The sequence below is a fragment of the Camellia sinensis genome, chromosome 4 (assembly GCF_055761805.1).
Source record: "Camellia sinensis isolate YWXY chromosome 4, ASM5576180v1, whole genome shotgun sequence".
Classification (NCBI taxonomy): Eukaryota; Viridiplantae; Streptophyta; class Magnoliopsida; order Ericales; family Theaceae; genus Camellia; species Camellia sinensis.
In genome coordinates, this window is record NC_138964.1 from 81,911,458 (window position 1) to 81,983,546 (window position 72,089).

Sequence of the window (72,089 nt, forward strand, 5' to 3'; positions counted from 1 at the left end):
CAAATTAATTATTACAAATAACAAATGCTAACTAACTAGTAAACAGCAAAAAAGAATTGCTCCACCTCTGTTTGAAGAAGAGGAGGGTATGCATGCTCGCTTCGGTTCCTCGCCTCGAAACGCCTTCCAGTTGCTCTGTAGAGGCTCTGTTTGCAGGGTGTCTTCCAGTGTTTGTTGCTGAAACTTACCAAAACACTACTGGAGGGTTCACCAATGGCTTGCCGGCCATGAAAGGAGCACTGCCGACCAACAACAGGGCACTGCTGGCCAAGGATGAGAGTATTCCGGCCATCAGTGGTGCACTGCCGACCACTGGTGTGCTGTGACACCAAGCTACAACAAAGCACAAAATAGAGAAAATGAGGGTCTCCCAAGGGTGTATACGCACTATGCCATCCCAAATCATCTCAAAATATCAAGGGAGAGGCCTAGTCAGATCCACGACCATCAATTATGCATCCCGATGCATGATGGCCAAAGATCCAACTTGTGCAAATCAATACGAAAATGAATGCACAAATAAAGCAAGTAAAGCCTAGAACTCTATCATGAATCATCAAGAGCTTCGGTGACCGAGAATTGAGACACGTTCCATCACTCGGAGTATGAAACGCCCCTCATTCCTCGTGCTTGGATTAACACTTAATCCAAACAATGCAACATGTAAGCATGGCAAACATGCAATATGAACAACCTGACAAGGCAAATGACATGCAACAAGCACATATGCATGATGTGAGGTAACAACCTTGGACAACATGACAAAATGCAACATGAACATGCAACAACATCTAATGACGCTAGCATGCGACAACATGCAAAGATGGAGCAAGCATACAACAATATGCAAGACAGGCATGCAACAACATGCAAAGGGATGTGCTTAAACTAATGTGGGTAGCTCTCAACTAAGCCAAAATCAGTGGCCAAAAGTGATGAATTGATGGCATGAAAAGCATGAAATGGCAAGGCAAACATGTATGTCAAGTGGCTCAAGTATTAAGGCACAAAGAGGACAACTCTTAAGCACACTTAAGGAGCAACAAACATGGGTATATGGTAATGAGGTAAGCTCTGAAATTTCATGTAAAGTGATGCCAAATCAAATCGACAATGCAAGCATAGCATGTTATGATGCTCAAAGCTCAAAGTAAGCAAGGGGACTTAAGCCAAGGCCATACAAGGCAAACCCCAAGGGGCCGAGGGGACCTAAAACAGTCCCAGGGCAGGTCCAAACAAGACTAAAACTAAGCTCAAAGCTAGCCAACATAGGCTAGAACACAAAGCCAAAAAAAAATGGAGCTTGCAAGGTTTTAAAGAGGCAATGCACTACACCTATTGAAACCAAACATGGCATGACTTGGGCAACATAAAACAGAGTTACATCATGGTATAATAAGACCCAAAATGCACTGAAATGATGAGCCAAAGGCTTAGGCTTAATGGCATGCACAAAAGCTCATTCTTGAGGCATAAAGCACAAGCTCTATAAAACATTCAAGGCATGTCAAATGCAAGTGTATGACAACATTTCATGGACTGAAATAGCATATGGAATGAGGGCAAAGCATGCAAACATCACGTGTATGGCATGGTAGGGGCCTCAAAACCCAAGACTAGTCTAAGCATTTACACTATAGCTATACAAAGCACGAGTGATATGGCCATGGCAACCCAAAACAGTCCTAGAGCAGCCCAAAATAAGCATAAAATCATATTAGAGTGAAGCCAAAATATGCTAGGATGATGAGTCAAAACACCATGCACAATGGGCTAGTAAACAAGATTTGTTCTACACCTATATGGAGCATGCAAAGGATGATCAAACCAACTATAGATAGGGTCATGACATGCCAAATGATGATCAAATACATGCTGAAATGTAAACCAAACAAGCTAACATGACATGGCAAAGCATCGAGCATATGAAGCTAGTTTAGGGGATTTACATTACAAGTACATCATGCAAGCATGGAGTGACAAATCCAACCCAAAAAAGATTCATGGCATGGTAAAACATCACCAAAAACCCACTGAAATGGACTCAATACAAGCTAAACACACATGCTACTTTGATGAGCTATGAATAGAGTTACTCAACACATACAAGATGCATGCAAAATATGACCAAACCAGCCATGGACAGGGCCAAGGCAGGTCCTAAAAGTCACAAAAATAGGCCTGAACCAAGCCTCAAAAATGCATGGAGGGATGGTCCTTTGGAAGGCCAAGAATACAAGCAAAGAGGAACCAAAAGAGAGGGGGCCACCCCCTCTGATTAAGGACCTCAGAACCACACCTTTACCACTGAAAATCCACTGGATTTCAGTGGTAAAAAGGTCAAACCAAGGCTAGCTCGGAGGCCCCAAGGAATGGCTTAAAACAAAGCCAAACAAAGCATGCAAGGGGGCTACACACCCCTAACCACAAAATGACCTTAAGCAAACTTCAAAAGCACTTAAATACAAGACTTTTTTCAGTTATAAGCAAAGCCCAAACCAATATGCAAGGAGGGCTAAAGTGAGGTACATGAAGGTGCAAAAATGGACAAAATACTCACCCTTGAAGACCCTATTCGAAACCAGCAACTTCAGGGGGTGGAAACTAGTTTTCAGAGCTCAAGAATCCCTCCCAAGAAGCTTAGTCCAATGGTGGTGGTGTAGCTCTATGTGTTGTAGTGTAAAAGTGCAAGGAAATCCAATTTCTAAGCACAAAACACAAACAATACAGAGAGAATGAGAGGTTTTTTTCTTCAAAATGGCTGAACCCCTGATATAGAGGGAGCCCTCTTGCTTATATAGAAGAGAGCAAGAAGAAGCTTCTTCAAGAAGCTCTTTAAGAGCTCCATCCCTTCATACACGTGTATGGAGGGCAGAAAACCAAAAACCAGCTGGCTCAAAAGATCTGGAGGAAAACCAGCTAAGACAGGGGGGGTGCCGGCCATCAGTAATGGCCGGCAGTGGCTCACTGATGGCCGGCAGGGCTTCATCAGTGGCCGGCAGACACAAGGAAATGGCTGACACTACCATGCCATGGCCGGCAGTGCACCAAGAAGGTCACTTTGAAAGGACCTAGTCAAGGTCCAAAAAAAATGCAGAAAGGATACAGGGTCCGGGAAGCTCGAACCGGTGACGTTCCGCTACGACAGTCAAGTACTCAGCGAGCAATCGAACTAGTTGTTTGGTGTACCTGCAAGCACAACCAAGTCTCGAGGACGGTCAAAAATGGGGTGTCTACAACATCACATACAAAAAGGATGTAAGAGAATTATACAATTCTCGCTACGTCTCACACGTAGAATACAATACCGTCCAGTTCGTCTGGTCGCACCAGCTTCAAATGAACCGTACATACAATATCATCTGGTCGCACCAGTCTCGAATGAACTGTACATACAATATCATGGCTGTAAAAGAGAGAAACTTAATAGGTACAACATAGTTAGCAGCATATGTTCAACGCTATATCGAACGCAGATACGTATAACGCCGATAGAAAAGTGCACAGCAATGAAAGCGAAACATGTGTGACGACGTAAGTAAAGTATGCGTGCATGACAATACCAGTGGAACATGCACAACAATGCAAGTGGTGTGCATAACAATGCAACTTCAAAAGCATGCTCGAAACAAAACGCTGAGTAAAGAAGTACGAGCCTTAAAGACAGCAACTCAAATGCGACCTCTGATGTACCTCTCGGAGGGGACGCAACGTACTCAAAAAGGATACACCTTGCTCTTGGCAAGTAACGACGAGCCACACATCGAAGACTTGAATTAAAGTTCCCATGGAGACATCTCGCGCCGAAAAGTGCACTTTTCTTGTACTTTATCGAGAGCCGAGGACTCCAATCATAACCAAAATACACAGGGAGAACCAAGGGACCTTGGAGACCGACCAGGGGGGATGGCCGATCACCTAGAATAGCCACCGACCAGTTTTCGCTCACAAGGTGGTCGGCCAGCCAGAAAAACTGGTCGGCCGACCAGTTTACAATAATTGGGGCAGTTTTGTCCTTTCAGGTTCGGATCTTTAAATTGACTTGTCCAAATCACTTTTGCTCACACTTCTAAGGCTGAAATCAGCTCCTCTTGCTCCCTAGACCATTTTCCTCCTCAGATCTGCGCTTTATATGCATTTTCCAACGCCCCACGCGAAGTTGTTTTCGCGAAAACTTTCGATTTTCTTCACTTTGAACCGATTAAAATTTGATTTCGGAGCTTCTTTCTCCATTTTCACCACTTGAGGTATGTTTGTCTCAAAGTTTGGCACATTTTCTCGGGTGTTGACTTTTTCCTTTCCTGAGAATTGACTTTTGTTGACTTTTTGCGATTTTGGCTCATTTTGCTCATTTTTGCAGATTTCTTTGGATGGCGGATCATTTCCATCACGGGGGAGGTTCTCCACATGCCGAGGATGAGCCAGACATCATGTCATTGCCTCCGAGGATTCGGCCTTTCGACTCGGAGAGGTACCACCCTCAGTAGCACGTCCTACCTCCTACCACCTTCTACCATTTTACTGATTTCGAGCGGCGAGCACCCGCGGACCTACTGCTACGGGAGCTAGCGTCTCATCTATCGCACCAGGCACGAGAGGTACATACTTCCTTTTACATTTTCTGCAATGTATTCTACATTTCCTGCACATTTCATGCCTTCGCAATGTATTTTATTCACTCGTTTTGAACACATTCATATGCACAGTACTTCTGCTTATTCTGGCATGCGGCTCACAAATAGCACAATATTGATTTGGCGCGCAGCTTACTTAGGATATGATGTTGACTTAGCACACAGCTCACAGCACAATATTCTGTTAATTTGGCATACAGCTCACTCTGAATACACAGTTCATCCTGACCACACAGTTTATCTCAGGCACACAGCACATTTTTGGGCACACAGCTCATTCTTTGGGCACGCAGCTTATTTTCAGGCACACATCACATTTTCGGGCACACAGCTCATTCTCGGGCGCACAGCTCGTTTTCCGGCACACAGCAGATTTTCAGGCACACAGCTCGTTCTCGGGCGCACAGCTCGTTTTCAAGCACACAATAGATTTTCAGGCACACAGCTCATTCTCGGGCACACAGCTCGTTCTCGGGCGCACAGCTTGTCTTCAGGCACACAGCTCATTCTCAGGTACACAGCTCATTTTCAGGCACACAGCTCACTTTTTTGTTTGAACACACAACTCATACATTTCATTTGCACGCAGCTGATACTGAACACGCAGTATTTGATTTAATTTTGCACGCAGCTCACGTATTCCACTTCGAGCACACAGCTCAAACCTTTCAATCCTGAACACACAGCCCATACATTTTTGTTTGCATGCAGCTCATACATTCCACTTTGAACACATAGCTCAGGCCTTTCAATTCTGAACACACATTTCATTTACTTCATTTGCATGCAGCTCATACATTTCATTCTGAAACTGAATACATCTGTTCATTCTGAATGCATTCCCGTTCCACACGGGGCTATGGTCGATCCTTGCTTGGGAGTGGTATATGGAGCTCCCAGATGCTGTACGTCACGTCGTGGACGAGGTAGGATTTGGACCTTTCTGCACGGGGATATCTCGTTATCCGGCGAGTAGGACCCTCATGGGGGCACTTGTGGAGAGATGGTGAGACACCACCAACTCATTCCACTTTTCAGCTACTGGAGACATGACGATGACCCCATATGACTTTTCTATGTTGACGAGCCTTGACGTGGCCGGTCGGCCGGTCCCGTATGACGCAGACATGGGCGAGTGGGAGGCGACTTGGATTTATCTGCTGGGAGCCCACCCACCGATAAACAGATCATCAGGTAGAGTCAGGCACACCTGGTTCTCCGAGCGGTTCAAGAGGACTTTGCCCGAGACTGTCAAGGAGATAGAGTAGTATGCCCGGGGTTTTTTGATGTTCCTCATCGGGACCACTATGTTTTCCAACAGGGGGAACACAGTTGGACTTTATTTGCTTAGTGCTTTGGTAGACCTACCACAGGTCAGCCAGTATGATTGGGGTGGCGCTGGCCTCGCTACCCTTTACTGTTATATGAGCGCGACCTCCCACGGGCGAGGGAACATAGTAGGTGGCTACTGGAGAGCCTGGGAGGTACATTCTGTCCTCTTGATTTACATTTTCGCTTTTCATTATCTGTACACTACACACACAGCACACATTACATTTTGTACTCTGCATTCTGCACCCAGCATTCTTTATTTTCCGTATTCACATTCTGCACTCGGCATTCAGTATTTTCAATATATTCTGTGTCTTGACAGTAGATGTCTTGCCTTTCACAGCTATGGGTTTATGCATACTTCCCGACGCTGGCCCCTGAGCTTGAGGTAGAGGCACCTCTTGAGATCCCCTACTCCCACAGATTTGAGGGTTGATGTCGGCTGAGGACTCGGGAGACTTTGCCCTATCTCCGCCAGTTTTTTGATACTGTACAGTCGACAGAGGTAATCCAAAACTCTCAGTTCGTCATGTTTTCAGCTTTGGTTCATCTTGCATATTTACAACATCTAATCAGTTTATGCACTTGTTATCCGCAGATCACTTGGTAGCCCTGGGCACCTTTGTCAAGAGATGCCCGGTACTGATTCCCTGGGGCGTGGGCCTCTTCTCGATACAGGACTTTATTTGAGGGGCCAGTTGGCAGGGCCTGGTTTCTGGGGGATCGCTTCATGCGTCAGACGATGGGCAACCCTGATCAGGATATCCCCTCAGCACCTCCAGATGACATGCGATCCACTGAGGGACTCACTCCCTGGGAGGTCGAGGAGCTTATGTTGGGTACTGATGCAGTTCTGTTGCTAGAGGAGGGAGATTACGCGACCTATTGCCATACATACTTGATGCCTCCGCTGTCAGATGTCCGTGCCCCCAGGAGGAGGGCTACTGACGTGCCTTCCTCAAGTCGCACCCGAGCTAGAGACATTCCTTCGACCAACGGAGCCGGCACATCGAGGGGTTGGGCTAGAGAGATCTCCCCGACTTATCAGTACGCTGGGTGGCCGGATCTTCCGACCGAGCTGACAGGCTGGCGGTATAGGACATCGTATCCTATTCCATTGGAGCCTCCTTTGCCTGATCATCAATACGTCAGTGACCCTGACTCGCCACCGGTATGCTTTACAATTTTGATTTATCACTCAGCTGTTTAGACATTCATTCATTCACTTGCACTTACATCTGCAGCCTCCCAGAGGGTACACTGAGGGGTTACTCGGAGTGGTGCCCTCACTTGAGAGCATGGTCCTGCAGAGAGAGACGCAGCTGTTCATCGCCGGCGTCTCGATACTTTTCGATTTCCTTGCATTTATCATACTTCTGATAACAGACTGTAATTGAACATTTCATTACATTGGTTGACTGCATGTGTAGAGCACATCTGACACAGCGCATTCACATACTATATCTGCAAGCACGCACCCTATGCCGTATTCCCACATCTGCATCTGATATACATACTTTGGCTGATGTATTCAAATTGCCCTCTTTTGTTTTTTTTATTTTTTTTTTTTCAGATGCCACCGCTACAAGCTGGGCCATCCAGGCCTTCTCGAGGGGCTGGGAGAGGGGACTCGACTCGCAGCCGAGGCAGGCGTAGAGCGCCTATCAGAGATGATGAGGAGTCCAGCAAAGAGGAGGAGTCTGTGCATCCTCAGTCGGAGACATCCGCAGGCATAGAGCAGGACTCTGGCTCCGGTTCTGAGAGTGGAGGTGATGCTGGGGAGGGTTCCGAGGAAGGAAGCTCCGATTCGGATTATGGTGTTGGTGGAGGTGGCATAGAGGTTGTTCAGCCGAAGAGGATGAAGAGAGCCTCCCGATCTTGAGCCTGACAGCACTGATGCAGATGTTCTTGCTTTATTTTCTTTTTGTGTTTTACTTTTTTACTAGTAGTTGTGGCACATTAGCTTTAGGTAGTTTTATTTTCTTTAAAACTTATACCCTGCTGTAAAATGTTGTAACAAAAGAAGCTATGATGGAATGAAATAGCTTTTTGTTAAAAAAGTGTTGTATTTTGCATTCTTAGCATCACATCGCATCATTTTGCAAAAAAAATGAAATTGAATGGAAATTGAACATTGTACACTGCCAAGTCAGGTAACGAGCCAACATAACAAACTAAACAGCTTAACTCACTAAGAAACAACAAAATCTCATCAAGTTTACAACTTGAAAAGCAAAACTTGACAAAATGATAAATGGAAAGCAACAACTCGATGAACAAAACTCGACAACTCGATAAAACTTAACAACTCAATAAGCAAAACTTAACAACTCGATAAGCAAAACTTAACAACTCGATAAGAAAATGCATTTCAGAAAAATGGGGCGACGGAATGCATCCGAAACAGAGGTAAACTCGGACCTTCAACACTCCCAACACATGGAAAGGCTAGGAGCTCTCTTCTAGAGACTAGGAAAAGGCCAAAAACCAATTTTTCTCCATGGCCGACCGCCAAAAGTGGCTGGCCGACCAGTTTTCTTGCTCAGTAAACCAGTTATGTGGTCGAGCGACCAGAAAACTGGCTGGCCGACCAGAAAAAGTGGTCGGCCGACCAGTTAGCATGGTGACCTCCAGATTTTTGACGCTTGTCCCCCAAACAGTGTCTTATCCTCCATAAAAGTTCCAGCTTTGTGGTTCTCTCATTCCATCTCAGTTTCACATCAAAATGGAAGCATTTCTCATCCAAAACCTCACATCTTGGATTGCTACCTTAGACGGCTCGGAAAAGTTGAACTTCCGAGGCTTCGGCATAAATGCACTATTCACGCTAAGTAGCACTTCGTTACACCTTCCGTTTCTCCATGCCGCGACAAGGTTTTGGAACCCGGTAACATATGTCTTTAGTTTTGGCGGGGCAAGAGGTGTGTCCTACCTTTGAAGATTTCCAAGCTTTGATGGAATCCGAACGTGACGAAGAAATCTTGCCCCAGCTTCGCTTTGGCTACGCTCAAGCCCTAGGACGAATGTCGCACGACGCTCGATCTCTGATCCACGACGGAGAATCGGACATCCTCAGCCTGATTCATCGTTTTTCTAATGCTAGTGACCGCGATGATCACCACTAGCAAGGTTTTCGGCGTCATGCCCTTTGTTTGTGCATGCTATCTCACTTTTTGCTTGCCCCAGGCTTCAGCGGGTCTAGCATTCGTCTGATCGAAGTTGCCTAAGGCTTGAAAGAGGCCAAGAGCTGCATCGCCATGACATTGGCCGAGACATTGATGAGCTTGGATGCTTTCCATCACCAGGAAACGACCAGATTTGCAGGGAGTCCACTACTGCTGTAGGTAATGTTCCCACCCTGTCTCACATATATATTGCTCACATACTCGATTCTTCTCTCAAAACCCTTCTCTCACTTTTCTCTCAATGTGCACCTCTCTATTCTTTATTCTCTCATTTTCCATCCTTCCCCAGGTGTGGTTGATGGAAAAGTTATAGGCTGTGGACTCTTGTCCAGCATACTCAGCTCGCGGCTACTTCTTCCAACGACGCCTAGTTGATGCCCTTGATGAGGGATGGTGGTTTGACTGGATGTGCAGTTTGTCCGCAGACCGTATTGCTTGGCATTGTCCTTGGCTCAATCTACCGGCAATGAGCTACAGTATGTCTCGCCAACTCGGGATTCAGTTTATTGGCCTGACACACTGCATGTTCTACTTTCCTTTCCGGTTCCAGTGCCAGTTCGGACATGATCAGACCTACCCAGCAGAGGGGATAGAGTACCCAGTTGCATTTTCAGTCTGAGGCGCACAGCTAGCTCAGTATGCCACGGCATGGAGGATGAGAGAGCTTCTGGCCCCCACTTCCACTTTTAGTTACACCCTTTCTGATGAGTGCATAGATTGGCTCAATGAAGAGGCACAGATCAGGCCCAGCTTGGCATCAGAGGCTTCGACCGACTCTGGGAGGGGACGCAGGAACACCTGACTATGCCCCGGATTTATCTTTTAATTAGAACTTTCAGGTTTTCTTTATGAATGTAATGAAAAGTAACTTCAATTTGTATGCAAGAGCAGGGGAACTCTGTATTGAAATCAATAAAATTGAAAGTTGTGGGTACTGAAAATTTCCCATTTGGTCCAAAAATGGTCTAAGTTATAAAAAGATTAATTTGAGCAAAATCAACTTTTATTAAAACTTTTCAAAACCATTTTTAATATGGATCAGAACTGGACACGCCTGAGATCTGTCACTGAGATGCACAACCCTGGATCCAAGCAACCGGAAAGTTGCCCCTAGTCTAAATAGCGTTGTACCGGAGATGACAATCGAAGCTCTTGAATGCGGAACAGACAAAGATGACCAAACATGATCACATGGACAAAGTTGATCGGGGAAATGTTTATGGCTGGACTTCAAGACGAAGTTGCCTACGTATCCCAAAGATGGGAATCAAGCCTTACGTAGTTCGGCCTGGGTTCATTCGTGTATTGACACTCTCCTTTTGCGCTCTACTTTTGCCAAGGCCGCCCTTTGCGGGTTTTCAACCTTGTGAGCTCAATTTTTATAATTTCAAATTTTTTATGCTCTAACTTTTGCCTAGGTCGCCCTTTCGGGTTTTCGGCTTAGCGAGCCACTCAAGGGTAATATTTCTTCAATTTGTCCATGTTGATCGACTGTGAGAACTCTAGGCCATCTAGGTCCATCAGAACGACAGCTCCACCCGACCAAATAGACCTGATGATGTAAGGACCAGTCCAATTGGGTCTGAACTTGCCCCTAGGGTTGTGAATGGGAGCTCAGTTGTCTTTGAGCGCCAAATCTCCTTCTTTCAAATTCCTGGACTTAACCTTCTTGTTGAAAGCCCTGGCAATTTGTCGTTGATAACCTTGAACATGGTATAGTGCTTTCAGCCTTTGCTCGTCAAAGAGCATGAGTTCTTCAAACCTGCTCTGCTGCCAATCTACTTCAGCTATCTGAGACTCAGCCAGTACTCATAATGACGGAACCTCAATTTCGATAGGTAGAATGGCCTCCATCCCATAATCCAATGAATACGGAGTCGCTCCAGTAGAAGTTCTAATTGAAGTCCGGTAGCCCCACAGAGCAAATGGCAGCTTATCTGGCCAGTCCCGGTAGGTTTCCACCATCATCTATAAAATACGCTTGATGTTCTTGTTGGCGGCCTCAACTGCTCTGTTGGTCTGCGGCCGATATGTAGATGACTTGTGAAAAGCCACGTTGTATTTCTCCAACAAGTCAATCACTTCCTTCTTGAAGTGGGAACCATTATCTGAGATAATCTCATTCGGGACCCCATAGCGATAGATGATGTTCCTGATAAACTTTGCAACGTGCAACGCCTTTAACACCGCATAAGATTGGGCCTCAACCCACTTTGTGAAATAGTCTATCGCGACCAGAATGAACTCATGTCCATTGGACCCCTTCGGAGTGATAGCCCCGATCACATCGATTCCCCAAACTGAAAATGGCCATGGCAAAGCCATATTGTACAGCTTCGACGGCGGGATGTTCATACGGCTTGCATGGATCTGACATTTGTGGCATCGCCGAACAAAGCCGATACAATCATCCTCCATAGTGGACCAGTAGTAACCCTGTTTGAGGATCTTTCGGGCTAGCATCACCCCGTTCATGTGCGCTCTGCACTCTCCTCCATGGATGGCCTCCATTAGGCACTTCGACTCTTCAGCCTCAACACACAGCTTATGCATTCCCAGATGACCTCTCTTATACAGTTTTCCTCCGCAGATGATGAATTGAGCAGCCATTCTTCGTATTGCCCTCTTGTCTTTGGCATTTGCCCTTGGTGGATACGCTTCTTTCTCCAAGAAGTTCCAAACATCGTAAAACCAAGGGTTCTCATCTTAAACCTCTTCTATGGCAGCAATTGACTCGTAGACCAGCGCAAACTTCTGGTCAATGATGATCGGACGCATCCGGACTCCAAAAGGGATGTCTATCATAGAAGATAGTGTTGCTAATGAATCTGCGAACCTGTTGTTTTCTCTTAACAGATGAGCAAAGTTCAGTTTCTCAAACCGAGGAATCAACAAGTCCAAGGTCTGGTGGTGAATTCTCATCTTTTCTTCTTTGACTTTCCAATCTCCTTTAGCTTGAGATACAACAAGGTTCGAGTCCCCGATGACGTCCAACCGTTTTGCCTCTAGTTCTAGGGCGGCTTCTAAACCAGCAATGCATGCTTCATACTCTGCTTCGTTGTTCGAGACTTTGAACCGGAGTTTAAATGCTGGAGGGATACGAGAATTGTTAGGTGCTATTAGCAACAACCCTATCCCATACCCGTATTGGTTTGACGCTCCGTCAAAGTACATCGTCCAAAATTCTTCTTCGACATACAGAATGGCCTCGCCTAGGAATAGGTACTCAACTGCTTCATCCCCTTCAACTAGGTGATCGGCTAGGAACTCCGCTACCACTCTCCCCTTTACTGACTTGCGCGTCATATATTTCAAATCGAATTCGAAAAGTAGAAGCAACCAACAAGCTAGCCTACCCGTAAGTGTTGGTTTCTCGAAGAGATATTTGATGGGACCTAATCTTGAAACCAACATTACAGAGTGAGCTAACAGGTAATGCCACAGCTTCCTGGTAGGCCATACCAAGGCTAAGCAAGCCTTTTCCGGTGGAGTGTAATGGGTTTCGTAATCCAGCATCTTCTTGCTCAGGTAGTAGATAGCTCTCTCCACCTAGTCCTCGGACTCCTATGCAAACATGCAGCCCATTGTAGTTTCAGTTACTGAAAGGTACAAAACCAACAGTTTCCCCGGCTCAGGTGGTGACAGCAAAGGTGGGTTCTGTAAGTATTGCTTGATCTGTTCAAAAGCAGCTTGGCATCGGCCGTCCCATTGGAACTTCTTTCCTTTCTTTAGGAGACCAAAAAGTGGTTCACAAGTCAAGGTTAGTTTTGAAATAAACCGTCTTATGAATTTCACTTTACCCAGAAGGCCTCTCACCTCATTTTCAGTCCTCGGTGGTGGCATTTCTAAGATGGCCTTGATTTTGGAAGGGTCGACTTCGATACCTCTCTGTGTAATCAAGAACCCCAGCATTTTCCCTGCTGCAACACCAAACGTACACTTCTGAGGATTCAGCCGCAACCGGAATTCTCTAATCCTTTGGAAGAACTTTTGCAAAGACGTGTAGTGGCCCTCTCTTTCTTTGGACTTGACAATCATGTCGCCCACGTACACCTCAACCTCTTTATGGATCATGTCGTATAATATCGTGGTTACGGCCCTTTGATATGTAGCTCCAGCATTCTTCAACCCAAATGGCATTAATCTATAGCAATAAGTCCCCCACGGAGTGGTGAAAGCAGTCTTCTCCCGGTCTTCGGGTGCCATCACAATCTGGTTGTAGCCCGAAAAGCCATCCATGAACGAAAGCAAAGCATGCCCCGCTGTGAAGTCCACTAACTCGTCGATATGCGGTAAAGGAAAGTCGTCCTTCGGACTGGCTCTATTCAAATCCCTGAAATCCACGCATACCTGGATTCTGCCATCCTTTTTTGGCACCGAAACGATGTTGGCCAACCAAGTTGGGTACTCAAATACCAGCAGGAACCCTGCGTCAATTTGCTTGGTGACCTCTTCTTTAATCTTGAGAGCCCAGTCCGGGCGAATCCTTCTGAGTTTCTGTTTAACGGGTCGGGCCTCGAGGTCAAGAGGGATCCGGTGCTGTACAATCTCAAGATCGATCCCATGCATGTCTTCGTAGGACCACGCGAAAACATCTTTGAAATCTTTTAATAAAGCGACTAAGCGCTCGCATTCCTTCGAAGACAACGTGGAGCCGATCTGGACCAACCGCGGGTCCTTCTCAGTACCAATATTAACTGTAGTGATTTCATCAACCAAGGGTTTAACAAATCTCTCCTGTTCTTGATCAATTACATGTTATAAAATCAGAGGAATTTCTTCCTCATCATTTTCATCAAAATTTTGAAAGTCCTAATTAATACAATAAATCAAAGGCATAGAAAAGTACTCAGAAGCCACAGCCATTCCCTTCTCATTAATTACTTCCAAATCGTCTGATTCCTCTATTACAACAGACTTAAAAGAGAAAGAAAAAGACGACCTAGACAGGACTGTGGCATCCGGGTTATCACCCCCAGGAATACCGAACTCAGACTCAGACGAGCTGCAACCTGATTCCGACTCCACAAACTCGGTGGAATCAGATTCCGGCTCACTACCTGACCCGGTGCTGCTTGATAAAAATCCCTCCTCGAACTGCCAGATGAGGGAGGGTGCGATGGATGCATCCAAAATGCTTGAAGGTGGGCTCGCAGCCGTTTCATTCCCAATCATGGACACCGAGAAGTTATCCCCCAAGCACTTCTGTACGATCAGAGGATCTGAAAGTAGACAAGCCAGTGCTACCCCCATTTCAATTTCGGTGTTCTCAGAATCCACTTTCTCATTCTGCTCAACCTCAGCTGATGGGTCTGTCTGCTCCTCGGCAACATCATCCCCGGATAACTGCAGGTCAAAGAAGATCTCAAACCCTAGCAAGCGACGCTTCTCTGCATTCAACCATGGCTCTGGGAAGCCGCAGAATGGGAAATCCTCTCCCTCCCGAACAAAGCGTCCGTTTAGGGTACCCTGGATGGGCCGGTGCATTAATTCATAAGGCTTCCCTGCCTGCTTTGCTCTGGTTCTCTCGGCCATCTCCTTGCCTTTCCTCACCCAATTCTCTTTGGTGGGTAGATAACCCAAGCCAAAGGTATGCCGATTGTGCGACACTTCGGCCGATACTGCAATGCCCTTCCAGCCACTTCTTTCTAGTCCTATCCCAGGGATATGCAGGAGTTTGTTCATGAGGAATACTGACTAAGCGCCAACATACAACCCTTCATCCGCAGCTAAGATGTTCTATACGACCCGGGTCTCGACTAGGGTAAAACCCGATAGAAACACATCCTCCGTGCCATGCTCGATTTCCAAAACCGGTGTAGACATTTCTGGCGGCAGATGGATTGACGAATTCCCAAAAACAATAGCCACCCCCATCCCGTGAGGGTATTTCAACATCTAGTGCAGGGTGGAAGAAACTGCCTTTACCTGGTGCAGCCACGGTCGCCTCAAGAGTAGATTGAAGGTTGCAGGAACGTCCAAGACATGAAAGTCAATCTCGTGTTGTCATGGACCAACCTGAGTCTGAATTTTTGCAGTCTCCATCACCTCTCTACTTGTGTTATCATACGCCCTTATCATCTGGGCTGTTGGCACAAAGTCCGCGGGCTTCAACCCAATTGCATATGTCGTCCTTGACGGGCACACGTTAATAGTGGATCTTGTGTCGACAAGAACCACCGGTATCTATTTGCTTCTACATTCCACAGAGATGTAGAGCAGTTTGTTATGATTTGCGCCCTCAGGCAGTAGTTCCTTATCGAAAAAGGTCAACATCGGGGAAGCCCCTCTCGAAAAAACCAATCCCACCAGCTGTTCAGGCGTTGTGTCTATTGAGAGTTTGGCCTTGTCCATCGCCGATAAGACAGCTTGTCTATGAACACGTAAAACCATAAGCAGTCCCCAGATGGAGATGTCTGCCTGTATCTTCTTCAGCTGTTTCAGCACAGCCTCCTCTTCGAGCAATTTATCCTTCTGCTTGTCTGCTTCCCTGTCCTTTCCAAACGCTTCTGGTTGATCTAAGTGCGGGGGCTTGAAATACCATCCGCTCCTAGTCATGTGATCAACTTCGCCAATGTACCAGGTATCATCCGGCTGGTTGCTCCCCCAGTCCTCATCAGTATGGGCGAGACATAGGTCATCATCTTCCCACCACATTCCATTGGCAGCCGATAGACATCTATTCAGCTCTGTTACAACTATCCTTGTACCCACAACACCTTATGTCCATGTGCTCGTAGTACGCTCTGTTCTTGTGCACACAGTACGTTCAGTCCCCACAGGGGCTTTGGCCTTTCTGGCTCTCTCAGAGTCTTCGACCGCTTCCCGTTCAAACTGCTTCAATATAGCCTGCTGTTTAACATCTCTTATACTCAAAATACCCAAATCTCAAGCGAAATTCTTGGCACCGGCGCTCTCCGGCGATGCATTCTGATCCCCGGCCCTTCCGGCCACAATTGATGTCCTTGCCCCTGACGGGCCCTTTTCCAACTGAGATTCTTCAACAATATCTGGTTGGTCGTCAAGCCACCCTGTAACCTCTACTGACTCCTCAAAATCAAACAAGTTGACTGTCATGTCTCCCGGATCTTGTTCGTTGAAAAACTGAAGGTTAGCTATGTCCCCTTCCAGAGCTGCTAAGTTATCTATCCTCTAATCAAGTCCCTTCCCCCATATTACACAAATTTCTGCCCCTATTGGCAATTCTAGATTCGGCCTAGCCTGGCCTGCTGACGCAATGTAGCCACTCAGATCATACACCTCCTCAGCACAGCTCTCAATTTCCTCAGATTCTGAATCATCAGCCCCACTTTCCTCTGAAATCATCCCTGTTCCATCTTCGATGATCACCACCATTGGTTCAAGTTGGGCTCAGGAGATGTCTAACATGCACAAGTCAGTGCTGTCAGGAATGAACACCTCCGGCTTAGGTAGGTGAGACGGAGTGATATATATGCTAAGGTCATATGACACTACCCCAGTTTCGATTGAGTTGATGCATTTGGGAGGTGGGGCTTGGTTGTGTGGTGGGAGAGGGTTGGTTGTGACGTTCGGCTTCTCCGGAGGCATGATAACCCTGTTGTCGACGAGATCCTGAATCTCGTGATGCAATCTAAAGTAATGGTCGGTGTCGTGACCATGTTGCTAGTGAAAGGCGCAATATTTGGCTGGGTTATGGGAGGGGGGAAGTGTTTCTAGCAATGGCCGCGGCTCTAGGGGCTTCAAGTTCCCTTTCTTGATTAAAACCCCCAGAGCTTTGGACAGGGGCATGTATAATGGGGTGAAGGTTCTTTGGCCTCGAAGTTGGTACTTGGTTGTTTGTGAGTTGCTCCCGGACGCACTGGTGAATGGTGTAGCTGTAAGGGTTCTTGCGGGGGTGGTGGTGACCATGCTTACTTCTGAGGCTCTGGCAGTTGCAGCACTGCTCGTGCCTGCATTGGTGTTGCGGTTGAAGGTTCTCCTGGGCTGCTCTCTATCATTGTCAATCAGACCCTGTTTCAGAGCGTCCTCAATCTGCACTCCAATCTCATGTAGATCTCCAAAAGTGGAGAGAAGGAGGACGATCATCTTTTGCATGAGCTTGGGCTGCAGGTTACGCACAACCATCCGTATTTGATCTTTGTCAGTTGGCCTAATGGTCATCATTGAGACCTTGGCCCTCCAGTGAGTTACGAAGTCAGAAAAGCCCACCTTCGGCTCCTGTCTAGTCATCTCAAGATCACGAGTTGTGATCTCGATCTGTGTGTTGTAGGAGTATTGAGCTACGAAGGCCTCGGCCATCTCCTCCTAGTTCCTCTTGACAGAATCTTCCAATTTTGCATACCAAATGGCCGCTACACCCGACAGGGTCCGGCCGAATAAAGAAAGGTTTTGTAATCTGGTGAGGCCCACCGGCCTTAGTATGTCCGAAAACAGCCGCAAATGCACCATGGGATCCCCAGATCCGTCAAAGCGGTCAATATGTGGCATCGTAAACCGGTCCAGGAAAGTTACGGCCGCATCGGTATACCCGTATTCAATGTCCGGAATGGACTTCACACCTTGAGATTTCTTGAACAGCTTCGCAAGTTTGCTCACTTTTAATGCCGTGGGTCCACCTCAAACTCGAAGGAAGAATCTGGTAGATTGATAGGCGTGGGTGCCTTGGATAGTTGAGGTAGAATCGGCGGCGGAGGTGGCCCTGTTGGGATGTCTGTATCCTCTTGGACATTCTAAACATTAGCCGTCTCCCCGGGTATTGGGACTCTTGGTGGAAGAGGAGCTTGGTGTGAAGCAGATGCTCCGGTTTGCTGTTGTAGCCTGGCAATTAACTCTGCTTGTTAAGCCATGACCTCAGCCTGTTGTTTGGCAAATTCTGCTTGACGAACAGCGTCCTGCTGCATAGTGTTCATACTTTCTTGGAGTTGACGCATCATTTCCTCCATTCCTACTATACTGCCCTGATCTAACTGAACTGCCGGTATATCTGCCTCTGCAGTAGACTCGAAAATCTCAACCTGACTACTCAAGGACCACTGATCTGGGAACCGCGGTACCGATACACTGTGCCTCACTGACCTCCGTCTAGCAACCAGGGGTAAAGAGTAGAACACTGGTTGTCCGTCTATCAGATCCTCAGATCGATAGAGTCTGTGACCTATAGTCCAAAGTGCTTGGGGAATATCTGCATGGTCAGAAGCAATTGTGCTAAACTACCTAGCAAAAAGATAAATAAAGCATAATAAGGAAATAAACAACCAGAAAAATGGACAGCATAACGGCTTAAATAAACACAACACACAGTCGGTCATTGACAACACACAGTTGGCATTTGTAAGCTGAATATACTGTTCTCAAAAACTGATCGTTGTTTCCAAATCACTGCCCCAAATCTGAATCTGATACCCACAGGTAAAACTGATTCCCAAATACTGATACTGATGCCCGCAGGCCTGATACCCAGACTTGCAAACTGATACATGTATTCCTGTAGAGGCACACTCTAAAAGCATATAGCAAGCAAGTGAGAGCCAAAACACCCATATATTGGGGTAGGATTTCCCTGTCCTATTTTGTCAGGAGCAAGGGTTTCACTACGCATACAGCGGTTCCAAACAACCTATAATCGGGTAAGTAACCTGTCCTAGTTTGGGATGGTCACTATAGATTTCGAATATGAACTAGGTCGAATGGTCAAAAAGGTGCCCCGATAAAAATCGGGGTTTGTGTTCCCATCATGGCAGAGCCCGTAACCGGTCAGCCTTATGGCACGCTTCTCAAAACGAGCCTCCGGTAAACCGTTTAGAAATAGAAGAGGGCAAACATGGTGTCATAGGCGCACCAATACAAATGCAATGCAAAGAAACACATAAGTGTAATCAAAACAAGATATCATGAGTTCGAGTCAAGTTCTCTAACTCCCCAGCACAGTCGCCAGAAACTGCAGACGTCCCCGAACGTCCCGGGAAAATCTCGTTTTGTCCATAGGGCTTACTACAGTTTGAACTCAATGTCACGGTTCTTAATCTGATCTCGCAAAGTGTAATACGAGATTGATAAATCACCAAAGAGTCCAAATCCAACGAATCGTTTTAAAAAACTGATTTTTGGAAAGAAGTGTCAAACATGGACTACTTTGCCAGATACAGAGTCGCCACCTAAATATTTTATTTTTGGAGAATTTAGGAAACCCTGACTCGTGGCTAAGGCCACGTGTCCATCATCACCAAAGTTGCCTCAGCTCGGGAACTTGGGTACGATTGGGGAAGGTCATGTAATGAGCACCCTCACTCGCCCGATCAAAGATCGGCCACTACTGAACATGATATCTTGTTTTTGAAAACATATGTGCTCTTATTTCGGTTTATTAGCCTAGAATTGCTACGTGATGCGCACAGCATACAAGTATAGATTGGATCGTCTAAGTTGGAACAAAATATCTCATGTTTGTTTTTGAAAGCGGTTTGCTACTCGCAAGTAGGCTAAAATACGGATTTTTCCACCCTCAAGTGGGCTTAGAAAACATGGTGATTTGCCACTCTCAAGTGGGCCTAAAACTCGCAATCGATGAATTGTTCCAATTTAAATAATCCAACCTTCACTCACAGGCATTCAGGCAGGTATATCACATAAACAGTTAGCCTCATGGCAAGCATGCTATCATGGCAGTCACTCACACACATGCAAGGATGCTGAAGCATAAGCACTCACCGAGTACTCCAAGCCAAAACAGAAACTAGTTAGTAATCAATGCATGATCCTAGTTCATGTTAAGATGGCTAATGCAACACATGCGAAATGTAACTAAGATAGGCTCGACTATTCTAAGATAGCGTATGAGATGCTACAGATGACATGTATTTAACTCGAAATTAAAATACAATGCAGTTAGTATGATGCGCTGAGCCTGGTGCATGCAAGACAGATGAATGAATGCAAACATGCAAAGCATAAGGATGCTAATTAAAACATGCCCTAAAACTAACCATCGTAAGCTGGTAAATGGAAGGGAGAAAGACGTGGGGTTGGAAGACATGCAGCACACGCATGCACACTTGTTACAAAATTCGCCCTCTCGACGGAGGGTGCGAATAAATAATACAAAACCAACTAGCTAACCTAAGCTAATCTAATTAAACTAATTATTACACAACGAAATGAATAATAAGCTACAGCTATTTATTACACAACATTAACTAAGTAAGCAATCTAAATGAGCATACAAACTAAATGAATATGGGCTGCCTTAGCTCTGCTTTGAATGACAAAGGACACATACATGCTTGAATTGCCTTGTTCGGAAATCCCTCGCGATGCCCTAACTCGCCTTTGTTTGCAATTGATCTCAGAAACTTGCACAAAGCTCCAAAGAGACGAAACTCCACCCTGGGAATCTGTGGTAAGGCTGCCGACCGGCTTATTGGCATGGGAGACCAACTACCGACCACCTTTTGTGGTTGAAACCAAAAAAAGTGGTCAGCCGACCAGTTTCCTCTCCTGGTTTCTGGTTTTCTGCAACAAAGGGAGAGAGAGATGCACGACAAAGTATTTACAACACATGTGTGCACGACCACTCTCCCCGTCATGGCATGAGCTCAAAGGAGTGTAGTCCTCGACCCTCGGGCCACCAATCACGCATTTCGATGCATGATGGACGAGGAGCCGAATTGCACGACTCAATGTGGGGTATAATGATGCAACTCTCAAGCACATTAAAAGAGTGACAAACATGAGAATATGGCCAAGAAATAAGCTCTGAAATAACATTCTTCATAATGCCAAAACATGCAAATACCTCAAGTTAAGCATGCAAGGGACCTCAAAAACTCAAAGCTAGGCAAGGCTATTACACTACAAGCATGCATGGCAAGCATCATTCGACCAGGAGGCCTCAAAATAGAGCTAAGGCAGCCCAAAATATGGACAAAATCAGTTTGGATCAAGGCCAAAATATGCTAGAATAGAGGACCAAAACAACATGCATTTCAAGCTAGTAAACATGATTTACACTACAAGCGTATGAAGCATATGAGGGGCTACCAAACCAGCCAAAAATAGAATCATGGCATGCCAAATGATGGCCAAAAACCCACTGAAACATGACCAATACATGCAAGAATGAGGTGCTACTTTGATAAGCCATGAAAGGGATTATTCTACACATGCAATAGGCAAACACAAGGTGACCAAACCAGTCATAAACAGAGTCTAGGCAGGTCTCAAAAGTCACCAAAAAGGGCCTGAACCAAGCCTTGGAAGTATGAAAGTATGTGCTCATTTGAAAGGCCAAAAATGCAAACAAACAAGACCAAAAGAGAGAGGGTCTTTCCTCTCTGATTGAGGCCCTCAAAACCACATGCCAACCATTGAAAATCCTAGTGGCTAAAAGGCCAAGGAAAGATCAACACAAAGGTCTCATGGCATGGCACAAAACAAGGCTAAATAGAGCATGCAAGAGGGTAGATGACCCTCAACACCAAAAGAGCCTAAAACAAACATGAAAAACACTTAAATATGAAGCTTTTTTCAGTTGACAACAAAGCCTAAATATGCATGCAAGTATGGCTAAGAGAATGATCAAAATAGAGCTTAAAAAGAGGGAAAAGGAGTTACCCTTGAAGCTCAACAAAACCAGCAAGTTTTGAGACCAAAAACAACCTCTTCAACCTCTAAAAATACCCTCCAAGAACCTCATATCAATGGTGGGGGTGTATGGCTATGAGATGTGGTGCAATAGGTCAAGAACAACACACTTTTGAACCCAAAATGTAGAGATATAGAGAGAGATATATATATTTTTGCCTTAGCCCATTTTTCAGAACCTGTGCAAAGGAGAGAGAGAGGGCCTCTCTTATAGAGGTTTGAAGCTAAAGCTTCCTCAAGAAGCTAAAAGCTTGGATGCAAATCCTCCATACACGTGTATGGAGGATACAGTTTGTGCCTTCCAGCTGGCACAGCTGGCATCCACACAATCTGACAAAACAAAGAGAAACCAACCGACCAGAAAAAGTGGTCGGTCGACCACTTTCCCTGGTCGGCTGACCAGGGCAAGTGGTCTCCCAGATAAAAAGTGGTCGGCCAAGGGTATTGATGGTCTCCACAGTGAAAGCAAGCCCAAGGTGTGGTAGGAAACCAGTAAATGTGGCCCAAAATCAAGAAGATCAATTTCCCGACCAAAAAATTGGGTGGCGGGGAGAAAAGTGGTTTCCAAGGAGAAAGCTGGTCTCCCACCCTTGTACCACCTCCCAAACAAGGAAAACAAGGTTCATGTCAAAAATGAACCAACATGGGTGCAAAACGAGAGCTCGGGAGGCAAAGCGCGCGGCCGAGGGCCTCAAAAACTGGCTGTTGAGCACAAAAAGTGGCGTATGACCACAAAAGTGATCTCCCAGACAACAGTGTCCCTCTACGCAGAGGAAACAAGGCGTGTTCCAAAAATCGTGCCAAACAAAGAATGTTAAGCGGCCCCGAACCGAGGCACACGACCGACGGCTCCGAAAACTGGAAACTAGTCTCCAAACGGAAACAGTGGCCTACGACCACTGAGAGATGGTCTACAAGACCTCTCCCTCCCTCTGGGAAGAGAAAACAAAACTTAGTCTGCGGACCGAGTCAAAGCACAAAGGGTGCCAAGGTCCGAAGGTGAGACTCTTAGCCAAAAACTCCAAAACCTCGAAACGAGCACAACGTGCATAATCATCGAGCGCTCAATTGATGACGTCTGAGTCTTAAGGTCGGTCAAAAATGGGGTGTCTACACCCTAAGGAGTGGGTGAAGGGGAAAACAGACCCCACCCTCTGCGATTGATAAAAGAGGGAAGAAGATCGTGGTTTCATCAACCCTCTCCATATCGAGGGTGTCATCTGCCACAAATGATAGAGGGACATCATCAGGAATGGAAAAATGGTGTCGGAAGTCAGAAAGTCGATCCGGTGAGAGGAGATCTTTTAAATGTTTCACCATTCCCCCAGCCAATAGGATTATGCTAAGCCAAAAAGCAAAACAGAGAAGGAGAGAACTTACAAGAGGCGAAGGAGATAGAGAAGAGTAGGAAGTTGCAGAGGTAGTTCGGAAAGCAATCCAGTGACGGGCGTCTAAAAGCATGTAAGCATTTAAAAAGACGTCGAAATTTTAAATCACAATAAATAGAAATGTACGAAGAGGCGTTGAAATGATAACCGGAAAGCGTGTGTACAGACATTTGCGTTAGAATACGGTTAGCCGCTAAATTTCGGCTCTGACTCTTCGAGTTCAAAGCCAAACATTACAGCCAACTGTCGTTAGTGGAGTGCTTAGGGGGCAATTGTGGGGGCCGAGAAAAGGGAGTCATAGAGATTATGGATAGTTGAATCTCGGAGAGTCAAGATTCGAAGCACTCGACAATTGGCTTACAAGCTCAAATCCAACCCTATTCAGCTAAATAACCGATTAGGTAAGGGGCCGAGTGAAGGTCGGTCTATTATAAAATGTGCCGAATATGAGTTGGAAATGGACCTAATCTTGAGGCCCATGAAAGAAAAGATATAAATAGAAGAACATTAGCCAGAAAGAGGTATGTGAGAATTGTTGTGCTTAACTTAGAATACAAGCATTCTTGAGTGTGGATTCTGATTTGTCCGTTAGAGTGCTAATTCCGGTACTCCCGACCGGAGTGTGTATTCCTTTTCAGGTGACCAGAAGAGGATCACGAGCATTCTCTAGGATCAGAAGAGTATTTCCAAACCACTTCTCCACAAGAGCTAATACAGAAAAAAGAATGAGAAATATGAAGAAAAACAAAGGGAATTTAAATTCATTCTTTTGGATTTGAGAATTGAATACTTAGTTGATTTAGAAAATCTAAAATTAGGTGCTTAAGTTAAACTGATATCGTTTAGTTACAATTACTTGATAAATTTTCTTTCTTAGAAGCTATGCAAGATTAGCTTGAGTTAAACTTAGCCAATTAAGCTAATGAAAGAATTAATAGCCTAAGCTAATTAGTTTCTAGAACAAAAAGAGAGAAGGATGGAGAAGGACAAAAAAGGTTAGAGATAAACTTTCTTTTTGAGAGCTAGAAGATGGGAAAAAAAAAAAAAAAAAGAAATATGAAGAAATCAAAGCGAATTCAAATTTAATTTTTTTTTTTTAATTTGAGAATTGAACACTTAGTTAATTTAGAAAACTTAAAATGAGGTGCTTAAGTTAATATCGTTAAGGTCCAATTACTCAGTAAATTATGTTTCTTTGAGGCTATCCAAGATTAGTTTGAGTAAACTTGGCCAATTAAGCTAATAAAACAATTAATGGCCTAGGCTAATTAGTTCCTTGAATAAAATTGAGAATGATGGAAAAGGAAAGAGAAAATTAGAGGGAAACTTTCTTCTTTAGAGTTAGAAAGAAAAAATGAATGAGAAATATGAAGAAAATCAAAGATAATTCAAATTCATTTTTTTGAATTTGAGAATTGAACACATGATTGACTTAGAAAACCTAAAATGAGGTACTTAAGTTAATATTGTTAAGTTCCAATTACTTTGTAAATTATGTTTTTTTAAGGCTAAGTAAGATTAGTTTGATAATTAGTTCTTGGCCAATTAAGCTAATGAAACAATTAGTGGCCGAAGTTAATTAGTTTCTACAACAAAAAAAAAAAGAATGTAGAAAGACGGAGAAAGTTAGAGGGAAACTTTTTCTTAAGCATTGGAATAGAAAAAAGAGGAGAGATTCTCTCTCTAGAATCTAGAGAGAGAAAGCTCCCTCCGTTGTTATCCATGGAGTTTTCTTTGTTAGTTCCTTACCAGATTCTTTGTCTGGTTTGGTAAGAGAGAATGATGGAGTTTCGTTGTTGCCCATTGGTGAGTTATTTTTTTATCATTTGTTACAGCCATATGTTGTTCAGATATTGGCTGGAGTGTTATTCTATTCATGGTTGTTCTATCCAACTTGGGTTCTTCAAGATGGGAAGTTCAGATCATAGTCATGCGACTTGTTGTCTGTGAAGTTGTCTGGCTGGTTATGTGACCGCCGGTGTGTGTGGATGTGCTCCCATGTACTCTTAGGTCTGGGTTGTGTTGGAAACCACAGACGTTGTTCTTGACCTGCTCGCCGTTGTGCTGTCTTCCCATCAGCGCCGATCTGGTCGGTTTGGTCCGCATCAAGGGTGTTGCTTGATTTGGCATTTTGTCGGGTTTCTTAGGTTGGTCTTTGGCTTCGGAGCTAAGGGTTTTGGATGTTTCGGTTGGTTGTTGCAGCGCATGGACTTGTTTGGCATTTCAACAATGCTGGTTTGCTGCCGCCGCCACTGCTGGGTGTTCGTTATTTGTGTTGCTAGCTCCCCGATCATTCTGCTCGTTGCTGCTAGGTTGTTCTGGTTTACTTCCGGCTGTGTTACTGTACTTCTTCTCCGGCGTTTCTCAAGCGTCGATTGTAGAGAATGATAGCCGTGACACAGGCGAGTGGAGTGTACGTCGGCTATGGCGTATAGTTGTTCTGTTTCACGTTGCATCAGTTTGCTTGCCCCCAGTTTTCCCACTTTAAATTGGAGCCGGTTTAAAAATAAAAATAGGGGGCTAGTTTGTGGTTTTGATTTAAATATTATTTTCATATTGTTGAGCTTCATGCAGGCACGTGGTTGGTCTTTATGGGCTGCAGTTTGGTTTGCATTGACCTCAACTAAGTAAGTGGGCTCCACTTGTTTGGTTTACTCTGTGTTTTGGGCTCATCAGTGGGTGTTTATTCTGCTGGTTTTGGTCCACGGGATTTCTAAATTTATTTTGTTTTCACACGGCCCATTGTATTTAATTGGTTTGGGCTTCAACTCAGTGGGCCTTGTTATTACTTGTTTTTTTTGTGATCCAGCGTGATTGAGTTTGTGGGTCATCCATGGACTTTAATTTGTAGGCAGACTTTTGGGAATTTTGGTCTATTTTTGCTGTCCGTGGGCCACTATATTGGTGAAGATCTGGGCTTTATTTTGGTCACTTTTTGTGCGATTGTCTATTAGTGGCCCATTGTTTATGGGGTTCATTTGGGAAAATTCTTTTTGTTTAGTCTCTTTGCAGCGGATCATTTATAGTTGATTATTTTATGATGATTGATCATGTGATCCTCATGTGACTCGATATGAGGGTGATTTTGAGCCATCTCCACCAAGAATGATTGGGAAGTTACTACTATGGGGAATAGTGGTTCAATAACCAGCCGAGTTAGAGACTGGGAGATGAGCCGGAGGATAGCTACCGGTTTTCTGGTCACTTCTTGTCTTCATGTGATTCGTCCTAATTGATCGTATTGCCAAGCCTGACATGGAGTGAAGGGTACAATGTCGTGGGGTTTGAGGCTTGTGATCTACAAAGGAAGGGACTGGGGGATGTGATGATTGATCTCATGATTTTGTTGGCTGTGTATTGGTTTGTTGCTGAGGGGTTATTATTTTTCACTTCAACTCCCTAGACCGTGGCTTATGGTTATTCATCGTGCTATGTTCATGTGACTTTGCTGGGATTTCTCATGGGGTAGATTTTATCCTCTGTCATGGCTTTAGTTAAGTGGCTTGGATGTCATGGCTGTGAGGAGTGGAATGCTTACTGGATTCCATGTTTTATCTACAACAGAGACTGGGGGCATGTGGGGTTGGTTATCATCTTTGTTTCGGCTTGAGGGTGGTTGTTTTGTCAATGTGTTTGTTTTGTTTATTAGCTTTGTGGTGTTTTTTTTTTGTTTGTATCTTTGCCCATATATCTACCTCAAGTTCCCATCTATTATCTCTAATGATAGGGGTTACTTGAGGACAAAAAGGATCTATAGGCAGAGTTGGGTTATTTTGTTTTCAATTGTTCTTGTTTATCCCCCTTTTTTAGGATAGTGCAGTGGTAGCTTATGTTGGTTATATTTGTTTTTTATTTGTTGTTGGGCGTGCCTAGAGTATGCCTCTTGTATATTTGTAAATTTTTATTGTCTTTATTTTATGACTGCCTTACCCAAAAAAAAAAAAAAAAAGAATAGAAAAAAGAATGAGAAACTGGAAGAATATCAAAGGGAATTAAAATTCAACCTTTTGAATTTGAGAATTGAACACTTAGTCTATTTAGAAAACCTAAAATGAGAAGCTTAAGTTAAACAAAAATTACTAAGCTATAATTACACAGTAAATTCTTTTTCTTGGAGACTTAGCAAGATTAGTTTGAGTTAAACTTGACCAATTAAACTAATGAAAAAATTAGTAGACTAAGTAAATTAGTTCCTAGAGCAAAAGAGAAAAGAATGGAGAAGGACGGATAAGGTTGGAGTGAAATTTTCTTCTTGAGAGCTAGTACAGAAAAAAGAATGAGAAAGCTGAAGATGGTTTTAGTGGGTTCCCCGATAGTGGATGGTACTGTCGCTGGGTTTCTAGCGCCGGTGCTAGCTTCTTAATCCTTGCTTGGAGTGGTTGCTGTTGTGTTGACGGGTTACACTGGTTATGGAGGTGGCTTCTTGTCACTGTGTTATCGTTATCGGTGGTTGTCACCGGATTATTTTCAGCTCCAGCGTCGTTGCTATAGTGAGTGTGAGTGTTGTAGCGTGGTGTAGTGAGTTTGATGATCTCATGAGCTACGGGTGGTGACATGTAGATGACGCATGGGTTTCCGTTCTGCGCCCGTCGTTCATGGCTTCAAGCGTGTACTGTGGATGGGTTTCTCATCGACGGTGCATCTGTATTCGAGTCAGACGTTGGGTTGGGGTTGCTTTTTTGGGGGTGAATAAGACAAATAAAAACAATCAAAAAATTACAGATTTACAAGGGGCAAACCCCATGCCCTACAAGGAGTAAGCATCAATTTCCAAAAAAAAAAGAAAATAAACTACATGAATTTCAGTCTCAAACCAGTGATACAGATAAGTACTATAAAATAAAACAAAGCTCATGATAGGATCTGGCACTTGAAACCGCCACCACCACAAACCAAAATCACTGGAGAGGCGCAAAGTGCATTCATCACCCATCCTCACAGCATCCAAATCACATAACCCAAAGGCCCCAAACATAACAACAGACCACAGCTCCAAACTACGAGAACCTGAAGCAGCTTGAAAAAAGATCCTCAACACAACCTGCCAATAATGAATAATGAAATAAGCATTACCCAAGAGGGGGTAGTACAAATAACATTGCAATATAAGGCTAAACCACACAATATCTGGGCTTTCAACACTCGACCCACAATATAGAACCTCACATCCCTCGGAAATAGCTTCCATTAACTGCATATAAAACTATATTATATTAATAAAGTTAGTACACCACTTATATGAAGCTTGAGGATACTCAACCCACAAAAAACTACAAAAAACAGTTTGTATATCATGGAATTTATATGTCTCACAAGCACTCAACCCTCAAAGAAACTGCAGAAGCTCCAAAACCTGTTACACAAGAACAAACAATTAGAAAAATACTCATTTATGCTCACTATCACTCAACCCTCATTTATTGAACTCACATCTCTCACACGCCTCTCATTTCTGAGCACATGGGGCTTCAAGACAGTTTCAGGTAAGTTCCACTGAGCTATAAGCCAACTATCACCTGTTGATTTAGGCAAATTGCTAATGGACAACATTCTACCTATTATCATTTGGATAATGGCTTTAATGACCACCTCTTCAGGTTTTAACTCCTTATTAAAAATTCTATTATTCCTTTCCAGCCAGATATGACAGATAGTGCATAACAAAGACAGCTTAAGAATAATAAATTTCAAAGATTTAGCCTTAGTCTCCTGGATGGCAACATCAATCGAGTTAGGCCATTTGAAATTAGGCCAACTTATATTGCATTTTGCTTCGATAGCACTCCAAACCCTAGAGGAAAACATGCAGTCAAAGAAGAGATGAGAGTGACTCTCAACAGAACCTTGACAAAAAGGGTAGGTAGGATTAGAAGATAAACCAAACTGCTGCAACCTATCCCCAGTATTCAACCTACAATGGAGAGCAATCCAAGCAATGAAACTTGCTCTAGGGATCATGTGGGGACCCCAGATAAGCTTATGCCAAGAGACTTTATCAAATTTGTGCCGCCATTGATCCCAGGCAGATCTAATTGTGAAATTACCCTCAGGATCAATCTTCCAAAAGGGACAGTCCCTACTGGAGGAGTTAGGCTTACAATTACTAGGAGCAGAGGAGATTAACTCCATAAGCTCCAAAGAGTTAGGATTGGGCCACTTCCAAAGATCACCATCAACAATCTGCTGGACCTTAGTTTCACTATTAAGACAGGACTCATACATAATTCTATCACCAAACTTATCCCAAAGAGGGCCAAGAGGATGCCAATTATCATACCAAAGGAAAGTAGACTCACCATTCCCAATCCTATGAACTATAAGAGGATGGACAACATTTCTAAGAGACAAGATCTTCCTCCAAACCCAAGAAGGGTCCCTGGAGATCTTAACTTTCCAAAAAATTTTGCCTTTGAGTAAATATGATTTAACCCATTGGCACCACAAAGACATCTCACCACCAGAAAACAAAAACCAAATGTGCTTAGCAATAGCAGCCCTATTCCGAACCTCCAAGGATTTAAAACCAAGACCACCCTCACTTTTAGGAGCACAAACTCTATTCCAAGCAATTTTGGCACCAAACTTCTTAAGCTCAGTACCAGACCAAAGAAAAGCTCTAGGAATATTCTCAATCTCTTTAACAACCTTCTTAGGAAGGATAAAAAGAGAAGACCAATACACATGCATTGAGAATAGAATGGTTTGGATCAATTGGGCCCTACCTGCATAAGAAAGAGCCTTATTGGTCCAGCTTTTGACTCTGTTAGTGATCCTATCAACCAGTTGTTGACAGTCAGATGCTTTCAAGTTAGTTGTAATAAGGGGCAGACCAAGATATTTGACAGGAAGGGTTCCTTCATTAACCTTGGCAACTTTAAAAATCTCATCTCTCAAAGTCTTATTACAACTAGAAAAGTAGATATTACTCTTACTAGGACTAGGAGAGAGACCAGACAGCTTCTGGAACTCATCAAGGCCTTGCATAATCAACTTAACAGTGGATACATCCCCTTTACTAAAGATCATAAGGTCGTCCGCAAAACAAAGATTAACAATCTTAGTTTTCTCACACCTCCAATGAAACTTGAACAAGGGGTTCTTAGTTTTCTCAGCAAAGATCCGAGCAAGGATCTCCATGGCAAGAACAAAAAGGTAGGAAGACATAGGGTCACCTTGTCTAAGGCCCCTAGCACCCTTAAAGTAACCATAGAGACTACCATTAATACTAATAGAGAAGGAGGGACTGGTAATGCAAGCAGTGATTCAAGATATCATAATAGGAGGGAAGGCCATAGCCTTAAGAATATCAATAATGAACTCCCAACGCACACTATCAAAAGCTTTCATGATGTCCACTTTCATGGCACACTTAGGAATAGGGGAATTCCTATGATAGCCTCTCAAAATCTCTTATGATAAGAAAATATTATCAGATATCCTTCTACCCTTAACAAAGGCAGATTGGACAGGATCAATAAGGTCAGGAAGGACAATTTTAATCCTGTTAACAATGATCTTAGCAATGCATTTGTAGATAGTATTGCAGCATGAAATGGGCCTATAATCCCCAACCTTTTCAGGTTTAGGAACTTTAGGGATCAAAGCAATGATGGTGCTATTAACCTCAGACAGAAGTTTACCAAATTCAAAAAAGGTTCTAATTGCTTGGGTGACCTCCTTTCCCACAATATCCCAAGAACACTTGAAAAAACCAGCAGAATACCCATCAGGCCTAGGGGCCTTATTGGCCTTGAGAGACCAAAGCACATCCTTAATCTCCTGATCAGACACAGGCCTAGCAAGCTGAATAGCTTGATCCTTAGTAACCTTAGAGTTAACAAGATTATCAATTCTATTAAAACCATTGTACTGATCATCAATAGGAGTTCCAAATAAGGAGGAGAAAAAGTTGATAAATGCATTGTGAATATCCTCAGACTTGGAGGATCTGCAACCATTATCCAACTCAATATTTAAAATCTTGCCCTTATTGATGTTACCCTTGATAGATTTAAAGAAGAAATTACTATTCCTGTCCCCCAAACCAAGCCATTGGACCCTAGACTTCTGTTTAGCAAGACTCTCTTCAACAGCATTGAGATCAATATACTGCTTATAGAGATTCCTTTCCAGATTTTGCAAAACTAGGTTACTAGGGTCTTTGTCTAGCTTCCACTGAGTAGAATTCAAGGCAGACTTAACAGCCAAGACTCTAACAAATATGTCACTAAAGTCCTTCTTATTCAACAACTTAAGAGCAGGTTTAAGAAGTCTAAGCTTTTGACATACTCTAAACATTGGAACCCCCTGAATGTACTAGTTCCAAACTTTAGAGACAGCAGGGATAAAATCCTCATGACTAGCCCAAAAATCAAAAAATTTAAAAGGCTTCTTAAAAGATACCATATCACTAGAGACAGTGATCACAACTGGAGAATGGTCAGAAATGCATGAAGGAAGGAAAGTAGCACTAGATGACTGGCACAAGTCAAGCCAAGACTCATTAACCAAGACTCTGTCAATTTTAGTGTTTATGTAATCACCACCCTCTCTCTTATTGGACCAAGTGAATTAGCAGCAACCATAGAAGAGGTCCACCAGTTCAGACTGAAGGATATAAGAATTAAATTCCTCCTTTTCAGGAGTCCAGGTGGAAGACCCTCCAAATTCCTGATGAGTATATCTAATAGCATTGAAGTCGCCTAAAAAGATCATAGGCTGATTGGACTGAAAACAGGATTTCCTAAGCATGAACTCAAAATGATTCTTCTTTAATGCATGAACATTTTCAACATACACAAAACACGCATGAAAAACAAAAGCCTTAGTCAAATCATTAATTTCACAAAAGATAAATTGATCAGACTTTTCCATCAGCTTAACAGAGCAAAAATTGGGATCCCAGCAAACACAAATTCTCCCAAACTTAGTGGTTTGAGAGTTAGATAAAAAAGACCAATTATTCAAGTAAGATGAAAAAATCTTATTTTCATTCACAGCTTTAACTTTGGTCTCCAAAATTTCCATGACTTTAATATCTTCTTTGACTACAAAACTTTTAACTTGTTTTTGCCTAGAAGGTTCATTGAACCCTCTAACATTCCAAGATGCAATTTTAAAAGTCATTTAACACATAAAGGGATACTCAACCCACATCCAGTAATAAACAGGACTTACATTTTCTTCTTCCGCTGGCTGCTGCTACCCTTGCCAAAGGATTTGCCCTTGTGTTACAATAGCTTGCTTAGGTTTATCCGTAATTGATGTACTTCTTTTATCAGGAGTTGACTCAACCCATTTTTCCACTTTCTCAAGAATTTCTGCCTCCTTAGGGAGAGCAATTTGAACAATTTCTGCCAGCTCCTTTCTCATGTCATTTAAACCATCCAGGTTAGGAATTGAGATTTCCCCACCAGAGTCTTTGGGTTCAGCACCATTTGAAGTACTAATTTGATCCTCCCCAGTTGAAACCTCAGCTAACTCTGCTAACTGCTGGTTGTTTACAGATTGTCCAGCCACACAAGTCTCCTCATTCCCCTCACTTTCCAGCTGTTGTAACTCAACCTCCAAGCCAGTGGCATTCTCCCCAACCTTCCTCTTACCCTTAGATTTTATTGTACTCCATCCTGGTTCCGGCTCATTCTCATTTACCTTGTGAAGGGTAACTAGTTTTTCCACTTGGGTTTTAACACATTTGGTAGTGTCATGCCCAAACACCAAGTAGTGTTCACACTTAGCTGGTAAACCTTGATATTCAACATGAATGACAACATGGTCTCCTCCACAACTAATGTTGTACATAGTAGGAAACTTAGAACTAGCCTCAATCTCCACACAAATTCTGGCAAAAGCCACCCTGCTACCCTTTTTAGTGAGATGGTCCATAAATAATGGGACTCCTGTGGCACTAGCAATTCTGTATCCCAGTATTCAAAAGGTATATTAAAAAATTTGACCCAAACTTAGTAGCTTTTTCCTTAGTAAGCTTCATCATTCTGGTCCATTTTCTAAGAATAAGGTTAAAACTCCCAATATACCAAGGCCCTCCCTCAAGAACAGCATTACAACAATCAGGACTGCCAAAGATAAAAAACATGAAGCCTTCCCCATTCGCCTGAACCTCCTTCAGACCTTTACTTTTCCACATGCTAAAAGCAGTATTACGCATATGATTAAAACCCACTCCTTTATCAATGAAGTGCCCTACTATACAAGAGTCCCATATCTCCAATGGATTAGGTCTAGGAGGTAACTCAACACTAACATAGCCCTCGTTAATGATAGGAGGAATATACCTGTGTGCGACATCAGATCGCGATGATGGAACAGCGACATCAGCCCAAGATTTGTTACCCTGGGCTCGTTCTCCACCACGACCCCTTCCCCCACGTCCACCTCTAAAGTTGTAGCCCCCCCCCCCCCCCCTCCCCCTCCCTCTTAGAGGCTGAGACTCATCGTGACCATACTCGCTATTGTTCTCTGGACCTGATGTACTCAGGCCATCTACAGTATCACAATCCCCTTTTCCTTCTACGGAGACACCCACCCTTTCATCATTTCCATCCACCAAAATAATCGAAGGATCAGAGAGCAGATGCTCACCATAGGTCTTACCAGTACCTCTGTTTCTCGCAATCTCCAGACTGTCTGGGATGTTATGGAAAGTACGTGGCTCCTCTTCCACCATCTCTGACCACCGATCCGGTGTGGATGTGGCCATCAACGGGTTTATAGCAGGATTTTTCAATCGCTGTAGCCGATCTGCAATAACCTGAAGATCCATTGCTTGGTCTTGATGTTCATCACTTCGATCCAATAGATTTGGGCCATCCACCCTACCCTCGAAAGTTGAATCCCTCTGCTTCTCATGTACCAGATGGCGAGGAACATTCTCCATCGAAACCTTACTCTGAGATTCACTAATGTTGTTAACAAACCCTTGGATAGGATTCGCATTTAACGCTTCATCAATAGGAGTTGCCCTATTTGACCCAAAATCCACCTTTGACCCCAACGATCTATCTGAAACACACTCAGTGGTTAATTTATCCATAATAAAATAAAGATAAAGATCCTCGCAATTCAATGAAGTATTGAATGCCTTCCCCAGAAACGAAATGTTTCTAGAGAGAAGGAGGAGCTTCTCACTGTAACCCATTTCTTTTCTCTCTCTTCGCAACTATTTGGGTTGGGTTACTACCATGGTTTCGTGAGTTACTCAAGGTCGTCGGCAAGCTGTGGTCGGCGATGCTGGGTTGGGTGCGCTAGAGTCCACTGGAGTGGTCTGGTGTGGGTTTTGTTTTCTTGTCTCTCTCTCTAGGTCTAGAGAGAGACAGATGTATACGGGTGTGGAATCTGGGTTAGTGAGCTCCGACTGTCGGTGGTACTATGGTCGATGACTGAGCTAAGGGTGTTTAGTCATGCTCCAGCAGATTCGGCAACGGAGTTCTCTACTCCGGCACTGGTTTTTGGGTTGCTTGAGCTGGATGTGTACAGGTTGCAAGGTCAGTGGTTGCTTTGTTTTTGGGTTTCGCTGTCTGTCGTGGTCTATTTGCTGTACCTCGCCGTGTTCTGGCCGTTGGTGCATTTTTTGGTTCCTTTATTACATTTTGGTGTTAAGCCGGCGATGGGCTACTGCTGGTTATAGTGTTTTCAGAATATTTGAGATGGAGCGTGGTTTCATGCCTTTTTTTAGTGGAGCGTGTTTGTACGCTTCGTTCGCTGCGTATAGACGTGGAATTGGCGTACTGTAGCTAGGTGGCTGTGTCTGGCTATGGTGTATTGTAGCTACCCATAGCGTTTATCAGGATGATACATTGGGAAGGGTTATAAGTGACTGTTTCATGATAAGCCCCCACGTGTTGGTTCAAACGTGGGGTAGGTTGTGAGTGGTATATACATTTTTATATATAACTTTTGTTTAGGTCAAGTTTGGAAAGATTAAAAAAAGTGTGTTTTTTGTCTTTTTGGATTAAAAAATTGAGGTTGAAAATATGGATGTTTGGGTTAATTTTTTGACTTTTTATTGAAAAATGTGTAATAAAAAATTGTAAAAATTAATTTGTAGGGAAAAATTTGAATTGAGAGTTGTGCAGCCGTAATTGTTGACTTTTGATGAATAGTGTTAACTTTTTAACTTTTTGAGTAACTTTTTGACTTTTTAACTTTTCTGAAAGTACTCAAACTTGACCTAGAAGGAAATTGCTTTAGAGCTCTAAAAGAGTTGTTTTAAATTAGCATTAAATTATTTTTTTTTATCCTTTGTTTTGTCTTTTTCTATTTTATTTTATTTTTTTAAAAAAATGGTTATCAGCTCAGTAGAGCTGCTATTACAGCAGCTCTGCTAGAGCTCTCAATCAGTACTGTTAGTGGAATTCACCTGTGGGCTTTGTGGAATTTTGAGTGTTGGTTGAAGTGGGCCTGACGTTATATTACTTCATGGGTTTTCATTAGTTCACCCACGATTTATTGTGGTTTTGGGTCGTAATTACTTCATTTTGGACTTTTTGATTTTTGGGTTCATTCAATTTTGGACAGATTGCATATATTTATATGTTTGGTGAGCCCATATATTTCTGTCTAGTCACATTATAGCGGACCATTTATAGTTATTTTTCTCATGTTGATTGATCGTGTAATCCTCATATGACTCGATATGAGGTTAGTTTTGAGCCATCTCCACCAAGAGTGATTGAGGAGTCACTGCTATGGGGAATAGTGGTCCGATGACTAGCTGAGTTAGAGACTGGGAGATGAGCGGGAGGATAGCTACTGGTTTTCTAGTGCTTCTTGTCTTCATGTGACCCATCCTAATTGATCGTATTGCCAAAGGCACACTGCCGTGGGGTTTGAGGCTTGTGATCTACCAAGGAAGGGACTGGGGGATATGATGGTTACTCTCATGATATTTTTGGCTATGGATTGGTTTGTTGTTGTGGGGCTATCATTTTTTCGCTACAACTCCCAAGACTGTTTCATATGGTGACTAATCGTGCGAGCTTCATGTGACTCTGTCGGGATTTCTTGTGGGGTAGATTTTTTCCTCCGTCATGGCTTTGGTTAGTGGCTAAGATGTCATGGCTATGAAGAGTGGGATGCTTATTGGATTCCATGTGTTTATCTGCAATAGAGACTGGGGGCATGTGGGGTTGGTTATCATTTTTTGTTTGGCTTGCGGGTTGTTGCTTTGTGAGTATGTCTGTTGTGTTTATAAGCTTTGTGGTGTTTATTTGTATCTTTGCCCATATATTCACCCCAAGTTTCCATCTACTGTCTTTGATGGTAGGGGTTACTTGGGGACAAAAGGATATATGGGCAAAGTTGGGCAATTTGTTTTTTTGTTCTCTTGCATCCCTCCCCTCCCTGTTCTTAGGGGGTGCAGTGGTTAGTTATGTTGGTTAGGTTATCATTTTTTTATTTGTTGTTGGGCATGCCTGGGGTATGCCCTTGTAAACTTCTAAATTTTATTTCTTTATTTTATGACTTACTCACCCCAAAAAAAAAAAAAAAGAGTGAGAAATATGAAGAAAATGAAAGGGAATTCAAATTCATTATTTTGGATTTGAGAATTGAACATTTAGTTGATTTAGAAAATCTAAAAGTAGGTGCTTAAGTCAAACTGATATCATTTAGTTACAATTACTCGATAAATTCTCTTTCTTTGAGGCTATGCAAGATTAGTTTGAGTTAAACTTGACCAATTAAGCTAATGAAAGAATTAATAGCCCAAGCTAACTAGTTCCTAGAACAAAAGAGAGAAGCATGGAGAAGGACGGTGAAGGTTAGAGAGAAACTTTCTTTTTAAGAACTAGAAAAGAAAGAAAAGAATGAGAAATATGAAGAAAATCAATGGGAATTCAAATTCATTTTTTTGGATTTGAGAATTAAACACTTTATTGATTTAAAAAACCTAAAATCAGGTGCTTAAGTTAATATTGTTAAGCTCCAATTACTCTATAAATTCTGTTTCTTTGAGGATAACCTGGATTAGTTTGAGTTAAACTTGGGCAATTAAACTAATGAAATTATTAGTGGCCTAAGCTAATTAGTTCCTAGAACAAAAGAGAGAAGAACGGAGAAGCTTAGAGGGGAACTTTCTTTTGAGCGCTAGAATAGACAAAAGAATGAGAAATAGGAAGAATATCAAAGGGAATTCAAACTCATCCTTTTGAATTTGAGAGTTGAACACTTAGTCGATTTAGAAAACTTAAAATGAGGTGCTTAAGTAAAACTAAAATTGTTGAGCCATAATTACTCAGTAAATTCTGTATCTTTGAGGCTAAGCAAGATTAGTTTGAGTTAAACTTGTCCAATTAAGCTAATGAATCAATTATTGGCCTATGTAAACTATTTCCTAGAACAAAAGAAAGAAGGATGGAGAAGGACAAAAAAGGTTGGAGAGAGACTTTCTTCTTGAGAGCTAGAATAGAAAAAAGAATGAGAAATATGAAGAAAATCAAAGGGAATTCAAATTCAACCTTTTGGATTTTAGAATTGAACACTTAGTTGATTTAGAAAACCTAAAATGATGTGGTTAAATTAATATCGTTCAGCTACAATTACTCCGTTAATTCTGTTTCTTAGTGGCTAAGTAAGATTAGTTTGAGTTAAACTTGGTCAATTAAGCTAATGAAGCAATTAGTGGCTTAAGCTAATTAGTTCCTAGAATAAAAGAGAGAATGATGGAAAAGGTTAGAGAAAAACTTTCTTGTCGAGAGCTCAAAGAGAAAGTTAGAGAAAAGAATAAGAAATAGGAAGAAAATCGAAGAAAATTCTAATTCATCCTTTAGATTTGAGAATTGAACACTTAGTTGATTTAGAAAACCTATAATAAGGTGTTTAAGTTAAACTAATATCGTTAAACTAAAATTACTCAGTAAATTCTCTTTTTTACAGGCTAAAAAGATTAGTTTGAGTTAAACTTGACCAATTAAGCTAATGAAACAATTAATGGCCAAAAAGAATGAGAAATAGAAGAATATTGAAGGGAATTCAAATTCATCCTTTTCAATTTGAGAATTGAACACTTAGTTGATTTAGAAAACCTAAAATGGGGTTCTTAAGTTAAACTAAAATCGTTAAGTTCTAATTACTCAATAAATTCTTTTTCATAGAGGCTTAGCAAGATTATTTTTAGTGAAACTTGCCCAATTAAGCTAATGAAACAATTAATGGCCTAAGTAAATTCATTCCTAGAACAAAAGAAAGAAGGATGGAGAAGGACGGGGAAGGTTAGAGAGAAACTTTCTTCTTGAGAGCTAGAACAGAAAAAAAAAAAAAAAAAAAAAAGAATGAGACACAAGAAGAAAATCAAAGGGAATTCAAATTCATCCTTTTGGATTTGATACTTGAACACTTAGTGGATTTAGAAAACTTAAAATGAGGTGGTGAAGTTAATATCATTAAGCTATAGTTACTTAGTAAATTCTGTTTCTCATAGGCTTAGTTTTAGTTAAACTTGGCAAATTAAGCTACAAAAACAATTAGTGGCCCAAACTAAAGTTCCTAGAACAGGGAGAGAAGGAGGGAGAAGGACAGAGAAGGTTTGGGGAAAAATTTCTTCTCGAGCGCTAGAATAGAAAAAAGAATGAGAAATGGGAAGAATATCAAAGGGAATTCAAATTCATCCTTTTGGATTTGAGAACTAAACACTTAGTCGATTTGAAAAACCTAAAATGAGGTGCTTAAGTTAAACTAAAATTGTTAATCTATAATTACTCAATAAATTCTTTTTCTTAGAGGCTTAGCATGATTAGTTTGAGTTAAACTTGGCCAATTACGTTAGTGAAACAATTAGTAGCCTAAGTAAATTTGTTCCTAGAACAAAAGAGACAAGGATGGAGAAGGACGGAGAAGGTTAGAGAGAAATTTTCTTCTTGAGAGCTAGAACAGAAAAAAAGAATTAGAAATATGAAGAAAATCAAAGGGAATTCAAATTCATCCTTTTGGATTTGAGAATTGAACACTTAGTTGATTTAGAAAACCTAAAATTAGGTGCTTAAGTTAAACTGATATCGTTAACTACAATTACTCGGTAAATTTTATTTCTTAGAGGCCAAGTAAGATTAGTTTGAGTTAAACTTGGCCAATTAAGCTAATGAAAGGATTAATGGCTTAAGCTAATTTGTTCCTAGAACGAAAGAGAGAATGATGGAGAAGGACAGAGAAGGTTAGAGAGAAACTTTCTTCTTGAGAGCTAGAACAGAAAAAAGAATAAGAAATATGAAGAAAATCAAAATGAATTCAAATTCATCCTTTTGGGTTTGAGAATTGAACACTTAGTTGATTTAGAAAAACCTAAAATGAGGTGCCTAAGTTAATATGGTTAAGTTCCAATTACTTAGTAAATTCTGTTTCTTTGAGGCTAAGCAAGATTAGTTTGAGTTAAACTTGGCCAATTAAGCTAATGAAACAATTAATGGCCTAAACTAATTAGTTACAAGAACAAAAGAGAGAAGTACGGAGAAGGTTAGAGGAAAACTTTCTTCTTAACCACTAGAATAGCAAAGAGAATGAGAAATAGGAAAATTTTGGGCTGTGACAGTACTATTCACCACGACAATTACTATTTACCCTTCTTGGTCGTTATTAATCTTACTGGGCATTTTTCGTCCGTGGTTACTATTCATCGCCGAAGGTACTATTCATCATCGGGGTTACTATTCATCGTCGGTGTTACTATTCACCTCCAGAGGTTACTATTCACCGCCGATCACTATTCATTCGGTGGGGTCACATCTTTAACAAATTAGATGGTTTGACTGACCATTTGAAGTGGTAAAATTATAACAATTTATTTTTTTGGGTGAATAAAATTATAACAATTTATAAGTAGTAAACTACAACATTTTATTTAAAGCAATAAATTACAAATAGTTTATATACAACAATAAATTATAGCAGATATGTGGGTGGTGCAGCCTTCCCATTAAAGCAATAAAATAATTATATAAACAAAATAGACAGATATGTGAGTGGTGCAACCTTCCCGTTAAAGAAATAAAATAATTATACAAACAAAATAGTAAATTATAATAGATATGTGGGTGGTGCAGCCTTCCCGTTAAAGCAATAAAACGGTTATAAAAAGATATAAAGGAAGTATTTGAACAAGTTATATCACATTTTAAATTAAATAAAAGTCTGAGAAAATTCACCTTTTGGGAAAATGACAAATTTTCTGATTTACAAACTTTCTTTTGATTGCCCTTAAGGTTGTGGAATGTGTTCTCAATTCTCAGTCCAAAATTTAGAATTATAGCTTTAGTAGTTAGTTTTTGAATGGTGTATGGAAATAAAAGTTTGGTTCAGAAAAATAAAGTATCTAAGAAAATATTTTATTTTCTCTCTCTCTCAAAAACTAATTTTCCTTCTTTTCTTTTCTTTCTAATTCTTTTTCCTCTCAATCTTCTGATCTTTTTTCCTCTCAATTCTCTGATCTCTCCCCTCTTTCAATTCTTTGATCTCTCCTTTTATAGAAAATAAAATTAAGAAAATGACAAAAGAACAAACGGTGGAAGGAGCTGATTTCAAAAGGTGCATAGTTATTTTACTATGCACTGCACAGTAAAATTACTATGCATTTTACAATATAATAATATATAAAAGGTATTATTAGTATAAATATATGTATAAATACCCAAAAAATATATATAAAAACACAAATATATAAAATTATAAAATAACAAAATACATGGACTAATAAAAAATATTTTAGCAGGCCAAATATGTAACATAATTTGACCAAAGCGGGTCTTAAAGCAAAAGAAAATAAAAAAACAAACGTTGGGAGGCTGGAGAGTTTCAAAGGAGGAATAGTATATAACATATAAAATATTTAATATATATACACAAAAGTATGGTGCGTGGGTGAAACCACAGCACGGAATAAATAAAATATTATATAATATGACATACTATATATATATATATATAATATTACATATAAAAAAAGTAAAAGAAAATAGGGAATGGATCTAAAAAAATTTGGCAAAAAATGAGTGTAAGGTTGAGATTAAAGTTTACATTCCATCTTTTCACTGAGAATTTTGTGAGATAGCATATTCTTATTTTCATCATCGGGTAATCAAAAGAAAGCACCTAAGTCTTAAGGGCGGTCAAAATGGGGTGTCTACAAAACCCAATTCCAGAAATCATTATCAAGAAACATATTGGACATATGATTAGACACATGGATAGTGCGGATTTGAATGATACCTGACAAAGCGATCTAGATTTGCCAAATATGAAATCAACAGAACCTTGAATGTAATACTGATAAAAATAGTGTGATCCGTAGTCATCTAGAAGTGTGTCCTGTGTCCCCAAGACCTAATTTGTACAACATTGCTTTATTGGCAGCTAATCTTAATGCTATAACTTGCATTCCATAGGCTCTAGGTATTGTAACCACTGTGTTCTGGCATACTGCGCCATTGATGAGAATTGTTGTGTTTTAGGTTTTTGTTTTCAAAAATACGAATAACAAAAACATATATGTGTTTGTACCTCATAGGTGATTCCAGTTGTGCAGAAGAAATCAGATTCTATGGTGACTGAAGCTGATCTAGAAGTCCCTAGTTGACACTCATTTTTCTCTTCATCGGAAGCTTTATCATTCCAAGTGACAATTGTTTCAGAAGTTCAATTTTCGTCTCCAATGAATGAAATGTAAGGTTTGGAGTTTGGAACAAACAACTTTTCTCTACATCGAAATTTCATTAAAGTATTCTTAGTTCTTTAAATATATGTAGAAACACGAAAGGCTATGATGACAGACTATGAAGCATGGACATTCGAAAATCGGTGCCGTGGAAGTGTCTGACATGCGAACACGTTGGGGACACGTCGAGGACATGTACAGGACATGCTAGATGGCGTGTCCCTTTAATTTAATGATTTTTTTTTTTGTAGGGAACATGGCGGGGACACGCGTGTCCATATCGGGACACAGTATAGAACACAACGGGCTCATTTTTAATTTTGTTATATTTATTTGGGGTCAAAGTGTAATATTTAAAAAGTGAAAAAAAAAACAACAATGCATAAAATTGTGTACCCCATCCACTCGTCTATGCAGTCGATCCAGTTAGCAATGACAGTCGATCTAGTCAATCCATTGAACCAATCGTCTATCGATGACAGTCAATCCAGTCGATCGAAGACACCCATCCATCCAATCGATCAAAGACTTCAAAATTAAGCCCCTCTATCACTCTCTCTCTCTCTCTCTCTCTCTCTCTCTCTCTCTCTCTCTCTCATGCTCGATTGTAATTATAGGGTAAATCTAGTCATGAGTTTCCTGATAATGCAACATAAGCATCAGTATGTAAAACTGTATATATGTTTATATATCATGTATAATAAAATATCTAATTGTTATTTCTTAAAATATCATATATAATAATAATTTTTGTAAATTATTATTTCTTAACTTTTTAATATATAATAAATAAAATAAATCATCCAATTATTTGAAAGAAATCTAATTAAATCATATACAATAAAAAAAATTATAAAATAAAATATGTAATTTTTCTTTTTGTTTATTTTAACATATTTTATTATTCCTTATTTGTTATATTTTTTTAATAATATATATATCCATTAAAAACAAAAAATAAATTAACAATAACACATTATTTAAAAAATATAATAAATAAATAAAATAATTAATGTGTATTAAAATAAAAATATTTATAAAAAATTAAAAAAAATTGCCATGTCCCCTGCCATGTTCGTGTCCTCATTTTTCAGAAATTGTTATGTCCCATGTCCGTATGCGTGTCCGCGTCCGTGCTTCATGGATGACAGAAAATGGTACACTGACATAATTTTTAAACAAAAAAAAAACCATCTGGCATAACATTAAAAAAAGAAAAAAGAAGAAAAGATGGTGGTAATTTTGAAATCATTTGTCATGTTTTGTTTTGGTTTAAATGAAATGATCACAATGGTAACGTCATCACATATAATAAAATAAAAGCTAATTTGCAGTAGACCGTTCATTATTTTTTAAAAACAAATATGATGGAAATTATAAGATTTCAAGTATTGAATAAATGTGATTTTTTTTTTTTTAAATGGCCTACACAGAAATTTAGAAAATATTCAACATGAGACCTGAGGTAGGCCTCACAAACCCAACATAACCAAACTAGACTTCTTTCAATTTGAACAAAAGCAAGATCCTATATGTAACCCAAATAATTAAGTCGAACTATTCCCTTTTTATGTGCAAAAAAAGGCAGATACTTGACACAAATATTTTAGAGTTTAACAATTCAGCATATTATGATAACATAAATAGCTAAACAAATGTAAATAGCCATTTAACTAATTCTAAAACATTAAAGATCATCTAAATCATTAACCAAATAATAATAAAAAACATAAAATCCTTGAAGTATGCCTTTTGTGTTACTTTAGACCCTAAATTCTCAATTTCGTCCCTAAACACTGTAAGACTATATATGTTTTGTCTTTTTCATATATGTTTATGGACCAAAAAAACAAAATCACAAACTTTAGGAAAAAAGTTATAGGAAGCACATACTTGAAGGACCATAACTATATTTTATTATCATTGTGATAATGATTTGGGTGGTCAGAAGACCCTTGACAACATCTTCTCTCTCCAGTGGATGTGGTTCGATACATCCGTTCGTATGGAATATCGAACAGCCACATTGGAAGTGGAATATCTTCCTGCGTTGGGTCTTCTTCTTCTCATTGTGATGTCTCTTCTTGATTGGTTCTGGCAAACAGGAGCTGGTCGACTGTGTAAAACTCTGCATTTTGGATCATTCACGCTTGGGGCTTGGCGTGTTCATGTTTTTCCAAAAAATTCTTTGTAACTGGAATCGGCTCCTGGGTCACATAATATAATGGCTGGAATCCCGCCCTTTATTTTCCTTGGGCGGGCATATTTGCAATTTGAAATCCATTCCCGTTGGGCTCCAATAAATTCCCGCCAGTGTTTTAAATATTGTGGGGCCACATCATCGATTACATTATATAACACGTCATCATTGTGGTCCTACAAATCGATGTGGGCAGAATAATAATTATGTGGTCCCAACGACCGGGCCCAACATGTTTTTCCAATGCGTGATGGGCTTTCAATTATAATGTTTTGGGCCTGTGTGGTCGTTAGGCTTCGTCCCTGATGTTCTCTGCAACCCATTGTTGTATACATGTTGGCACGATCCATGTCGTCTCTGTAAACGGATGAACGTATGGCAATGAGGGTTTAAACGATATCCGATCATAATTGTATGACAACTTATCGTAATTTAACCAAAAACATTTTGGATCGCCATTTCTTACCATTGCCAGTGCTTCCTCCTTGCTGTCTGCTGCAAGTGCCTCTCGATATATATTTTCCTTATTCTCCTGGCTAGCGCAGCGGCCCCTTTCACGAAATTCACCCCATTCTGTGAAATCACCATATTTGGAAATGTATTCTAATACAGCCTAGTGGTTGTTTGCCCCTTGCATATTTGGATGGAAATGGCGATTACTGTTGTCATTTGTCATGTAAAACATCAAAGAAACATTCATCTTGCGTCTGAAAATGGAATGGAAATTGGACTAGCGCATGTAGATGTGGTTCGCTGTCCTCGTGGAATTCTTGTACAACTCTGATACAATTTGGGGGTCTGTTGGTAAATGACGCTCTAATTTTCTCCATGAGCCTCTCTTTGGCTAAAGAACATCTGGGATATGTGAGGAATATGTTCTTATTTTGTAATCTAAACGACGTCGCATTAAGGCCATAGTTCTTTCGGATGACGTAAGTCACTCTCTCAAAAACTGTCCTGGTGGTAGAGAGTTAGTGAGTGACTTATATATGCTCCCAGGAGCGTCCCTATAATATTACTGGGATGCTCCCCCCGCGCCACGTATCGTCCCCTGATTGATGCTTCCTTCCGCATTTGGTGCCGTGTTGTCGGCTACAGAGCTCGGCTCAGCTCCGCTCCCAGATCTGTGGCCAGAATTAAAAGATTTAAAAAGGGAAGCGCAAGCGGGAAACTATTTAATCCAAAATAATTAGGGATTTTTAATTATTTTGCAATGCATCTCGGAGATCTAGGTGTAGACACCCCATTTTTAACCGCCCTGAAGACTTGGGCGTTACTGATGGTTTACTTGGTGTTGAAAGTTGTGCAGTGCAAAGGTTCCGTTTCTTCGGCGAGAGGAGAGTCAAATCCCAACCTCACACCCCATTTTTGGACTAAAACCATTTTTAATGGTTTTTAGACCTTAAAACCCTCTATTTCAAAATATTTTTGAAAAGGAAGTTTCTACGATGTTCCGACGCTCGTATTTTGTTAAATGTCGCGCTTTTCGGTAAACCGAGCAAGTACAAAGCAGAAATGAATGAAAGAGAGATGAAATCTCTGAAAAATCTTTCAAAATACCTTGTTTAGGGGTTTGGAGTTGAAGAAAAGAAGAGAAGATGGAAGAAACCCAGTTGGGGGAGAAAATGGGCATGAACCGTTAAGAGAGAGTAGAGCAGCCCTTGCTGAATTAGGCCTATTTATTTACATACTTGGATTTTAGCTATGAGGCCACCTCCGTTGGAAAGCTTACTTCTGGGGCTTCATTTTTCACTCAAGAATCTCCTAAAGCCAAATCCGGACGGGGGAGATATGGTTGGTTGAAGTAGGGCATCAATCCGGTTGGACCGAAATTGTGCGGCTTCACCAAAACAGGCATAACTTTTTGCACAATTAGAATTTTGATGCAAGGCTGGTGCCATTGGAAAGCTAACTTCTGGAGCTTCATTTTGGACACTGGTTGACCACTTTTTGTCCTTGATAGCCACTGGCCGACCACTTTCTCTTCCGAAAAACAAGAAAAAGTGGCTGGCCGACCATTTTCTCCTAAAAAAGTGGTTGGCCGGCCAGTAAAAGTAGCTGGCCGACCACTTCAACTGGTCCGCAGCTTTCCTGCATATTCTACAGGTGTTGTGGATGCCAGCTGTGCCAGCTGGAGTGCACAGATTGCATCCTCCATGCACGTGTATGGAGGGATTGCATTTAGCTTCAAACTTCTTCAACAAGCTTGGTGCTTGGTTTTCTATAAGAGGGAACCTCCTCCCTCTTATCTAGGGTAGAAAAAAATTTCCTGAGAGCTATAGATATATCATTCTATCTCTATATTGCTTCTTCTCTCTATATTTGCATTGTTTTGTGCCCTAAAGTGCCATTTTCTTCACACTTTTGCACATAAACACATAATGAAACACCTTCATTCTTGAGCTGAGGTTCTTGGGGATTTGTTTGAAGCTCAAGGCTTGGTTTTTGCCTCAGGAGTTGCTGATTTGTTGTGTTTCTTCAAGGGTGAGGCTCAAATCGTTTTTTAAGCTTTGTTTTGCTTAAGTACTTAGCCTTATTTGCATGTTTCTTATGGCTTAACTTTCAACTGCAAAAAGCTTTATTTTTGAGTACTTAACATGTTTGTTTGAGGCTCCTTGGGTGTTGGGGGTGTTCTACCCCCTTTTGTGCCTTGTTTGGCCTTGTTTTGGGCCATCACTCTAGGCCTTTGTAATTACCTTTGTTTGGCCTTCCCATCACTGAAACTCAGAGGAATTTCAGTGGTGGAAACTTGGTTTTGAGGCCCCAAATAGGAGGGGGTTGTTTCCCCTCCTCTTCTCTTGTGTGTTGGTGTTGATGGCCTTCCTAAAGTGCATGTGTTTCTACTTCTTGGAGGCTTTGTTTAGGCTCATTTTTGTGACTTTCCAGACCTGCCATAACTCTGTTTTGGTCTGTTTTGGTCACCTCTTGCATGCTTCTTATACTTGTAGTGTAAACCTACTTGTAGCCTTGCAAAGTAGCATGTCTTTCTAGCATGTATTGGCTCCATTTCAGTAGGTTTTTGGCCATCATTTGACATGTCATAACTCTGTTTTTGGTTGGTTAGGGCATCCCTCATTTGCTTCTTACACTTGTAGTGTAAGTCCTCTTTACTAGTCTTGCATGCCTAATGAGTGAGCTTGTTATTCTAGCATGTTTTGACTTGGTATTAGCCCATTTTTGGTGTTAGTTTGATGTGCCATAACTCTGATTTTTGTTGGTTAAGGCATCACGTGCTTGGCTTTGGTAGGTGTAGTGTAAACCTTCTTATTAGCCTTACATACTCCATGTTTTGACCCTTCATGCTAGCTTGTTTTGGCTTTGCTCCTGTGATACCCCTGTTCCGTAATATGCTAATTGGTCCTTAATTTAAATATGATTATGTGTTTGATATGATTTTGTGTGCCAATTATGTGAGAATATGTGGTTTTGAATTTCTATCTGTTCACCGTAAGAATATCTGTTTGATTTTACCGCTTCGAGAATTAAATTGAAGGCCTTATCGGCCACGGAACCCGAAATTGATTACGCCATTGTGATTAGCATAATTTTTTAGAGCCTATAGTGAAATTTAATTAGAAATTGATTCTGGTCAGATTAAATCGATTAAATTGTTGAATTAGAGCCCAACTGCTTTATTATTTTAATATTGGCCTTAGTGGGTTTTGTTGTCAAGGCTTTAAAACACTCAATCTCTCCCTTCCTAGCCACATTTTGACTGATGATAAACTCAAAGAAGAGAAGAGAGGGTCGGTTGGAAGAAGAGAGAGAGTAGGAGATTGAGGGTTTGGCTTAAAGCTTGGAAGTTTTGGAGATTTAGCTCAAGAATTGACTAGGGCTTAGAAGATCAAAGCTTCTAGGTGAGTAATTCTTGGATTATAGTTTGTAATTTTGTGTGTTCAAGCTAATTTGGTGATCAAGAGTGAGATTGAAATGAAATTGTGTTGGATTTGTTGAATTGAAGCTTAATATGTGCATGCATGTAAAGACTTACTTTGAAATTGCATGTTTGAACACAACTGTATATAATCCATGTGAAATGTTAAAGGAAACTCATGTTTTGATCACCATTTGTGTTATCTAAGTTGAGAATGTGGCTAATTCATCACATGCATGTACAACTTGAGAAGATATGAGCTTGAATGCATGAGTTTGTTATGTTGGTGTTGAGTTTGGCATATTTTGGGACATGCATGTAGATAAATCAAGAAATTGAGCCTCATAATGTTATAATCTTGCATTGGTGCCATGTTAGTATGATTATATTTGAGATTTGGGCCATTGCATGCAAGTAATGTAGCTGGAAAATCGATTTGGAGCTCAAGAACACAACCTGGAATTTCCAGAATTTTGACTTCCACTCGAGCAGGGGGAAGGGCCGCTCGAGCGGAGAAATCGTGCTCCCAGCACTTTTTACAGAGTTGGATGTACGCTCGAGCGGCATATCTCATACTCGAGCGGGGAGTTTTTGTAGATAGGCCTTCCACTCGAGCACCCTAACTCACGCTCGAGCTTAATTTTGAAGTAACCAGTACTTTTGCAGGCCTCTTGGGTTCGCTCGAGCGGGGGAGTCCACGTTCGAGCGGGGACCCTGTTTTTTGAAATTTTGTTCATGCATTCTGTGTTTCGTTTTCCATTCTCTTTCACTTGTAATCGCTCTTAGGCATGTGTTAAATGTTATAAATGAGTTAATGAGATAAGAATAAAGCCTAAAGAGGAATCTGTAAATTAAAGAACGGATTTAACTGTTAGTGACCCTTTTGTGTTCATGAAATGTGTAGGGTCAAGCTCCAGGACAAATCCACAAGCCAATCGTTGTGAGTAATATCGATATTTGAAAGCTTGTCAATGTCTAATTGTTATTTCCCTTATAAGCTTTATGAGTTGCTAATTGGGATTGTGGACAAAAGTTTGACATGATAGAAATGAATGGACCAAAGGTCGTTTTGATAGAAATGAATGGACTGTAATGCCCTCAAAATAATAACATTAAACCCAAAAAATAAGACAAGCATTGATATGTAAGAGTTCCACATTCTTCCATTTATCAGAATTCCATTACATAAGTATTACATGTTAACAACAAAAGCAAATGCCCTAAGGGCTTATAGCTTTCCAAGTTAACACTTGGTTACAGCAAAAGAGTACTAACTCATACACATTAAGCCCTTGGCTTGAATTTCCATGTAATACATCAAAAGTAAAACAACAAAAGTGTGCCCGCCTCTAGCCTCCCAAGCTATGTCCTTGGCGGTGGCATGCTACCTGTACCTGAAAATGATATTCCCATATAGGGTGAGCCACAGCCCAGTAGAAATATACTAAACCAACCATGAACAATGACTAAAATATTAGCAATTGATAGATGGCCAACACTGATACAATCACATAAATCACATATTTATGTCATACGACTTATGAGTCCAAGTTTCCTTTCATTTTCCCTTTTTCAACGGATAGGCATATAAGCACTACCCACATTCTCAACAGATATGTATAACAACAATATCCACATTCTCAGATAAGCAAATAAGCTATATCCACATTCTACAACAGATATGTATAACCACAATATCCACAAATATGCATATAAGCTATATCCACACATCACAAAGATAAGCATATAAGCTCTATCTTCACTTCTAGACAAGCATATGAGCTGTATCTACAGAGTTCATCCCCTATCTTCTCCCAACACTATCCGGTTTAGAGGTACATCCCCTATCTTCCCCTAAACCGCGGAGTACATCCCCCATCTCCTCCTCTACACATAACGTATATAGACACAAGGGTTCTATATACAATCACTCAATACATATAGTTAATGTATTCTATCAACCGTCAAGTTCCATGACACATTCCATTGATTAGTTTCCGTTTTCCTAATCATTATGCATTGTCTACAACAATCACGACTATCCTCCATCCCAAAGCAGTTATTTCTAAGCAGAAAATAAATGCACAATGGATGTTCAATCAGCATTTCATTTCCTCATTCCTCACAATTAATTATCCCAATTAATTAAACAATGTAATTAGGTCAATTCCCATAATTAACATTTCAACCCTTAGGTCCCATTTTCATCAATGATTCAACATTCATTCCATTTCTCTATGCCAAACATGTATCTAGGTTTATTATGAATAAAACCCCAATTTTTGTAAAATTACACAAAAGCCCCAAACTTTTATCAAATTACCAAACCAACCCCAACATCTCAAAATACTAAAATTTAAAGACAAAATCCATGGAGAGGAGTAGGATATCCCTACCTCGAAGTTTGAGCCAAAAAGGAGAAGAAGACTCGAAGATCAACGTGCTCCAAATCCCAACTTTTTCAGATTAAGTCGAAGCTCTCAATGCCCTCTATCTTTTTAACAAAGGCCCTAGGCTAGATTCACACTCTAGGGAGATCAATTCTTAGAGAGAATATAAGTGTAGAGAGAGAGAGTCTCGGATCTAGGGTTAAAAAGAAAAAGGGAGTGAAAAAATGATGTTCAAAAACGCTACTGTCCGCTGATATAAAACACGCTCGCTCGAGCGAAGCCTTGGTCGCTCGAGCGACCAGACACAGAAAACTCTCGCTCGATCCAAGAAGTCCTCGCTCGAGCCAAAAACTCAAAAGTGCGCTCGAGCGAAGGAATGCTCGCTCGAGCCAACAACTCAAACCCTCAGGTCTGCAACCAGAAGCATGCTCGAGCGACAGACCTCTCGCTCGAGCGAAGAACAAACCAGACCGCTCGAGCCAAAAAAAATCTCGCTCGAGCCAAGAAACACAACTCTCAGGTCCAGAACCAGGTGCAAGCGCTCGCTCGAGCGAAGCTACTCTGGCTCGACCCACCAGACACGAACTCAACTCTCGCTCGAGCGATAAACTCCTCGCTCGAGCGAAGGTCCAAAAATCTGGGCAGCAACACTAGGCTCCCAAACACAACCAACCTATAACAAACCTGCCCAACACATCCTATAACTCAATAAGAAGTAAAAAGGATGCAAACAAGATAATAAACAACTACCAACATCCACGGACACATGTCCGGATCACTGTACAACAAGGGTAAACTCGGGATCGCTATAACCTCCCCCCCTTAAAGAATTTCGTCCCCGAAATTAAGCACAAGTTTTCAAAAACAAGTTCTTCTCCATTGTAAACAATGTTACATTTTAACATTCAACAATTCGACCCATTACCGGTCGTCCCCTCCATTTAACAAGAGGCACTTTCACAATATGTAAACAACATATGTACTTTTAACATGCATTAACATTACGCATTATCTTTCCAATTTCAACAATACGATCAACATATATAATGTCACATTCAACTTCCATATGAGGCAAGTTCCAAAACATACTTCTGATAAACCAAACATTTTCAATGTTTCACAACTTAAGACATATATAAAAGCCCTTAAGTTCAACAATAGTTCAAAATTTAAATATAAGATCACATATCAACAAACAAGTCCGGATATTTCTCTCGGACTTCCAACTCACGTTCCCAAGTGGCTTCCTCCACTCCGTGATGTCTCCACAAGACTTTCACTAAAGGAATGGTCTTGCCACGCAGGACCTGATCCCGCCTATCCAAGACCCGAACCGGTCTCTCCTCATATGAGGCATCCTCATTTACCTCTAAATCGGTCCAATCCAACACATGTGACGGATCTGGCTCATACTTCCGAAGCATACTCACATGAAACACGTCATGCACTCCGGACAACTGCGGCGGTAAGGCTAACCGATAAGCAACCTCACCAATCCTCTCAAGGATCTCAAAAGGACCAATAAACCGAGGGGATAACTTCCCACTCTTCCCAAACCTCATCAAGCCTCGCCTAGGTGATATCTTCAGAAAGACATGATCACCTACCTCAAACGCCAAAGGCCTCCTCCTACGGTCGGCATAACTCTTTTGTCGACTCTGGGCTGTAACAAGCCTCCTACGGATAAGCTCAACTTTCTCCGTTGTCTCCCTAACCAACTCCGGACCCAACAAAGGTGCATCACCCACCTCGGCCCAACAAACTGGAGACCGACACGGTCGGCCATACAAGGCCCCAAACGGTGCCATACCGATGCTAGACTGAAAACTGTTGTTGTAGGCAAACTCTACCAAGGGCAAGTGCCTCTCCCATGTCCCACTGAAGTCCAGGACACAACCCCGAAGCATATCCTCGAGGATCTGAATAGTACGCTCGGACTGCCCGTCAGTCTGAGGATGATAAGCCGTACTAAAGGTTAACTTAGTGCCCAAGGCACTCTGCAAACTCTGCCACAACCTAGCAGTAAAACGAGGATCTCTATCTGAGACAATCGTCACTGGGACCCCGTGCAATCTCACTACGTCCCGAATATACAAATCGGCAAGATGATCCACCGAATCTCTCACGCGCATAGGAATAAAGTGCGCCGACTTAGTCAACCGGTCTACAACCACCCAAATAGCATCACTACCCCGCTGAGTCCTTGGAAGACCTACAACGAAGTCCATAGTGACATGCTCCCACTTTCACTCGGCAATAGGCAAGGGTTGCAACAAACCCGCTGGCCTCTGATGCTCGGCCTTCACTTGCTGGCAAGTAAGGCACTTCGATACGAAAACAGCCACATCTCTCTTCATACCCCGCCACCAAAACTGGCGTCCCAGATCCTGATACATCTTAGTACCTCCCGGATGCACCGCAAGGCGCGAATGATGAAACTCTCGGAGTACTTCCTCTCGGCAAGACTCCGGTACAAACAAACGGTCTCGGTATCTCACACTCCGGTTGGGATACACCGTCAAACCCTTCTCAACTTTCCCACTGGAGATCTTCTCTCGGAGAGATTCTACTTCAAGGTCACCTCTCTGTGCCTCTAACACTTTAGTCACAAGTGTAGGCTGCGCAACAACAGAAAACAAGGCCGCAGCCCCAACAGATTCGCCCAGTAGCAAATCGAACTCACCAAGTGCTCCCAACATCTCCCATTCCCGGATGGCTATACAAGCTACATCACTAATGGATTTCCTACTAAGGGCATCGGCCACAACACTGGCCTTTCCCGGATGATAATGTAACTCAAAATCATAATCCTCGATGAACTCCATCCATCTCCTCTGCCTCAAATTCAAGTCTCTCTGTGTAAACAGATACTTCAAACTCTTGTGGTCCGAGAACACCTCGAACCTCTCACCATAAAGGTAGTGCCTCCAGATTTTCAAGGCAAAGATCACAGCCGCTAATTCTAGGTCGTGTGTGGGGTAATTCTTCTCGTGTATTTTCAACTGACGTGAGCCATAAGCTACCACTTTCCCCTCTTGCATCAACACACAACCCAAACCCTCCCGTGAGGCATCACAATAAACTGCATAACCCAACCCTCTCTTCGGAATAATCAACACCGGAGCGGTGGTCAATCTAACTTTCAGCTCTTGGAACGACTTTTCACAAGTTTCACTCCACACAAACTTGACTCCCTTCCGAGTCAGTCTAGTCAACGGTGACGCTAACCTGGAGAAATCTTTCACAAACCGACGGTAATACCCAGCTAATCCCAGAAAACTGCGGATCTCAAACACACTCTTAGGCTGTGCCCAATCTTGCACTGCCTCAACCTTGGATGTATCAACAGACACCCCTTCCCCGGATACCACGTGGCCTAAGAATTTGACTTCCCTCAACCAGAACTCACACTTCCCAAACTTGGCATACAGCCTATGGGCTCTAAGCAACTCAAGCACCACTCTCAAGTGTTCCTCGTGCTCCTCCTCTGAAGGCGAATAGATAAGGATGTCGTCCACGAAGACGACCACAAAGCGGTCTAAGAACTCCCGGAAAATCCGGTTCATCAAGTCCATAAAGACTGCCGGTGCATTGGTAAGCCCGAATGGCATCACCAAAAACTCATAATGGCCATACCGCGTACGGAATGCCGTCTTAGGAATGTCCTCCTCCCTGACCCTCAACTGGTGGTAACCCGATCTCAAGTCTATCTTAGAGAAACAACGGGAACCCTTCAACTGGTCAAACAAATCATCTATACGGGGCATAGGATATTTATTCTTAACCGTAGCCCGATTCAACTTCCGGTAGTCAATACACAATCTCAAGGCACCATCTTTCTTTTTAACAAAGAGGGCCGGCGCTCCCCACGGCGAAACACTAGGGCGAACAAAGCCCTTATCGAGCAATTCCTGGAGCTGAACTTTCAACTCAACCAACTCTGCTGGAGCAAAACGGTAAGGTGCCATAGAAATCGGCGCCGTGCCGGGCACTAAATCAATAGAGAACTCTATCTCACGGTAAGGCGGCAAACTAACAAGATCTTCGGGAAAGACATCCGAATACTCACAAACCACCCTCGGCAACACAATCTGTGTCTCATCACACTCACTACTCTCAAAGCTAGCAAGTAGCCCACTAAGCTCACCTCGCCCTCGTGAATCATACCCCGGTGGCAAAACACTACCAACCCGGTCTCCCAAGAAATGGAACCACTCCCCGCTCAAGGTACATAACGTGACCCTCTGGCGGTAGCAATCGATAACAGCCCGGTATGACGATAACCAGTCCATACCCAAAATAACATCAAAACCCTTCATAGGCATGACAACAAACGGAAAAGGAAGCCTATAATCGGCGACCTCTATATCACATCCTCTAACACCCTGTTTCAGGATCAACTCACCACCCAAAGGCGATACCACACAAATAGGAGATGCTAACTGTGCTAACTCCAATTCCAAAACAGATGCAAATGCAGCAGATACAAAAGAATGAGATGCACCCGTGTCTATCAACACATTAGCAACCGAGTTGCAAAATAGAAAAGTACCTCTCACTACTGATGGAGCCAGTACTAAATCCTGCGCGGTAATAGCATACACGCGCCCCGTAGGCCCTTGGTCTACCTGCTCACCTCTCGGAGCAAAAGACTGCTGCACAGATTGGGATGACGAAGCTCCCGGATTGGCCCTCGAGGCCTGCACAGACTGAGCTGGCTGAAAACCCTGCGTCTGCCTAGAACCAGACGCTCCCGAAGTGGCACTCAATTGCGGGCAAAACCTCTTCAGGTGCCCAGGCTGTCCACACTGATAACAAGACAAGGGCTGCCCCCTGCCCAAACTCTGACTCTGCGGTCTAGCTGAAGAAGAAGCAGCTCTCTGACCCCCACCCTTCAGCGGGCAAACAGAAACCTTGTGACCCAGCTGGCCACACTTGTAACAGGTGAATTTCCCCTGACCACCTCTCCCGGAGCCTGCACTCGGCACTGGGAAGGTCGATCTAGCAACACCACCCTGCGACTGTTGAGGGTTAGAACCCCTCTGTCTCTTGCCATCACTCTGACCATCTTGGCTCCTCTTGGAGCCTCTCTGCCCCTCATCCTCCTCCTGCATCATGAGCTCCATATGAGCTGCAGCGTCCACTAGGTGTCTATACTCTCGGATGTAAGACCCATCAACCCTCAACTTGAGGCCCCGCCTCAACTTCCGCTCAAACTCATAGCAACGGCGTTCCTCGGACGCCACCAGTTCAGGTGCAAACCTGGACAGACTGGTAAAGGTAGCCTCAAACTCAGCCATTGACAAGCCCTGCTGATTAAGCCGGCTAAACTGATCCCTCAGCTTCTCCCTAGCTGCTGCAGACAAAAACCTCTCCTGAAAAGCATTCACAAATGCCTCCCAAGTACCACCAACACGAGCCTTCTCATACTTCCACCATTGACCCGCATCTCCCTTCAGTTGGAAGGATGCCAAGGTCACTTTCAGTGCTCCGTCCTCGATGCCAAGCATCTCGAACGTCTTACTCATTTGCTCTAGCCACTCATCAGCCTTCAGTGGCTCCTTCGGATCCCCGATAAACTCATCCGGATTAGACCGGAAAAACTCCCTCTTCAAGAAAGAAGGCCTTGCCTCAGCGGCCTGATTCCCAGCTCTAAGAATACCCAAAGCTCCTGCTATCTCTCTGGCCAAGGCACCCATGGCCTGCTGACCCACTGGCTCGGCCACATTGGCCTGACCAACTCCCTCCTGCACTGCCGGAATCTCACCCTGTAACGGTACTTCCTGCCTCGCAGGTCTACCACGCCTAGCACCTCTTCCTCGTCCTGACATCCTAATAAAGGTAACACAGAACATTAGCACATTCACAAATGTGCCGAAACTAAACACTCACGTCCTAATGCATGGACAACTGTAATTCACTCCACATAAGCACATAAACACATAAGCACTTACGAATTTCATTTCCGGATAATGATAGTCCCGAGGCGTTACTAGAGTTCCGGTTAGAAGTAGCATTGATCAAGTGCTTTTCCAACAAGACTCCCAAAAATCCAAGGATCCAATCAACATCCTAGAAATTAAATCCCATACCCACATAGTCACATAAGCATGTTATCAAGTAAGCACATAGCATATGATACTACATCTAAGTCTCTATCAAGCGAGACAAACCCATTGTGATCCTAATCACTTCCCACGTACCCAAAGTATTCGAACCCGGTACGCTCTGATACCAAGTTGTAACGCCCTCAAAATAATAACATTAAACCCAAAAAATAAGACAAGCATTGATATGTAAGAGTTCCACATTCTTCCATTTATCAGAATTCCATTACATAAGTATTACATGTTAACAACAAAAGCAAATGCCCTAAGGGCTTACAGCTTTCCAAGTTAACACTTGGTTACAGCAAAAGAGTACTAACTCATACACATTAAGCCCTTGGCTTGAATTTCCATGTAATACATCAAAAGTAAAACAACAAAAGTGTGCCCGCCTCTAGCCTCCCAAGCTATGTCCTTGGCGGTGGCATGCTACCTGTACCTGAAAATGATATTCCCATATAGGGTGAGCCACAGCCCAGTAGAAATATACTAAACCAACCATGAACAATGACTAAAATATTAGCAATTGATAGATGGCCAACACTGATACAATCACATAAATCACATATTTATGTCATACGACTTATGAGTCCAAGTTTCCTTTCATTTTCCCTTTTTCAACGGATAGGCATATAAGCACTAACCACATTCTCAACAGATATGTATAACAACAATATCCACATTCTCAGATAAGCAAATAAGCTATATCCACATTCTACAACAGATATGTATAACCACAATATCCATAGATATGCATATAAGCTATATCCACACATCACAAAGATAAGCATATAAGCTCTATCTTCACTTCTAGACAAGCATATGAGCTGTATCTACGGAGTTCATCCCCTATCTTCTCCCAACACTATCCGGTTTAGAGGTACATCCCCTATCTTCCCCTAAACCGCGGAGTACATCCCCCATCTCCTCCTCTACACATAACGTATATAAACACAAGGGTTCTATATACAATCACTCAATACATATAGTTAATGTATTCTATCAACCGTCAAGTTCCATGACACATTCCATTGCTTAGTTTCCGTTTTCCTAATCATCATGCATTGTCTACAACAATCACGACTATCCTCCACCGATAGCCCAAAGCAGTTATTTCTAAGCAGAAAATAAATGCACAATGGATGTTCAATCAACATTTTATTTCCTCATTCCTCACAATTAATTATCCCAATTAATTAAACAATGTAATTAGGTCAATTCCCATAATTAACATTTCAACCCTTAGGTCCCATTTTCATCAATGATTCAACATTCATTCCATTTCTCTATGCCAAACATGTATCTAGGTTTATTATGAATAAAACCCCAAATTTTGTAAAATTACACAAAAGCCCCAAACTTTTATCAAATTACCAAACCAACCCCAACATCTCAAAATACTAAAATTTAAAGACAAAATCCATAGAGAGGAGTAGGATATCCCTACCTCGAAGTTTGAGCCAAAAAGGAGAAGAAGACTCGAAGATCAACGTGCTCCAAATCCCAACTTTTTCAGATTAAGTCGAAGCTCTCAATGCCCTCTATCTTTTTAACAAAGGCCCTAGGCTAGATTCACACTCTAGGGAGATCAATTCTTAGAGAGAATATAAGTGTAGAGAGAGAGAGTCTCGGATCTAGGGTTAAAAAGAAAAAGGGAGTGAAAAAGTGATGTTCAAAAACGCAACTGTCCGCTGATATAAAACACGCTCGCTCGAGCGAAGCCTTGGTCGCTCAAGCGACCAGACACAGAAAACTCTCGCTCGATCCAAGAAGTCCTCGCTCGAGCCAAAAACTCAAAAGTGCGCTCGAGCGAAGGAATGCTCGCTCGAGCTAACAACTCAAACCCTTAGGTCTGCAACCAGAAGCACGCTCGAGCGACAGACCTCTCGCTCGAGCGAAGAACAAACCAGACCGCTCGAGCCAAAAAAAATCTCGCTCGAGCCAAGAAACACAACTCTCAGGTCCAGAACCAGGTGCAAGCGCTCGCTCGAGCGAAGCTACTCTGGCTCGACCCACCAGACACGAACTCAACTCTCGCTCGAGCGACAAACTCCTTGCTCGAGCGAAGGTCCAAAAATCTGGGCAGCAACACTAGGCTCCCAAACACAACCAACCTGTAACAAACCTGCCCAACACATCCTATAACTCAATAAGAAGTAAAAAGGATGCAAACAAGATAATAAACAACTACCAACATCCACGGACACATGTCCGGATCACTGTACAACAAGGGTAAACCCGGGATCGCTATATGGACCGAAGGTCGTTTTGATAGAAATGAATGGACCGAAGGTCGTTTTGATAGAAATGAATGGACCGAAGGTCGTTTTGACATGAATGAGTGGGCCGAAGGCCGTTTTGACATAAATGAATGGACCTAAGGTCGTTTTGACACGAATGTATGGGCCGAAGGCCGTTTTGACGTAAATGAATGGGCCAAAGGCCGTTTTGACAAAAATGAATGGGCCGAAGGCCATTCTGACATAAATGAATGGGCCGAAGGCCGTTTTGACATGAATAGAAATCTGATTGGGCCAAAGGCCAGTATGTTTCGAACTACAGTCATTTGATCTGAATTTTGTATAAGTGTATATATGTTAAGCAGAAATATGCATTAGGCCCAAGGCCGTTCGGAGCATGTTGTTCTTCATATTGCTTATGTAACTTATGTATTCGATATTATTCACTGGGCTATCGCTCACCCTCATTCATGTGTTTGTAGGTGAGCCGAGGGAAGTCCAAACCCAGCCCCAGTGAAGTCTGCCAGGAACGACATGAGTTTTGGAGAGTCAGCCTTGTGTCTCACGTACGAGACCCATCCTTGCCATTTTGTTATGTATTTATAGTTTGTCTTGTTGGCAAGGACTTTGTGTACATCTGTATATAGTTTTGATATGGGTTGACCCAGTTTGGATGATCCTGTCTGTAAAGAATTTTATGGTATTGTACTTTTGATGTGGGTTATTAACGTATATGTAAGTGGTTTGTTTTGATGTGCATATAAGCATGGCTCTGTGGACAAAGTTTTAAATTTGTGCTTCCGTTTGGCCCCTTTACTCTGTTGAGTTGCATTTGTTTTAGTTGAGGCTGTAGGTAATCTCAGGATTACTGGCCGATTGTGTCCTTAACCCATAGGGGCGGGTTTGGGTCATGACAGCTCCATGCATGTTTTGTCATTGTTTTGGCATGCTCTAGGACTGTTTTGGGTTGTATTGGCCATATGCTTCATGCATTGCATAGCTATAGTGCAAATGCCTTGACTAGTCTTGAATTTTGAGGCCTCTACCATGCTATACTTGTGATGTTTGCATGCCTTGGCATCATTTTAAATGATATTTCAGAGCTCATATCTTTACCATACTCTCATGTTTATCACTCCTTCAATGTGTTTGAGAGTTGCATCTTTATGCCTTATTTGTGAGCCATTTCATGAGCCTCATTTTCTTGCCTTTCAAGCCATCATCTCAGTCTATTTTGGCTACTGTTTTGGCTTGTATAAGGTCTGTTTGGGGTTGGTTTGGCCATTTGAGCATTGTCTTGCATGCCTCTACTGTAATACACTTCACTAGCTTTGATGCTTAAGCCTTGCAACATGCATCACATGAGTTGTTTGCATGATTTGAAGTCATTTAGCATGACATTTCAGTGCTGGAACATATGCCATTTTACTCCATGTTTCATCCTTTCAACGCCTTTTGAGAGTTGTGTTCTTATGCCTAATTGGTGAGCCAATACACATGCATGCATTTCTCTTGCTTCCATGCCTTTATTTTATCACCAATGGCCTCTATTTGGTCATGGCTGAGGTCTGTTCATTTTAGTCTAAGTCCATTAAGCATGATTGATTGCATGTTGTTTGCATGCCATGTTGTCCATTGCATTGTGTATGCTTTATCCTTTGCATTGTGTATGCTTAGGCCACATAGCATTGTATATGCCATGTTCATTGCATTGTGTATACTAGTTGCCATTTGCATCAAGTATGCCATATCGATCATTGCATTGTGTATGCCATGTAGCTCATTCGCATCGAGTATGCTAGTTGACATTCACATTGTGTATGCTAGTTGCATTGTATCATATTGTTGCATACTTATGTTGTCTTGCATTGAGTATGCATGCATTAGCATTGTGCGTTGTGCATGCCTTGTTAGGTTGTTCATGTTGCATTACATGTTGTTGTATGTTTGTCCCTTGCATGTTTGCATGCTTAAGTCATATCGCATATTCCATGTTTCTTATTTGTTGCATTGTGTTTGGAATAGGAGTTAGTCCAAACACAGGAAACGATGGACGTTTCATACTTGAAGTAATGAAACGTGCCTCAATTCTCGGTCGCCGACACTCTTGACTATACATGATAGAGTTTTAGGCTTTATGTGTTCGTGTATACATTCATTTCATATTGAGTTGTACAACTTGGGCTCCTCGGCCATCATGTATCGAAATGCGTGGTTGGTGGCCCGAGGGCCGAGAACTACACTCCCTTGAGTTCATGACATGATAGGGAGGGTGGTTGTGCACACATATGTTGCAAATACTTTGCCATGCCCTTTCTTGCTCTCTGTTGCAGCAAATTGAAATCTAGCAGCAGCAACTGGTCGGCCGACCAGTACTACCAGCTAGCCGACCACTTTTTCTAGTTTTTCAGCACAGAAAGTGGTCGGCAGATGGTCTCCAATGCCAACAACTGGTCGGCAGCATCCCTCCAGGCTCCCATGATGGAATTTCAGCCTCCTTGAGCTTTTTGCAGTGTTCTGGAAACAAGTGCAAACAGAGGCAAGTCGGGGCATCGCGATGGATTTCCGAGCGAGGCGATTAAAGCATGCATGCATCCCTTGTCATGAGGCCATTTCAATGCTTTTGTTAACTTAGAATAGTTGTTTGTTTCAATTCGTTTTGTAATAATTAATTAGCTTGTTAGTTAGTTAATTAAGTGATTTGTTTTATTTATTCGGACCCTCCGTCGAGAGGGCCAACTATTGTAATGAGTGTGCGTGTGTGTGATGCATGTCTTCCAACCGTGATTTCTTTCTCCCTTTTATTTACCAGCTTACAATGGTTAGTTTTAGGGCATGCTTCAATTAGCATCCTTATGCTCGCATGTTTGCATCCATTCATCTGTCTTGCATGCATTGGGCTCGGCGTATCATACTAACTGCATTGTATTTCAATTCCTGTTTGAATACATGTATCAAATTGCATTTCACATGACATTTTAGAATAGCCGAGCCTATCTTAGTTGCATTTTGTATGTGTTGCATTAGGCATTCTTGACATAGCTAGGATCATGCATTGATTTCTAATATAGCTTTTGTTTTGGCTCGGAGTACTCGGTAAGAGTTTATGCTTTAGCATCCTTGCATGCGTGTGAGTGACTGTCGTGATAGCATGCTTGCCATGAGGCTAACAACTTATGTGATATAACTGCTTGGATGCCTATGGGTGAAGGTTGGATTACTTGAATTGGAACAATTCATTGATTGCAAGTTTTAAACCCATTTGAGAGTGGCAAATCACCATGTTTTCTAAGCCCACTTAAGGGTGGCAAAATCCATATTTTAGCCTACTTGCGAGTAGCAAACCGCTTTCAAAAACAAACATGAGATGTTTTGTTCCAACTTAGGCGATCCAGTCTATACTTGTATGCTGTGCGCGTCACATAGTAATTCTAGGTTAATAACCGGAATAAGAGCACATGTGTTTTCAAAAAACAAGATATCATGTTAGTAAAGGCCGATCTTTGATCAGGCGAGCGGGGGTGCTCATTGCATGACCTTCCCCTCTCGTACCCAAGTTCCCGAGCCGATGTAACTTTGGTGATGACGGATACGTGGTCTTAGGCACGAGTCAGTGTTTCCTAAATTTCCCATAAATAAAATATTTAGGTGGCGACTCTGTATCTGGCAAAGCAGTCCATGTTTGGCACTTCTTTCTAAAAATCAATTTTTCAAAATGATTTGCCGGATTTAGACTCTTTGGTGATTTATCAATCTCACATTGCACATTGTGAGATCAGATTAAGAACTGTGACATTTGAGTCCGAACTGTAGTGAGCCCAATGAACAAAACGGGATTTGCCCGGGACCCTCGGGGCGCATCTATACTAGGTCAATTTAGGCGGTTGATTTTAAAATACGAGCTGGATCTTTTGTTGTTGCACTGGTCCTGCCTACTTAGGCCTTTTCGCTGTTGAGGTTGTCCTCCTCCTCTTAATCATCAAATTTGCCACATCCACTTGATCCTGCTGCTGCATTGTAGTGGTTGTCATTGAGGTCACCGTGTCTTCTCTTTGATGTAGTAGCACTAGAACTAGCAACTTCTACTCCTGCTCTTTCTACTGATCTGTCCAAGTCTCCATGGAACACACTCATGTTGTTATCTTCAGTATCGGAGTTGTTTATTATTCTCTACACTTCTTCATCAGCTTCTTATTTGTATACTAAATGGACACCCAACTTTACATCTCCTTCAATTAAAGAAAAATCCTCGTCAAATGCTTTAGTTAAACAATCGAAGTCATGACCTTCTCGAACTAAACAAGCTTGAAATTCAATTCCACCCTCATTTAGTTGCCCCATGTCATCTTTCATTGAACCTGGAAATTCATTGAGTGGGACATAAATAACGGCCACATTTCGAGCATTCAAATATTGAAAATATGCTAGCTCATTTTTATGGCTTTCTCCACTAGTCATTTGAATACTAGGGCTCTTAAACCCAACCTCAATAGAATAGCACTTGCAGCACTTGGATTCATTCTTGATTCCAACAACTCCCAAGAAGCTATCATTATAACAATGTGGAGGCAACTCAAAAGATAATGAATAGCCCCTACTTTGATGACTGAACCACTTTGGAATCTCACTCTTGGGGAAATGAATATAAGTAGTGTATTGCCATTGCCATTCAAAATATCTCTGTACAATAAAAATTGGTCACAATTCTTACACACACACAGACACAAACACACACACACACGGAGAACCGGAAATTGATTTGAAAGAAACTTTTCTGACAGGATGTTGTTTTGCTCATTCTCAACAAGTTTGAAGCAATTCATGAAGGAAAACCCTTCAACATTATTGTATTTGGACATACTCAATATTGTTCTTAATGATGTGCAATCATTAGCTTCTATATTATTTATATTTGATGACAGTTCTGGCAGTTCTTGATGCCTCTTGCAACCATTTAAATACAAGCACCCCAAATTAGAGAGTTTATTCAGGCTTTCAAGTAAACTTTCAATATTGTTTCCACTTATATCTAAACTTCGCAACGAGTGGATGTGACAAATAGTTGTCGGAATAGATTTTAAATTACAATCATTGAGATGTAGTCGTTCCAATGACTCCAACCCTAACAAAGCTTCTAGTTCCAAAGTTGTGTAACTCTCTCTCCGTCTTTGTAAAATTGAAGGCAAGAAGGAGTAACTCCATGAATAAGATGCTATTTCTTACCCTTCCAAGGACAATGTTTTAAGCTTCTTCAGAAGTCCAATGGAGGAAGGGAGTTGTCTAATAGCAGTCTGATCTAAATGAAGCTCCTTTAAATAGTCCAGAACACCCATGTATTGTGGCAGTTTGTCAAGTTTGGAGCACCCAGAGACGTTTAGACTGCTGAGAGCTTTCAACTGACAAATGTTGTCTGGAATACTTCTCAATTTTTTGTAATTGCTCATATTCAATAAAACAAGATTGGCAAGATGTCCAATTGAAGGTGGAAGTTCACTTACACCAATCCCATCTAAATCAAGCTCTGATAAACATTTCATATATCCAAAGTTGACTGAAATGTTTTCAACCTTTGAGCACCTAGAGACATTAAGAACTTCAAGAGTTTCCAATTAAATTTCACTTACAAGACTCTTGAGAATTTTACAGTCCTTCAAGTTCAGGAAGATGAGCCTTCTAAGAATTCTAATGGATGGATCAAGATTAACCAAACCTATACAACCTTCAAGAATCAGTCTTTCCAGATTTGGGAATGTCGTGAAGTCTGGGCACTTGGCTAGATATGTCGAGTGACTAATATTCATGATCCTTAACATGCCTAGATGTTGTTGAAGAAAAAAAAAAAAGGTAGGAATTGCAGAAAATTTAGAGTAATTAAATAGAATGCATATTCATACCATTGTTCCCTCCCAAAGTTGTTCAATGTTGCTATAGGTCAAGTGAAGTTCAACAAGATGTGCTAGTTAAAATGATGAAGGCATGCACTTCATAGGGTATCTGCACCAATCAGGATACCTTAACTTGTTAGAAAGATATTTGAGGTCTTTTGAGAGGTGCATACAACAAATTTTGAGAATTCTCAAGTTTGACATCTTTGCAAAAGCTTTAGGCCTCAACTTCAACACAATGCCCATTGGATCTCGACTAAGGTTAGGATATTCCACAACTACGCCTTCCATTTTTTTGTTCCCTAATAACAACAAGCAAATAGCATCAACAATATGTTAAAAGGCTGACAAAACTATGCAGAATTAGCTTTGTTAAATAATTAAGTTTAGAGTGTTCATACTTCTCTATATGATCTCTTACCATATTCTTCACCAGCACGTGTGTCGAATCTTCATAAAGCCAAAACCTACTACCCTGCCAAGGCTCTTTAGGTGATTCCTGACGAACAATATTCCACCCTAGTTCTTGTATCAAATCATGCATCATCAGTTTATTGTCTGAGATAGTTGCAAGAGACTTTTCAACAAGAATTTTCATTTCAATAATTGGGTGGAAGTCACAACTTTCTAATATTTTTATTACATCATTTTTGTCTTTTTCTTTGAAAAAGCATGCAATATCTAAGAATATTTCTTTCTCTTCCAATTGTAATGCATCGTAACTTACTCTCAGTACTTTTTGCACTTCATTCAAAGGGTTTTCCTTCAGTCAGTTTAATGTACTTCTCCATTCATCTTTGTTTCGACCACAAAGAAAAGAACCAAAAGCTTTGAGACCAAAAGGAACTCCTTTAGCGTACTTTACTACACAATGCACAAGTTCTCCATAGCATCCCATTTGTTGGTGTTTCCTGAAGGCATTCGATTTAAAGAGTTCTATAGCTTCATCTTCTCCTAATTCCTCAACCTTATAAATATGTGTTATGCCATATCTGATTAATGTGTGTTGATTTCTAGTTGTTTTAATGATTCTACTTCCAAAACCAAACCAATCAAGCTCTCCTACCAATTTTTCATGTTATGTTGATTCATCCACATCATCAAGAACAATATGAACCTTCTTACGACATACCCTGTTCCTTATCGTACTTAAGGCACTACCAACATTTCCTACTTTCAAATCTTTCTCCATTAAGATTTCGGAAATGAGTTGTTCGTGTAGAGTTTTCAGACCACTTTTTTCTAAAACTTCTCTAACATTTTCAATGAAGCTGCAACCTTCAAATTGGCAAGAGATATGGGCATAAATTGCACATGCAAGAGTTATCTTACCTATTCCACCCATCCCCTATATCCCCACGACACGAGCATCAACCATCCCTAATCTTAGCAATTTAATCATTTCCTCCATACTAGAATCCATTCCAACTAGGTCTTCAGAAACACCCGAATATGTACGATTTAACGTTCTAAAAAGTATCCCCACAAGTTCCTGGATGAACATTGATTCAGACCTGTAGATTTAGGCCAATAGTAAAAGAAATTTGTGAATCAAAACTCAAAGAAGCTATAAAAACATAAACTAACATTATTTTAATTGTGATTAATTTTGCTCATTGCATGGGATGAAGATAATTATGGAACAGGACATATAAATGTGCAGAGACATACAGGTATATAATTGAACTAAAATATATAAAATGTTATTTCAAAACATAATTATTTTAGCATAAATTACAAAAAAAAAAAAAAAACCCCTCAAAGTTTGAACCTTATAACAAGGTAAATCCTGCGTTTTTAATTTTGTCAATTTGAATCCTACACTTTCAATTTATTTTCACTCTAAATCATTGCGTATTTTTATTAAGTAAAATCAATTGCAATTTTAATCATTCAACTCAATATATTTTAAACATTTTATGTATATCTATATTGAGTTTAATAACTAAAACTATTTTAAAATAATTTTTTCTCGATTTTTATTAAAGGAGAATGATTTAGATTAAAAATAAATTAAAATATTAGAATTTAAATTCTTGACTTTTTTTTTTAAAATTTATAATTATCCCTTTATTTTATCTTGCATCGCACAGCCAACAGGTAGTAAATCATAGGGAAAGAAAAAAAATGCAAAAAAGAAAAACATAATATTTTAATTTAATTTAAGTAATTAATGACCGTACAATGCACGAGAATTTATTTTTAAAATGAAAAATTGATTTTCAGTAATATTATTTAATGTCTGGAAAATTTTAAAAATTGAATGGCAAATACAAACAAATTTGCTAATGGTTGAGGAAAATTTTTTTCATTATGTATGATTCTAGATAAAATACTCATACAAACAATTTCTTTCAAAGTTAAATATATATATATATATATAAATTCTAAACCTGAAATCAAATCCTTATTTGTATTAATCAAATTTATCAAAAATCACGAATTTTACTTGTACCAAAATATATTTTCCTGAAAAAAAAAATAAAAAAAAAACAACAAAAAATTCTATAATATACAAGTTATGACTTGGTTATAATTCATCTTTGTTTTGACCACAAAAAAAAGAACCCAAAACTTTGAGAGCTAAAGGAACTCCTTTAGCGTACTTTACTGCACAATGTAAAAGTTCTCCATTGCCTCCCATTTGTTGGTGTTTCCTAAAGGCTTTCGATTTAAAGAGTTCTATAGCTTCATCTTCTCCTAATTCCTCAACCTTATAAATATGTGTTATGCCATATCTGATTAATGTATGTTGATTTCTAGTTGTTATAATGATTCTACTTCCAAAACCAAACCAATCAAGCTCTCTTACCAATTTTTCAAGTTCTGTTGATTCATCCACATCATCAAGAACAATATGAACCTTCTTACAGCATACCCCGGTCCTTATCGTACTTAAGGCACTACCAATATTTCCTACTTTCAAATCTTTCTCCATTAAGATTTCAGAAATGAGTTGTTCTCGTAGAGTTTTCAGACCACCTTTTTTTGAAACTTCTCTAACATTTTCAATGAAGCTGCAACCTTCAAATTGGCAAGAGATATGGGCATAAATAGCACTTGCAAGAGTTGTCGTACCTATTCTACCAATCCCCCATATCCCCAAGACATGAGCAACATCCATCCCTAATCCTAGCAATTTAATCATTTCCTCCATACTAGAATCCATTCCAACTAGGTCTTCAGAAACAAACGAATATGTATGATTTAACTTTCTAAAAAGTATCCCCACAAGTTCCTGGATGAACATTGATTCAGACCTGTAGATTTAGGCCAATAGTAAAAGAAATTTGTGAATCAAAACTCAAAACAGCTATAAAAACGTAAACTAACATTATTTTAATTGTGATTAATTTTGCTCATTGCATGGGATGAAGATAATTATGGATCAGGACATATAAATGTGCAGAGACATACAGGTAGATAATTGAACTGAAATATATAAAATGTTATTTCAAAACATAATTATTTTAGTAGAAATTACAAAAAAAAAAAAAAACCTCAAAGTTTGAACCTTATAACAAGGTAAATCCTGAGTTTTTAATTTCTTCAATTGAAATCCTAAACTTTTAATTTATTTTCAGTCTAAACCAATGCTTATTTTTATTGAGTAAAATCAATTGAAATTTTACTCATTAAACTCAATATATTTTAAACATTTTATGTATATCTATATTGAGTTTAATAACTAAAACTATTTTAAAATAATTTTTTCTCGATTTTTATTTAACGAGAATGATTTCGATTAAAAATAAATTAAAATATTGGAATTTAAATTCTTGAGTTTTTTTTTTTTAAATTTATAATTATCCCTTTATTTTATCTTGCATCGCACAAACAACTGGTAGTAAATCATAGGGAAAGAAAAAAAAATGCAAAAAAGAAAAACATAATATTTTAATTTAATTTAAGTAATTAATGACCGTACAATGCACGAGAATTTATTTTTAAAATGAAAAATTGATTTTCAGCAGTATTATTTAATGTGTGGAAAATTTTTAAAATTGAATGCCAAATACAAACAAATTTGCTAATGGTTGAGGAAAATTTTTGTCATTATGTGTGATTCTAGATAAAATGCTCATACAAACAATTTCTTTCAAAGTTAAAAATATATATATATATATATATATAAATTCTCAACCTGAAATCGAATCCTTATTTGTATTAATCAAATTTATCAAAAATCACGAATTTTACTTGTATCAAAATATATTTTCCTGAAAAAAATAAAAATAAAAACAACATAAAATTCTATAATATGCAAGTTATGACTTGGTTATAATTCATCTTTGTTTTGACTACAAAAAATAGAACCCAAAACTTTGAGAGCTAAAGGAACTCCTTTAGCGTACTTTACTACACAATGTACAAGTTCTCCATAGTCTCCCATTTGTTGGTGTTTCTTAAAGGCTTTCGATTTAAAGAGTTCTATGGCTTCATCTTCTCCTAATTCCTCAACCTTATAAATATGTGTTATGCCATATCTGATTAATGTATGCTGATTTCTAGTTGTTATAATGATTCTACTTCCAAAACCAAACCAATCAAGCTCTCTTACCAATTTTTCAAGTTCTGTTGATTCATCCACATCATCAAGAACAATATGAACCTTCTTACAGCATACCCCGGTCCTTATCGTACTTAAGGCACTACCAATATTTCCTACTTTCAAATCTTTCTCCATTAAGATTTCAGAAATGAGTTGTTCCCGTAGAGTTTTCAGACCACCTTTTTCTGAAACTTCTCTAACATTTTCAATGAAGCTGCAACCTTCAAATTGGCAAGAGATAAGGGCATAAATAGCACTTGCAAGAGTTTCCGTACCTATTCCATCAATCCCCCATATCCCCAAGACACGAGCATCATCAATCCCTAATCGTAGCAATTTAATCATTTCCTCCATACTAGAATCCATTCCAACTAGGTCTTCAGAAACAAACGAATATGTATGATTTAACTTTCTAAAAAGTATCCCCACAAGTTCCTGGATGAACATTGATTCAGACCAGTAGATTTAGGCCAATAGTAAAAGAAATTTGTGAATCAAAACTCAAAACAGCTATAAAAACGTAAACTAACATTATTTTAATTGTGATTAATTTTGCTCATTGCATGGGATGAAGATAATTATGGATCAGGACATATAAATGTGCAAAGACATACAGGTAGATAATTGAACTAAAATATATAAAATGTTATTTCAAAACATAATTATTTTAGCAGAAATTACAAAAAAAAAAAAAAAAAAAACCTCAAAGTTTGAACCTTATAACAAGGTAAATCTGGAGTTTTTAATTTCATCATTTAAATCCTAAACTTTTAATTTATTTTCAGTCTAAATCAATGCTTATTTTTATTGAGTAAAATCAATTGAAATTTTAGTCATTAAACTCAATATATTTTAAACATTTTATGTATATCTATCTTGAGCTTAATAACTAAAACTATTTTAAAACAATTTTTTCTCGATTTTTATTTAACGAGAACGATTTAGATTAAAAATAAATTAAAATATTAGAATTTAAATTCTTGAGTTTTTTTTTTAAATTTATAATTAACCTTTTATTTTATCTTGCATCGCACAGCCAACTAGTAGTAAATCATAGGGAAAGACAAAAAAATGCAAAAAATAAAAATAGAATATTTTAATTTAATTTAAGTAATTAGTGACCGTACAATGCACGAGAATTTATTTTTAAAATGAAAAATTGATTTTGAGTAGTATTATTTAATGTGTGCAAAATTTTAATAATTGAAAGCCAAATACAAACAAATTTGCTAATGGTTGAGGAAAATTTTTGTTATTATGTGTGATTCTAGATAAAATGCACATACAGACAATTTCTTTCAAAGTTAAAAAAAAAAAAATAATAGTAATAATAATATTATTTGTATTAATCAAATTTTTCAAAAATCAATAATTTTACTTGTATCAAAATATATTTTCCTGAAAAAAAATAAATGAAAACAACAAAAAATTCTATAATATACAAGTTATGACTTGGTTGTAATTCATCTTTGTTTCAACCAGAAAGAAAAGAACTCAAAACTTTGAGAACTAAAGGAACTCCTTTAGCGTACTTTACGGCACAATGTACAAGTTCTCCATAGCCTCCCATTTGTTGGTGTTTCCTAAAGGCTTTCGATTTAAAGAGTTCTACAGCTTCTTCTTCTCGTAATTCCTCAACCTTATAAATATGTGTTATGCCATATCTGATTAATGTATGTTGATTTGTAGTTGTTACAAAGATTCTACTTCCAAAACCAAATCAATTAAGCTCACCTACCAATTTTTCAAGTTCCGTTGATTCATCCGCATCATCAACAACAATATGAACCTTCTTACAACATACCATGTTCCTTATCGTACTTAAGGCACTACCAATATTTCCTACTTTCAAATCTTTCTCCATTAAGATTTCAGAAATGAGTTGTTCCTGTAGAGTTTTCAGACCCCCTTTTTCTGAAACTTCTCTAACATCTTCAATGAAGCTACAACCTTCAAATTGGCAAGAGATATGGGCATAAATAGCACTTGCAAAAGTTGTCGTACCTATTCACCAATCCCCCAAATCCCCACAACACGAGCATCATCCATACCTAATCGTAGCAATTTAATCATTTCCTCCATACTAGAATCCATTCCAACTAGGTCTTCAGAAACAAACGAATATGTATGATTTAACTTTCTAAAAAGTATCCCCACAAGTTCCTGGATGAACATTGATTCAGACCTGTAGATTTAGGCCAATAGTAAAGAAATTTGTGAATCAAAACTCAAAACAACTATAAAAACGTAAACTAACATTATTTTAATTGTGATTAATTTTACCCATTGCAAGGGATGAAGATAATTATGGATCAGGACATATAAATGTGCAGAGACATACAGGTAGATAATTGAACTAAAATATATAAAATGTTATTTCAAAACATAATTATTTTAGCAGAAATTAAAAAAAAAAAAAAACCCTCAAAGTTTGAACCTTATAACAAGGTAAATCTTGAGTTTTTAATTTCTTCAATTTAAATCCTAAACTTTTAATTTATTTTTAGTCTAAATCATTGCTTATTTTTATGAAGTAAAATCAATTGAAATTTTACTCATTAAACTCAATATATTTTAAACATTTTATGTATATCTATCTTGAGTTTAATAACTAAAACTATTTTTAAATAATTTTTTCTCGATTTTTAGTCAACGAGAATGATTTAAATAAAAAATAAATTAAAATATTAGAATTTAAATTATTATGTTTTTTTTTTAAATTTTGATTAACCTTTTATTTTATCTTGCATCGCACAGCCAACTAGTCGTAAATCATAGGGAGAGAAAAAAAAAATGCAAAAAGGAAAAACAGAATATTTTAATTTAATTTAAGTAATTAGTGACCGTACAATGCACGAGAATTTATTTTTAAAATGAAAAATTGATTTTGAGCAGTATTATTTAATGTGCGCAAAATTTTAATAATTGCAAGCCAAATACAAACAAATTTGCCAGTGGTTGGGGAAAATTTTTGTTATTATGTGTGATTCAAGATAAAATGCTCATATAGACAATTTCTT

At 40.4% G+C, this 72,089-nt stretch overlaps 2 protein-coding genes across 4 annotated transcripts in view; both read right to left on the reverse strand.

Moving 5' to 3' along the window:
* Nucleotides 1–27,138: 27,138 nt before the first annotated feature.
* Nucleotides 27,139–35,104, reverse strand: LOC114275670 (uncharacterized). 3 transcript variants are annotated; one of them, XM_028217662.2, is made up of 2 exons: nt 32,338–35,104; nt 27,139–28,201 (listed from the first exon to the last, which is right to left on the reverse strand). In XM_028217662.2, exon 1 carries the CDS (start codon nt 34,316–34,318, stop codon nt 33,068–33,070), a length of 1,251 nt encoding a protein of 416 aa, XP_028073463.2. In that variant the 5' UTR covers nt 34,319–35,104; the 3' UTR covers nt 27,139–28,201; nt 32,338–33,067. The 3 variants fall into 3 exon arrangements, with proteins under 3 accessions (XP_028073463.2, XP_028073465.2, XP_028073464.2); XM_028217664.2 differs by having other exon boundaries at nt 27,139–28,351; XM_028217663.2 differs by having other exon boundaries at nt 27,139–28,513.
* A 30,761-nt stretch (nt 35,105–65,865) lies between these two features.
* The window catches only part of LOC145823859 (uncharacterized), an 8,557-nt gene continuing 2,333 nt past the window's right edge, over nt 65,866–72,089 (reverse strand). The window contains exons 3-7 of the mRNA XM_082923395.1: nt 71,082–71,254; nt 70,808–71,019; nt 68,873–69,504; nt 67,124–67,777; nt 65,866–66,031 (exon numbers count right to left, since the gene is read on the reverse strand). Of these exons, the coding sequence (XP_082779521.1) occupies nt 65,866–66,031; nt 67,124–67,777; nt 68,873–69,504; nt 70,808–71,019; nt 71,082–71,254 (1,837 nt within the window). The remainder of the gene's footprint in view (nt 66,032–67,123; nt 67,778–68,872; nt 69,505–70,807; nt 71,020–71,081; nt 71,255–72,089) is intronic.

Excerpts from the sequence above, each read along its gene's own strand:
- LOC114275670 (XM_028217662.2), bottom strand. The coding sequence starts at position 34,318 with ATGGGTTACAGTGAGAAGCTCCTCCTTCTCTCTAGAAACATTTCGTTT.